Consider the following 72,089-nt stretch of genomic DNA (forward strand, 5'->3'; position numbering starts at 1 on the left):
GTCTATGTTTTAGATTGTTAATGATGTTAATTTTTTGTGCCATACTGTGTTTTGAGTTGAAATTGAGTATTCTTCTGGAATATGTTGGTTTTTGATACCAATCTGTTAATATTTTGTTATTTCGTAAATATAGTATCTAGAAATTGTATGGAATTATTTTGTGATTCCAGTTCTATGATGAACTTTAGGCGGTGATGAATGCTATTAAAAACTTCCAGGATTTCATCCTTTTTATCAGAAGGAATACATGTGACAATCAACATAACGTTCAAAAAATGGTATCATAAAACTCAATTTTTGAATGGCTACATTTTGGACTTCTACCATAACTATGTCTGATGTTACTGGCGCCAAATTATTCCCCGTACCTAGTCCAAAGATTTGCCTAAAAAATTTATTCATGAACACAAAATAACTATTTTCCACGAAGAAAGTGAATAACTGCAAAAACTCATCAATTGATAGAGTTGTATGAGGCTCAATTTTTTCCCAATTTTTCTTTATTACTGCTACTGCCAGATCAAGTGGAATATTTGTATATAGTGAGACTACATCTAATGAAATTAGTATGTAATTTTCCGGAATTGAGACAGTTTTTAAATATTCTACCAACTCGAAAGAATTTTTCGTGTATCTATCATCTTTTTCGAAAGCATGGTTTGAAAGTTGGGCTAAATATTTACTGAGGTTATATAATGGACTTCCGACGTATGATACTATTGGTCTTAAAGGGTTATTCACTTTATGAATTTTCGGTAAGAAATAAATATTAGGACATAGACCGTTCGTTCATTTCAAGCATTTGTAAGTGGTTTCTCCAATTTTTCCATCCTTGTACAATTTTGCTATAATTTCATTTAATTTAGATTGAACACTTTTGGTTGGATCCTCATTAATTAGGCGGTAAGTCACGTTATCACCCAAAATCTCCGAAGCTTTTTGGACGTATTCTTCCTTGAATATGGCAACAGTTGTTTTACTTTTATCTGCTTTAGTAACAATAATTTCATCGTTAAATTTAAGAAAATGTTCTGTTTCTTTGATCCATCTTTTCAATACATTGTTTACTTTGTCAGTTGTTTGGTTTTTGGATCTTATATATATATGGTGATGCAAGGATATACTTATTCTACATCAATAATTATTTCCTTCAAAGGTTGTATTGCACTAGAATAAGGTAAATTAAATTTATCACCTAAGCTAAGTAAATATCGGACGTTTTTTGGAAACACTATATTTGTTAAATTCACGAACCATTTTTCCTCACTCTTCACATCATCATTAAAATTAAAAGAGGCAGACATCAATTTTGAAAATTTTCTAATTTGATTTTCTTTTGTCCTAGAATATTCTCGTTTTGAAATTGTTTCGTTTTTTGTAATGAGCATTTGCATTAATTCTCCAGGCAATTGATTAGCTAATTTAGATTTCAATTCTTTGGCTTATCTTCTAAGAAAATTAAATTTCCAAAAGATAACTGATATCTCTAATTTCAATATTTTATTCTTAAAAGTATTAACTATTATGTTGTGTCTATCAGAAATATTTTTATTATCATGCAAAAGTAGAGAATAATTAATCGAGTGCTGTACATGAATAGGGTAAATACATCGATTCTTACAGTTTAACGAAAATTTCTTGTGGTTCTCAAAATGAGCCAACTTCACTTTTGTTGATCGGCATTTTCTGATAGTTTTATTTGTGTCTTGGCCGTAATGTCTCCGTATGTGTGCATAAACTGCACAGTGTTGTCCATCTCAAGTCTTCAAGGTTACCTCGATATTTCACAATGAATGATGATGAGACCTATGGTATGAATTAAATTTATTTTCACAAGTGTATAGGTCTATGATTTGTTTACAAAACAAACGTTATGTTGATGATATTGTCACATGTATTCCTTCTAATAAAAAGGATGGAATCCTGGAAGTTTTTAATAGCATTCATCCCCTCTTAAAGTTCACCATAGAATCACAAAATAATTCCCTACCATTCTAAATACTATATTAATACGACGAAGTAATAAAATATTGAGAGATTGGTATCAAAAACCAACATATTCCGGAAGAATACTAAATTTCAACTCGAAACACTATATGACACAAAAATTAACATCATTAACAATCTAAAACATAGACCTCTCAAACTTTCGGACGGTGAGTTTCACGAAGAAAACATCAATAAAATAAAAACAATTATGGGAAACAATATCTACCCCACTAAATTTATTGAAAAAATGTTGAACCAAAGAGAACCTGAACAAAACAGTTTGTAAGAAGAGAAAGAAAACCAAAAATATTTCAAGATGACTTACGTCGAAAATTTAGGAGAGCAAATTAAAAACGTTCTCACAAAATTAAACATAAATGTTTAGTCCTCTTGTGTCGCAATCATAACACTAACGTGTTACATTTGCAACACACGGAGCGTTGGTACACACAACCGAAATCCACCAAATTTTGTTACTCGACTAAGATCTGGGTCATTTAATCATTCCTAATCTCCCGATTGTGATCCCTCAATAACTGAACATTCTGAGGATCGGCACATAGAAGAGTTTCCGAACTCCCCTTATAAGAAAATGCGCCGATGGAAGTAGGAATCGGAATTATTGCGACATTCTGAAAATGTCTAGTGGCTGGATGATGATGATGATTAACATCTTTTGATCTCGTATATCTCTGCAGGGAAATGGGTGAGATGCCACTCCATCTTCGAAGACAGATGCTCCAATTAACTTACGCATCTAGGATCTCGGCTGATGAACAAAATCCTATTCAAAACCAAATTTATAGAGACAAAAACCAGCAGCTCTACTCAGATCGAAGAAACCTTAAGTCTCCTCTATACCACCAGGTGAATCATGTCCTGGCGGATTTTAGAATACCTGTAACTCTAAAACATAAATAACCATCACAACCACCATGGTCTCACAAAAGGGCTGATACAAACACTTCACTTACACTATATAGAAAAACGAACATACACCCTCTCATTATTCAAGGAAAATTCAATGAATTAATGGCCAAACATGAAGATGAAGTAATAGTATACACCGATGCCTCCAAGTCAGCTGAAGGAGTTGGATGCGCCTTCCTCACACAGTCACATACAAAAAAATTCAGACTTCCAACAGAATGTTCCCTATTCACAGCAGAACTAGTAGCCATCTCGAAAGCACTGGAACATATTGAGGAACAAAACATTGCCCACTCTGTCGTGTGTACAGATTCATTAAGTGCTATTCAAGCAATTCAAGAGCTCTACTCGAGTAACACTATGGTGACTAAGATAACAGATCTATTGACATCCTTGTACTCCAGACAGAATAGCTGCCAAATAGTTTGGGTTCCTTCACATAGTGGCATAGATGGAAATGAGAAAGCTGATCAGGCAGCAAAAGAAGCAATCTCTTCAGTAGAGGAAATTGATATGTTGACCAATTACGATATGAGTAACACCTACAAAACCTTTATAAAGAAAAAATGGAAAAATATTTGGCAACATCAAAGGTCCAAACTTGCACTCATCGACCCAACTATATCCAACCTAAATCCTATCACCCAACATAGAAGAGACTTAGTGACCATAAGACGACTCCGAATCGGACATAGCCTTGTATCTCATCAACACCTCCTAGCAAAGGATAACGCCCCAATATGTACTACATGTAACACCAATATCACCATCCGGCACATTATAACAGAATGCAGCATGTACCAGACTCAAAGGAATCATTTCAATGTGAACATCAAGATGGAAGAAGCTCTTAAGATCAACACAACGGATATCCTCAATACTTTAGCTTTTATAAAGTCTATCAATGTGAAAATTTAATTGTAAATAGTCCCCTAAGTCATACATGTAACAGTACCAACACTGCTAATGACCTAGCTGTCGAAGCGGCAAACCTATAATAAAATCCGATAATACTTTACGAAAAATTTTCACATAGACTAAAAGTGCAACACCCAAAGAATTATTTAGTAAAGTCATATATAAATTTTTCCGGTAATGATTGTCCAGCCACATATATTGGATAAACTGGTCGCTACCTCAAAGATAGAATTTCTGAACACAAAAGAGACTCACTTTACATTCTTAATCCCTTAAAGAATAAAAGAGAAAATATTACAGCATTGGCAGAGCATGTGAAAAATTTTCTTCATTCCTTTAATTTCGATAATAATTCAGTGGAAATATTAGGAAGGCAAACGAATTTAAAGAAAAGGTTAGTGGATGAGATGATATCGATAAAACAAGACTCAAATTCCATAAATAAACGGAGCGACATAGAAAATTTAAATACTGCGTACCATTATTCAATTAGAAAAATCAAAAGTAAGTATTTAGTTGTTCCCTATCTCAGGTGCGCTAACGTTCATCATAATTCATGATCCACGCCAATGGCGGATTTACCATAAAGGCTGCAAATTTGGGGATAATTTTTTTTGAACCCATTATAGAAACTGAAATACTTGTATTTCAAAGCTATTTTAATATCTATCAACATATGATTTTCCCGAAATATAAAAAAAAACTGAACAAGTAGTGCATCATTATTTTGCCCTGCACTGAGAAAAATGAATTGAATAAACAGGATAATTGACATTCGAATCTTTGCAACACATAAACAGTTTGCGTACAATAAATAAAAATGGAATAAAATCTGAACAAACTACATCAATTATGGTAAATGATGGACCTTAAGTAGCTCAATAATTCAAATTTAGTCAAGCCAGATAAAATGTTTAGTTAGAACGAAGTCAAATGACCGTTTCATTCGCAATACATGAAAAGTTTGCGTACCCCAAGTAATTTGATTATTAAAAAATAAAGTTATTAAAATAGATAAATTGATTATTTGTGGTACACAAAAAATAAGTTTCATCCATATATAACATTTTCAGTCAATTAATAAATTCATTCAAAACAAGAAAATCTGTTTATTCGCGAAAGCGATCGAAAATGATCGATTGTGGCCGAATACCGTGCATGACTTAGGGTTAGTGCCAGTCTGTGCCTGTCTTCGTGAAATTTGAATTTGCAACTTCTATCAACTGCTGCCCTGCTATCTCACTGCAACCGACATTCGCTAGGTGCTAGGTGGTCTGCTGCTCTGTTGGTCATTATCATTAGTTTTATTGGTCAATGCAGTTACAGTTTTCAGTGAGTTTAAGTACGTGATTTCTGATAAATGGAAATGGAGTATGAAAAATTACTCGCTGGCTGGGGGTTAGACTTCCTTTCAGAAAGTTTCAGAGGTAAGTGCGTATGTTTTCTGGTATTATTTAGGATAGGAGGATAATAAGTCGGACATCTAACATCTTTCAAGGGATTTGCCGCCAATATTACTGAATGCCGTTAGAATTATTCAGTTTACAGCCCCCCTCATATTCTTGAATTTCAATGTTTTTTTGTAAATTGAGGATTGGGTACAAGACACGACCATTAGATTACCGAACCTTGCATTATAAGGGGTTGTACAACCTCATAATTAAAATTTATTTTCCATACAGGGCTGAAATTGAAACTGTAGTTCATATGGAAATCATTATGGAAAAAATAATTTCAAAATATTTGAGGCGGTACGCACAACCTATATTCATACTAACCATTGCATTTTTTTCATTTCTTTTTCCTCAATTGGCCTCTAGAGTCTAGAGAGTCTAGAGAGGTAATCCCATTTTCATTTTTACAGAAGAGGGTATAACAGACGAAAGTTTCGACTCATTGGACGATGATACTATAAAGGTGATGATTCCAAAGGCAGGCCCGAGGCTCATTTTTAAAAAAAAGTTTGAAAGTCATGTAAATGAAAAATTGCAAAAAAGTCCTGAAACAACTGTTAGGAATTATAAGGTATAATATATTTGTTTCTTCAAACAATGAATATTTTTTATAATCATCTTGGATTTTAGTATTTCGAAGAGACTGAGAGCACGTGTTCCACTGAAACCGCAAATTCTATGTTGATAATGAATCCAGATGAAGAATGGAAAGTGCTCCTAGAGTCGTTTGATGAGTTAGAAGATAATTTAAATCATAGTAAGAACTCATCGAAGAGAAAAGTTTCACTCACTGAAGATGAACCATTTAATAAAATGGCAAAAATTCCTAGCATTTTTTATCCATTGGTGAGTGTGGGTTCATGTTAGTGAGGGTTATTTATAAAACTTCTAATTTTTAAGGATATGGAATCAATTCTCAAGAAAACACCAGAAGGAAATGTCCTATTGTATAACAGGGCCAAATTAAACAATGATTATAGAAATAAACTTTCCAAAATATTAGTAAATGAATTGATATTTGCTACCGGGAATAGGTAATTTATTAGTTTACTGTTTACATCCATTTCCCAATTTACTTCTTTTGTGTATTATTATGGTTCCTAAGAAAGCATTATATATGTTTCAGTATAAAAAGAGAGGCATTTGTAAAAGTGTGCGAAGAAATAGTACAGCTCTTTCCCAATGAAGTGACTGAAACATATTACATACCGTATGTTTCATCCAAACATGGATTAAGAAAACAAGCAGCAAGGGGGAAGTTATGGTCTCGTTACCTAAATGTAAGGGCTCTTTTAAGAATGACGTCTGATCCAAAAAAAATTGAATCTGAAGTTGAGGGAGAAAGAGAAGATTCAGATGAATTGAAAAATGATTTGATATTCTTGGAGAGTGCAGTGGAACCTTTTGTTAGAATTTTGGAATCATGGGAAAGAACTTTTGATTACAGACAATATCTTCTCAAAGAACCAAGCTTTGAAATCGATAAAATTTTTAATAAGTTCCCATGTTTAAAAATGCATTATGCCTTAGAATTGGTGAGTTAGCCTTAAAACTTTTTGTGTTTTTAACTAAGTAAATTTATAAACACTGCTTATTATCCTTCTCATCTTTCTCTTATTCATCGTTAGTTAATATAACAATTAAAATATTTTATTAATTTCAGTTTGAAGCAGACTTCAATCGGATATACCCTGAGAAAATTGATATTGTTTATTCAGAGGGCCCAAAAATATGTAGGGCAATCATTAAAAAAAGTGAAGAACGTAAGGTTTCACCATTCAAAGAAGATATAGAAGATACAAATAAAAAAGCTCTTTTTCTATTGCCATACATGTTTTCACCAGTAACCATCAAAAAAGGAAAGTCTAACTCTGGAATATATAGACCTACAAGAAAGGAAGTACAGGAAAGCTTTTTTGTACAAGCTGAGGTAAGAACAAAATGTAGTTTGGTCATACAATATGCAATTCATTCATTTGTTTCAGAATTTTGAAGAAATAGAAGATCTCATCTCCAAGAGATCAAAGTTGTTGGATCCTTTAGAAATACCATTTCAACCGTTTATGGCAGAGGTAGGGAATCATTTTTTCATTTACTTCTACGGAATGCAATATAAACTTGATTCGAGTTTGAGAAGTTTGGAGCTTTTATATAAAATCTACCACTCTCTTAACTTGCAGTACCCAGCCGAGTCAAAACATGTATGGCAAGTTATTCAAGATGCAATATTCAAAATGCCTATCAGTGGAAAGAGCAGCAACGTCGTTACCTTCCTTAATGATCTCAAAGTTCATACAGTATAATTTCAAATCTAAGTACTGATCTTAGTTTCAACGCAAAATAGTCATTTCCAGAGTTATATTATCTTCATTGCATTAATTAATTTGCACTAACAACTTGTCTTTATTTCATATTTATAAGGTACTTGGTTTTAAAAAATGCCTATATGTTTCAAATGTCAGTTAGACTATAAAAATTTAAAAGGTTTGGTCAACCATCTCATAATAATCCACAAATGTAAAGATGCATTTCAATGTGGTGAACAGAACTGTAATAGAACCTATCAGACTATACATTCTTTTAGACAGCATTTTTTCAAAAAACATAGCTGTAAGCCCATTTCATATTCGCCTAGATGTGAACAAATTTCTTCATTGAATTTATCACCTTTGATAGATGCCAATGATCAATATTCACAAAGAATTATCCACAGTCCAGAAATGGAAGAAAAAAATATTTCTAATCCAGATTTTTTCAAAAATTTTTGTGTGCGTTTGGATGGAAATATGTCGTTGTTTTTAGCAAATTTTTATGCAGATAAAACCTTATGTAGAAAAGATGTTCAGAATATTATGATCAGCATATCGGAACTCTTAAATGAACCATTGAATATTTTGCAATCTTATCTAATCGAGGAAGGCCGTTCACTTTCAGATCCAAAAGAAATAAATAAGTTCTTCAAAAAAATGAAGGAGATTTTCAGTAATTTTTCTCAGTATAAAAGTTTCAAGCAGTTCAAAGATATGGGGAATTTCATTGAACCTATTGAATATGTTGTGGGAAAGAAACCTGATTTGTTTGCTAATAATACTATAATGTCTAAGACTTATAGGGCAGCATTTGTTCCTTTTGAGTCAGTTATAAAGTGTTTTCTTGAATTGCCTGACGTTCTTCCTACCATAATGTCATATATGGAAAGTTGCAGAAAGCAAAAAAATCTATATAATCTTATTCAAACTGACTATTGGCAAAGTAAGATAAGAACATTTGGCGAAAATTCCATTGTCATTCCTTATAATCTGTACTTCCATGAATACGAAATTGGAAACCCTCTGGGATCTCATAGCGGAATTCACAAATTAGGGGCACTATAGGTATCTGTCTATACCATTTATACCACCCCAGTTCCAATCTAAGCTAGACAACATCTTTTTGATCAATTGATTTCATTCTTCAGATTCGAAAGATTTTGGAAGCAAAAAAATATTTGGTAAAGTAATTGATTCATGTAATAATTTATCTAGAAATGGATTAAATATATGCAATAGTCAGGGATCTGTTAAAGTTTATTTTTGTCTTGCACTTTTGCAAGGTGACAACTTGGGCTTACAGACTTTGTTAGGGATGACCGAATCATTTAGAGCGAAATATTTCTGTAGGTTCTGTAAGACATCAAGAGATGGAACATCATCTCAGCTCCACCAATTAGACAAATCACTTCGGAACCCATCTAATTATAATACTGATCTGGCTCTCGAAAATCTGTCAGAAACTGGTATAAAAGAGAAATGTATATGGAACGAAGTGATGTATTTTCATTGCACGACAAATTTTGTTGTAGATATTGCACATGATTTTTTTGAAGGTGTGGCCATGTTCGATTTAGCTGAAATTTTTTATAGATTTGTCTTCGTGGACAAACTGTTAACGCTTGATGATTTGAATTCCCGTTTGAAGTATTTCGATTATGGACATCACAATATTAACAAACCTACTATGATATCATATGAACATTTGAAAAAAAAAAAAAATTAGAATGTCTTGCTCAGAAATGAAAACTTTGGTTCTTACTGCAGGAGTTATGTTTAGGGATACTATTCCTGAGAAAAATGAATTGTGGGAGATATATTTACTGCTTAGAGAGATTTTGAATATTGGTCTATCCGAATATGTTACAGTCGAAAAGTGTTCTTTACTGAAGAAAAAGATAGCTGAGCATCATTCTTTATATATGAAGCTTTTTAAACTACATCTTAAGCCTAAACATCATATTTTGATTCATTATCCATTTATAATGGAAAAAATTGGTCCTGTAGTTAACTTATCATCCCTTAAATATGAAAGTAAGCATCGAGAATTCAAACATTTTGCTAATGTGATCTCATCTAGGGTCAACATTACAAAATCTCTTGCTATCAAGCATCAGCTGAATTTGAATTCAAGATTTGTGTCTGGAATAGGATTCGAAAATCTAATTTCTTTCAATGGTGCCTCTCAATGTGATCATATTGATGCAGCCTCTCTCATTGATGAATTCGAGAAAATTTGTATCTCTTCAGGCGTGAATCATGTAAATTTTCAAAATTGTGCCAAATTGGAGAAGATTACAGTAGGAAATTATACATATCATAACGGACATATTATTTTGTTAGAAAATACTGATATTCCTCTTTTTGGCAGAATTGTATTCATTCTCACAAACAGAACTAACAAAATTTGTTTCATTTATCATGACGTGAAAACTATCTCATTTAATAGGCATTTTTTTTCTCACGAAGTTCTGTTCACCACAAAAAAAAAGTGCATCCTTTTAGAGAAAGTTATATTTACTTCTCATATCATATTGAAAAAAGTGAATGGAAAAAACATGCTGACCAAGCTATGAATATTCAAATTCTGCGGACATAAATTTAATTTCTGAATCCAGTTGCTCAAAATGTTTATGATGAAACTGATTATTTATTGATATGGTAGTACATATAGGAATTTAATGTGATGTCTTGAGGCTGTTATGAAAAGCGTTTTTTATTATAAGATACTTTTTTAATGAACTGTGATTTTTAGAATATTTTAGGATACCTTTATTTCAGTGTTGCCTAATGGATTGTGTTAAAAGGAGAGATGTCGTGTTTTTTTCTCTTCATAAACCATTAACGCATTGGTACTCTAATTAAACATGGTATATAAAAAAAATAGATGACTCTCATTCAATTGATACTATTTTGAAGTTATTATCGCTTATATACATATGTAATATATATAAAGAATATCCTAGCATTCATTCACTATTATGGTGCGCACCCATTCTGGTATTACAGAAAACCTTTTTATTTGATTCAAATTTGCTGCAGTTTCTAAACAGGAACTCTGGAAAAAAATTGTTATCTCTATTCTGGCTGCAGCAAATCTGATTCCAATGAGGAAGTATGCACTAAATATATCAGAATTGATGTGCACCATAGATAAAAAGTTTATTTGTTATTTTGAAAAGTTTTTCTGGTGTAAGTGAACAGATCATTTATGGTAGATAAACCATTCATGTGCTGCAAGTAAACAGTTCATCTTCTATTAGCTAGAAGTCTATATGCCCCACTTAACATTTTTTCTGGCTGAAGTGGACCCATCATCTGTTGTAGAAAAACAATTTATTTTTCACAGGTAAAAAATTTATCTGCCTTAAGAATAAAGTTCATCTTTTCAAATGAATAATTTATCTATCGTTAGTGTACACTTCACTTATGGTAGGTGAAAAGTTTATCCTCCTTGAGTAAAAAGTTATTTGCCATAATTATTCTGCTGTATATGGCGTGAGAAACTTTTCATTTAGGGGAAATTATCAAGTGGTCTATTGTAGTTGATTAAATTTAAGCATAAAAACCATTTGTCCCAAATGAAAAGCTTCAGGTACACTCGTTTATACACCTCTATTACTCTGTGTTCTTGTGATATATACAAGTACATTTTTTATATGGGGTGATCAAAATTTTATCTGACAGAAGCAAACATTTTTCTCAGTGTGGTTAATATTTTCCTGTTCCCCTCTTATTTCGGCCGCATTGCACTCTTTACTGAAACTTCATGAGGGTGAAAAATTTTTGGTGATTCTGAATCGTTGGCATGTGTTTCTTCAAAAATTCAAGAAATGTTTGTCCAAACTTCGATATAGCAGTTCGTACCTATGGCTCTCTGTATACACTAGCGACAAATGGTTCGGGTGAGAGGAGCTTTTTTTGCTTGAAAAAGGTGAAAAGTTAGGTATCTATAAGAACCACATTTAGCCAAGAAAAGCTGAAGGCTTTGGTTTTTTTGTGTATAGAGTCAGAACTAAATGAACAAAATTTCATATGACGACATAGCAGAAAGATATTTTAACAGCGGGTTTCATAAAACTTTGATTTTGCGATCAACGATTTGACAGTCACTTGATTTTTAAAACGAAATCACTGAAACCTCTTCATTTTTGAATATATTGAACAAGTAGCAATTGAGAATAATTTAATGGACCTATAAACATCATGATTTGATGCGAGAATGATATTCTAAATGAGCATGACTAAATTATAACCTGAAAACAGAAACAAATTGACGTCATTGGTTGATTCAATGATCAAGCTTTATGAAACCCGAGGTGAGACTTTTATGACTTAACCTCCTATTCTATTGTCAGCATCAGTTAGTTTGTGGCCAAATAATACCTACATATAACAATAGGAATAGTTGCAGAAAATTTAGGGGGCTTTAAAAAATAGGGAAGGTCTTTCCTTTTTTATACCCCTGCTTAGTTACAGCCCCCTAAAGATGGCGCCCGAAAAACCGTTTTTTTTTTAATGAAAATCAATAAACTGACACGTAAATCAAGCAGATATTTCATACGGGCTGGAAGGCATTAAAAAAAATAATAAGTTCTCTTTGTCTATCATATAAAGGGGTAGAAAAAGCCATCCCTGATCCTTGTTTAGCAAGACACTTTTCGATATTCATATTTTACAATGAAAAATCGATTTTGGACAACTAAATCCATTCTCAAAAATATATATCTAGGGTCTCTTGTGATATCTTGCTTGAATTCACGGTATAAAAAAATAATCATGATGATAGCGTGAGTCGTAGAGGCTGAAATTATTTCCTAACTAGAAATTATCTAGTAAGCGGATGTGATTTTGATATGACAACTGACTAGTTTTGATTAACTTTGAATCAGTTACAATTATTTGTGAATTTGGCTATCATCTTGAGATTTTTGTCACATACTCATTAAGATGATTGTGTGCGCACAAGCGCAGAAATGTTCGATATGCATATGTTTACGGTGAATTTTCGCAAGAAACTACAAGAGGCCTTATTTGTTAAGAATGGATCAAGCTATCCAAAATCAATTTATTTATTGTGAACTAAGGATATGGAAAGAAGTTAACAATGTTAAGGGGTGGCTTTCAATAGCTACCACTTTCAATCATAGAGGAACAGCACCGAAAACTCCCTCACATAAAATATCTGCTTAATTTCATTCTTGTCAGTTTTTCGATTCTCAAGGAAATAATCAAAAACTGCTTTTCGGGTGCCACCTTAAGGGAGCTGTAACTAAGCAGGGGGCTCAGAAAAAAAATTTCACATCGAGGATCCATCCTATTTTTTGACAAAGAATTTAATTTTTCGCAAATATGTATATATAATATTTGCTGTTTGTTTTCGTATTTGCTACTTGTTTTTATTTTTGCTGTTTGTTTTTATATTTGTTGATATTGTTGTTATCGACACTGCATCACCAATCCTATGTTTTGTGTATCTATGGTGTGCCATACTGAATGATTTATAATGAAAATAAATTTCGTTTTTTCGTTCGATACATAATATATGTTCTATTTTAAACTGCGTGCTCAATAAAAATGATTTAATTATGTTTCCTGCTTGTGTATTACTATGTACGTGGCTTATATCAATTAATATATCCATTACTTCGCCTCTTTAGAAGTTTATGAATGCTGACACAAAAATTGTCATGTTTTGAACTGAATGATTATGGTAAGGGCGGCAAAATTTGGATAGCCTACTGGCGGCAAATATGTAAATCCGCCATTCCACGCATATTCCAAAAATTCAATATGTTGACTTCAGTCTTTTAAACATCCTCCATGCAAGCAGTTGTTATCATTTCCAAAATTTCAATAACTGACAACAGAACCACACAAATTGAAAATGTAAGTTGAAAGTTTCGAGCCTGTTCCTCACTTGTTTAATTTATTTTTTGTGTAGAATTTTTTTTAGAATATTTCTATAATATTTATTATTGTAATCATTATCTTCCGAATTCATTGTATATCGTGTTGTTTTATTTCAGAGCCCTGATGAAGACTATGAAATAAAGTCGAAACTGATTGGCCTTTTTTCTGAAAAGTTGGTTTTGTGAACAAATCATAGACCTATATACACCTGTGGAAAGAAATTTAATTCATACCATAGGTCTCATCATCATTCATTATCGTCTGAAGAATTGTGAAACCAGAAAGGAGGCATTCAGTTGGATCAGTTGACATAAACGAGAGAAATCACCTGGAATTGATAGCCGACGCAACGAAAGAGAAAAAAAAGAGGACAACATGGGTATGGTTCATTTCAGCTCTCGTCCACTATAATATGAATCGGTTGAAAACCTCATCAACAGATTTCGAGGAAATCCTTGGGACGGAAAGAGGCCACCTAATTGAAAGACGAAAAATTGAGTTTTTCTCACGAGAAATCTTCTGCTTTTTGACTATCCGAGAGGCGTGCATTTTTGATTACTGTAATAATATATTTTATTTAATTTAGAAATGTATATATTCCCTGAATGAAGGTTTTATAGAAAAAAATAACATCGAAAATGATAATATTGTTCACTGCAGTGAATATAAAGAGCACGTCACGACTCCATGTGGTCATGTCGAAAATAATGTATTTCTGTTTCGTACCATTTTGGGAACTGTTCCAAGAACCTCAACTACTTATTGTGTCTCATGTTGGAAATGTAAATAAATATCCTTTCACAACAGAAAAATGAATACGAGTTCAATGGAAAATTAGAAGGTGAAAAAAAATTCACATACATTTCGCGAAAAAATCATACTGAAAATTTCTTTTAATTCTTTAATAAAATTAATTTTCCTTGAAAATAGAATATAAAATCAATTTTCCACTTGGGTCAACATTTTCAATTTACAATTTTTACATCTGAATTATTTTTAATCCAGTCAAGGTAAGAACCTACACTTGTATATATGGAAGGGTAACATTCTTCACATCTTGTAGAGCCAATAGATGAAATTCCAATCAAAACACCATCGTACACAAGGGGACCACCCGAATCACCTTTACACGTCCCCTTGTTTCTGTAGCCAGACGTACATAAATTGGATTTCGTGATGAATATAGTATCTTCGTCATTGTAGTACTCCCCACAAACATCTACATTCATTATCGGGGCGGACAGAACTTGTAATACATCCGACATGTCATCGATGGTTGGTGAAGCTTTATCTCTTGTCAACCCCCAACCGGTTGCAATTGAGAACATATTCTCATATGTTCTTTCAGCCTGGGATAAGTTCGGGACTTTTATTATCTGGACTGCATAAGTTAAAGAAACAGATTCGTTGAGTTTGATCAAGGCAATATCATTCCGATGAAGGTTGGCATCATATTGCTCATGAATTTTAATTTCTTCTCCATTCAATCTCAGTTGTGTTGTTTCTTGTTTGGTAATGTTGTGAGCCCCTAGTATCACTTCTACCGTAGATATTCTGAAAAAATATTTGCTGGTGGTTATTTTATCTATACAACAGGGGACAGCAGATTTGGTTTCTGGCATCAAGGAATGAGTAGTGGAAAATATCTCATCCAGTAGATGAATAGGCTGAAATACGGAGGAATCAAGGGAGCCGAGCCCCCACAGAAAAAGGAGGAAGAAGAAAATAGCAAAAGAAAAAAGAACGGTGAAAGAAAGGAAGAGAAAAATGCGAGAAGCAGTACATGATTGTGTCTTTTACTCACTGATGAGCGATTAAACAAAGAGCTTCAAACAACTGCTAGGTATCAGTGACAATCAGAAGACTCGGAGATTGAAGGGAGATTTCTTGACTGCTTCACCTCTCGAGATTTGAAAGTATTATTCTATATTTTCACTTGTGTCCCAAGTCTCTTCTGTCAGTTGGTATCGAAATGAATCATTTCATAAAAACGTGTAAGTTACTAAAAAATAGTGACAACAATTCGGCAATGCTAAGTTTCCATTTTAATTACCACATAAATATCGAACGAGCCAATATCCTAAACGAAACCTCATGGTCGAATCAGGAGATAGCAAAGATATTACACAATGGTGTGTAATATCTTTGGGAGATAAGCTTTTTGCCACTGCTTTGCGATAATTCAGCTAACAAACTGTCTAGGGTATTCTCATATTGAAAGTTTTGTATAGGTGATTTTTAGTGAAACGCTTCATTTTGACCAGTTCTACCTTCTGTTGGAAAAAAATTCCTCACCTTCAAATACACCCTGTATTCTTCCAATATGTTGCTTAGGCGCGGTTGCTCAGTTCAGCCGGGATTCAAGTTGATCCTAGATTGACCTTACAGAATTGAACGGAAATGTCAAAATTAATCTAGGATCAACTTTAATCTCGAACTGAGTAACCGGGCCTTAAGCAAATAAGGTAGGTATAACATAATGTCTAAAATTCACAAAATACATATTTTGAGGTTTTCAGATTTTCTCTCAAATACAATTACCGTGAAAGATAATTAACCGTCATAATCTGCTCTCAATGAAGAAAAATCGATACAATAAATTTCAGAACGTCACAAAATTGTTCTAATATCATTTAAATTTTCCGAATCTAACTTAACTTTTTAGTGGGTGGTCATCTCGAACCTTCCTAAAGGAAGCCACCCCCCTACCTCAAAAAATTCATCAATGCCAATGGAGACGGTAATAATTTTATTCTATCTAGGCTATAGTATGGCTGTTGTTGTTATTGTTTTCATAACCTCAAAAGCTAATCGTTTTTTGAGTGTTGAGTTTGGATGCGAGTGTTTTGTTGTTTGAATAGACTAAAAGTGAATGTTAGGACTTTTCGCTTAGTAAATACAATTAAATGTGTATATATCATTCAAATTTAGATGCTCCGTAGTGCCCGATTTCTATGGTTACATCCAAGGAGATATATGTATATCTCCTTGGGTTACAGCCACATTCGGGTTTCTGTGGCTGCCACCAGAGGGCGTATCGCTTATTTTGCAATGCGAATATCATCTGAATTCTAAAAATTTTCCGAACCTACATCCACCTAGGGGGTGGTCATCTCAGACCTCTATAAGGGGATCCACGCCCCACCGGAAGAATGTGTAGAGGACATTTTTGAATGCATGAAAATTATTGTATGAAGAAAGACCATGTATTGACCAGCAAGGCGAGTATTTCATTTAGGAGGTTTCATTAGTGGATCAGTAACACTGTCCTAGGTTTTCTCCCGTCTGGAGTGTTGAGCATAACCTTGAATTTGTAGTTTTTCGGTTAGGTCTCTTTGAAAAATCAGAATATTGACTGAGCAACTAGTTTAAAAATTGTAAAGCACTAAAGTCTGCACTAAAACTCTTCGACAATTTTGGCCACCAAAAATAAAACTCACCTCCTGCGGGGAGGGAAACTTAAAAGAGTTTTAGCAGTTGCCTGGTTTCAAACAGGACCTTTATGAACGCAGTGGTGATCGCAAGAATGACGCTCTACATTTTCTGGTCTTTTGTCTATGCGGTAAATAAAGTAAACTATTAATCGAATATTAATCACGTTTAGTTGCATAATTAATAGAACTTCTGAATGAGATTGTCCGCACCTTTATTCAACAACTCTTAGCGCTACATGATGTCAAAATCAAATCGATAAAATTTCTGTGCCGCACTCTGTATATCTTCATATCTTAAAAACAAAATCGGAATACTGTCAATACTCATTCGCGTAGGCATGTATCATATGAAATAATAGGTAAATGGCGCAAAAGTGATCATCCTATCAATTTGCTATAATTTTTTTTCAAATCGTGGTAAATTTCATCTCTGCTTTGAAATTTCTGAATTGAACAGAAAATAGTCAATAGGGCATGAAACGCTAAAACTTTCTCCTCGAAAACGCGGAATAATTGTTTCGAAATTTTTGTGTTATAATTCGTGGGTGGTGTTGACGCAGCGTAAATTTTTCCCTAAACATCAACTAACACTAACTGAGTATTAATTGGGTAACGGAGCTAAGCTGGCCATTCACGGTGGAGTCGAACGCATCTCGACGAACCCAACGGGACAAGTTTGCGCATGCACGTCCAAAATTGAGCTATGTGAAGCTGGCACCCCAAATACAAATTTTGAAACAAAAATTTCAGGATCGTTTGTCCATCGTAGGTCCATGTTTGTTCAACTTTTTTTCATTTGTCCACGCAATTTTTGAGAGATATGGAAAAACAACTCTTTTCGGTGCATTTTCTGAGCACTCCCAAATTGCAAAAAAGTATTTTTGATGGTACAGATCGTTTGTCCAACGTGAGTTCACTTTTGTCCATCCACAGAACCATAGAAATCTCTCTCTGAAAATTTTTGGGAGTGTGAAGTTAGCACATATAAAGATATGGAAAAACAAGCTTTTTCTTTGCATTTCTGAAGAGCTTACCCAAATTACGAAAACGTCCCAATAACACAAGAACATCCGATGGATGTCCAATGGATATTCAAATCATGCAATACGGATATCCATTGGACGTCCTTCGACGGTCCATGTTTGGTCCAATATGAATGCATTTTGGACCTGAATTGTACCAAAAGGGACAAACAATGGACATTCAACGGACGTTGTCTGGATAGCTGATGGATATTAACTGGACCTTTTCATCTTAAATTTGGGCTAGTTATGCCCATATCGACGCTGAAATCAGTTGAATAAACTCATATATTGTTTCATTTGAAGTCGATATACGCCCATAAGTAGCTCATCCATTCAAAAAGGTTCAGTTAATCTCCATCAGCTGTCCAGGCAACGTCCATCAAATATCTAAGGTTCTTAACAGAATGTCCAATTCCTTCCTATACAGGGTGATATAATTGGGACATAGGCTAAGGGCAGTGTAACGAAATTGCACTTCGTACATAAAAGGGGGTTTTCACTAGAAAACACTGTCAGGCAGATTTTTTGGACCAAAATATGGCGATAGGACCAAATATACCTCAATAAAATATTGCTGTGGAAAAAGATAGAGGGCGTTAAAGTTGAATTTTTTATAAGGGGACAGTATAATATTTTTTGCGAAGTTCGAAAGTCCTTTATTAAAAGAATTAAAAAAGGCATAGAAGTCGGAGGAGGCCACGTAGAACATTCGATTTAAGTTTATTCTTTTTAAGTTACATTATTTTTAATTATGCTTAATCGTCGAAATGAACAAATAAAATGAATAAATCGTTACTTCAAATCCCCTTCCGATAACAATGACAATTGACATACTGTCAAATTCCTGCATCCGCCGACAGTCAGTAATGCCAACCACAGATCCACCGAAGCTATTAAGGGTAGATATATCCTTTTATTATCCATCATTGAGTATGAAGGTTTGATACACAATAAAAAATAGAATGACTATGTATATGGAAATATCAATTCCACGTGATGAATGAGGACATACTGCAGAACATAGGCAAGAATACGAAGTATTCTAGAAATTGAGTATTTTCTGTTCGTTCAACACATATGATTTTTATAAAATCAGCAGATATACATATATTATATAATAATACACCGGAGCCATTGAACTTCTTGAGTTCAATGAAGGAAAAAGGTGAGCTTCGATTTTGGTGATAATTGATATTAGGCAAGATATGGATATCTATTTCAGCTAACAAAATACTTCAATAATTAAGAACAGATCATTATATTCCTAATACGTCCATGAATAGGTGTACAATGAATATCCATTATTGTTTATCCAAAGTACGTCCATGAATTGATGTATAAAAGAAGTTATGGGTGTTCCAATTATGGACCTCTTATGAATGTACAATGGATGCCCTGTGTTTACTGGGGTGTTTTTAATGGTAAAGATCGTTGGCCCAACGTGAGACCACTTTTGTTCACCCAATTACTTTATTTAACCACCCACAAAACCATAGAAATCGATCTTTGAAACTTTTGGAAAGTATAAAGCTGTAAAATCAAATGCAAATTTTCAAACCAAAATTTTAATATAAGGTTTGTTTGTAGAGTAGTTTGCAACGGTTGTGAACTGTACAGAGCAAGCGTATTTCCATTTTAGGGTAGCGAAAATCCATTTGCGCTTGCTCTGTACAGTTCACACCGTTGTGAACCACTCTACGAACCAGTCTTTAGTTTGTCGTTCGTAGATCCATGTTTGTTTCCTTTTTTTTTTCAAGCACCGTAGAGAGATATCGGGAAAGAAATTTTTCCTGTGAATTTTCTGAGCAAAGTAATTAGGGATTGCGAAAAAGTGTTTTATGATCTATTTCTATGGTTCTGTGAACAAAGGAAGTATCTAATTGGATGAACAAAAGTGGTCTAACGTTGGACAAACGATCTTTAACATAAAAAAAACCAGTTTTCGCAATTTGGGTCAGCTGCTCAGAAAATGCACCGAAAAAACTTGTTTTTCCATATCTCTCAAACGGTGCCTGGACAAATGAACATAAAAGGTGGACAAACATGGATTCATGATGACGATGAGGGTTTTGAAATTTTGATTCGAAAATTTTCATTTGGTTTTGGTTTTGCCACACTTTATAAAATTTTCGAAGATTGATTTCTATGGATTTTGGGTGGACAAATTAAAAAATTGGTAGGATAAAAGTGGACTAACGTTGGACAAACGATCTGTATCATTAGAAATAAGGTACTGCAATTTGGGGGTGCTGCTCAGAAAATGCAGCGAAAAAGTTAGTTTTCCAAATCTCTCAAACGGTGCATGGACAAATGAAAAAATAGGTGGACAAATATGGACCTATAGTATATCCAAATCCAAGAGGCCAGCGGTTAACATTGCACCATGCAATGATCACGCGTCAAGAATGTGATAACGCAGAGGTGTACTAATAAATTTTATTCCGAGAGCGTTATATTTTAAAACTTTTTATGTGTTCCAGTTCCGGTGAAAAATATGTACCTATGCTTATCTACGAGTCTCAGTAATGAACAATTAATCTAAAGTTCCCACTTTAATACATACTATGTATATAAATGTGTTACAATATTTTTTGTAAAAGTGACTAGTCCGTAGTGTCGTCAGAAGATGCAGAACTTTCTTCTAAGTTGACGATGACTGGTGTTATATCATCCATAATATTATCCAATTTCCACATGTTCACCTCAACTTTTTGTTTGACATGTTCCACACACTTTCTCCATCTTTCGGAAGTAACCCGTGAGAGAGCCTCTTGAAAAAGATTTTGGACGTCAGTCATTTTAAATGTGGTGTTTTTATCTGCCACAAAATTCTTGACATCGGCCCAAATCAATTCAATAGGGTTCAGTTCGCAGTGGTAGGGCGGTAATCTAAGAACGGTAATATTTTGGGCCTTTGCAGTTTCATCCACGATGTATTTTTAAAACTTTTCTTTGTTCTGCCTGACTATCTTCAACAATTGCGCTTTTATGAGGTCAGGGGTGAAATCAATATTTTTTTCCCTCAACCATTGTTGGATATCACTCTTTCTGAATAGTGAGTTAGGAATTTTTTCCATTTTCCTTGAATGGTAAGGAGCATTATCTAAAACTACTACAGAATTTTCCTCCAATTTAGGAAGTATACCCTCAAACCACTTTTCGAAGGACTGACCATCCATTTCTTCATGGTAGTCACCAGTTTTTTTGGATTGGAAAGTCCAGAGTCCTCCAGTTAAAAAACCAGTGTCACTGCCAATATGACATACTATAATTCTCTGCCCTTTGCCTGGAAAAATATATTCACTACATTTGAAAAAGAATGTTGAAATTGTTCTTCACCAAAAAGGTACTTACATCAAGTTTCACAAAACTTTGATTGCTCGATCAACAATTTGGCATTCGATTTCCCGAAGGAAATCATTGAAACTTTCATATTTCCGAATATATTGGAGGAGTAGCAGTTGAGAATCATTAAATGGGCGTGAATAGATAATTATTTGGTGCAAGAATGATATTCCGAATGCTTATGACCAACTTATCGACTGAAAACTAATTGACGTTCATCCGTCAATCCATCGTTGATTCTCTGATCAAGCTTTATGAAACCGAGGTTCAAACGAGGGTTAAACTCAAAATTCAAGACCTTACCAGACGGATTTTTCAATCCAGTAGATAGTCCAGCAAGTAACGCTTGCCGAGAAGATGTAACCGTTTCATCGGTCCACACTTTGGATTTAGTATGACCGGCATTTACCCAAGTTTCATCCAAGTAGTAAATCTTCCTGTTTTCATCACGGAAGGCCCTAATTTTCGTGAGATACTTTCTTCTCCAACATTTAATGTCGTCACGATCCATTAAAAAACTGTTGCGTTGGCGACGTCCATATTTGAAATTAAGTTTTTTCAATATAATAGAGAAGGTACTCTTCTTAAAATTTGGCAAATTCGAGTCTTCATTAACTATTTTTAATACTTTCTCTATAGTCGGGTGTTCATTTCTGAAGAAAAACTCGTGAACTTTTCGCCGTATTACATTTTTATCGAAATCTGATAAGGACTCCCATTTGGTGGTCCGATTTTGATTTGTTGCCGGCTGTGATAGAACACCGGAATTTATGTATTCAGAAATAATTCTCCTTACACTTCGAGCTCCAATGCCAAGTCTCTCAGCAACTCGGAGTTCTACGTCCTTTAAACACATTCCTGCATTTTGAATCATCTCAATTTTATAAGTATTCAAAATAATTTCTTTTATCTCGGCACTGAAGTGTCGTTTCAGACGTCTCTTTTTTGGAGGACTTAAGTCAACACGCGATTCCTCAGCAGTATCAGTACTTGACATTATCTTAAATGCTTGTAACTTGAATAACTTGCTACAACTGTAAACCAATTTACGAAAGACAAAACAATGAATGACCTCTGCAGTTCTGCACAACAATTCGCATACAAAATGAATCAAACGTAATGCGGTTCTGCGGAGAGTGGTTCTTACTTTCGCCTGCACACATGGCGTTCCTAAAGCTTTGACCAATAAGAGGAGTACCTCAAATACGATCACGCGTTCGTCAGTTTGTTTACGCTGGCCTCTCGGATTTGGATAGACTATAGGATGGACAAACGACCTTGAAATTTTTGTTTCAAAATTCGCATCTGGGGGTGCCAGCTTCACACAGCTCCGACATTGAGGGACATACTTGGACATCGTTCACCCGTATAACTACCGTGTAAATACGCATCTTCACCGTGATTATTGTTGAAGAAAGCTGAAAGTAATCATTGTTTATAAACGAATATAACGAAATAGATACTATAGTTTTAATGAGACACCTCAATAATCATGGGACGCCTTGGAATACCAGAAAAATTCTTAGCCTCCATACCAACAACACCGCTAGAATATAGCATAATGGCTCTACAACCGACCATTTCTTAACAAGATTGAAATAAAACAAGGATGCGTGTTAGCGCCTCTACTGTTCAATATTTTCGCCATAGCTGTCTCGATAATTGCTGACATGAGTATGCCTGTAAGTTGTGTTGGAATAAGATTCAGATTTGATGGAGGCCTATTTAACCTGAAGTGCATCAGAGTAAAAACCCGTACAAAGTTTATCACGGAACTTCAATATGCAGACGACTGCGAACTTATCGCTAGCAGCTCAGAGGATCTGCAGATAATGTTGGACACCTTTAAACATATATACGAAGCTTTAGGCCTTATACTCAATATCGACAAAACAAAATTCCTGGTACTTCCGTCAGAAAGCTTTCAAACAGATATCAGCCTGGAAAATGAAACTCTAGAACAGGTCGAGCAGTTCAAATACTTGGGAAGCTTCATAAATACTAGGGCTAACCTACACACACAAATACACAACCGTATCAATTCAGCATCACGGGCATCCTGGAAGCTAAAGGACATAGTGTTTCGAAATGACGACCTCAATCTGAAGACTGAGACAGCTCTTTACAAAGCAGTGGTCCTCCCAACGCTTCTTCACGGAAGCGAAAGCTGGACGCCCTACAGGCGACATATTAAACAGCTTGAACAAACGCAACAACGTCATCTAAGACAAATAATGCACATCAGATGGTTCTTAACGGGTTTTCCTCGGTGTACTAGAGCGCCAGCTATTCTTGAAGGGAGAATAGCAAACCTACCTTGGTAGCTACTAGCCGAACACAAGGTTCCTTGGTGTCTGGGGTGTTAGCGACAACCAGTGAAAGTCAAAATCAACGCACACAAATTATATTGGTCGACTCTTACAAGGAAACACAAATGGCACTATTATGAAATTCGTACAGTGAAAGACTCTAACTCAGTGAGTTTACAGGGCAAAACGGACGGAATGAAACGGGGGGTTACTTGTTCGCCAGCCAGAACCTAAGACGCACACTTAACGGACAGATATCGGACTTCAGCCAGGTAAGGGGTTGAAAAATTACGACACAGAGTTACGACGGCTCACCCTTAGGCGCGTTCGGCACTCCACACCAGCAGAATGCCTCCCTAACCGTAAGGGTGAACACGGGAATAAGATAAAAAGACGGAAAATGAGGAAAGGATGCGCCACCCCAAAGTGCTTTCGGTACCCCCTGGGTATCCACTGCAGCAGGGTACTTTAATGACAGTAGGGGTGGAACTGAAAGAGAAGGGAAATTTGAGGAAAGGGTGAGCCACCCCAAAGTGCCTTCGCTACCCCCTGGGTATTCACACCAGCAGGGTACGTTAATGACAGTAGGGGTGGAACTCAGACTTGGGTATAGACGGAAACTGAAGTTCCAATAATATATAAAAAAAACGGAGTGTCGTCTTACCACTGGTTTCTAATTCACTCACAGTAGAAAAATGACTAGAAAAATAATAAACTAATGTTTCTTTTAAAGAAAAATCCCCACAGTAAAAGAAATAAAAGAAACGGCAAATTCTCAGTAAAAACCCCGGAAACGAAATTAGGCAGTTAACTCGGCAGACTCTCAAATTTGGCAATCGATCGGACGTCAAGAGAGTGAATTAATCGTAAGTGAAGTGACCTGCAGGGGAACATCTGATTTTATAACCACAGGAGGGGTGTGGAAATCAGATGTGCCCGACAGTCGAAATTCGGTTAAATATGCGTCGATGAAGACGTCTTAATTTCGACTTATGTATCTGTGCTAGCGAACAAAAAACACGGTTATCTTCCAATTCAGGATGTATTATACGGTGCGACATCGTTTTTTCAAGAAATGAAAACGGAATAAAAACGGTGTGGAATGTTTACAATTCTGAACGAAGTCGGAATCCTGAATTGGAAATTTGAAAAGATTTCTCGTAAAATTTATTCAAAAATAAAATTACTTAAGAATGAACTAAAAAAATTAGTCTAAAATGAGGGGGTAGCTTTGAAAACTACCCTCTCGTTACAGGTTCCACAAAGTTCCGAATGCAGAAGTCTTGCGCGAGTTGTACAACAATTGAGACTCAAGTCACGACGGCCCGACTCAGATGGAGCGGCCACATTTGGTGGATGCAAGACACAAGACTCCCCAAAATAGTTAGTTTTGGCGAATTCACAGAGGGAGCCCGGAAACCAGGAGGCCAGTGTAAGCGGTTTAAGGATATACTACATCAATCCCTAAAATCAGTTAATGACAGGTTCGACAGGTCACAGTGGAGGTCTTTGGAACACAGTTATAATGGAGACTCGAGAAGGATACAGCGGCAGCCAGATCTGGTTGGTGACTATCCATGCCCGGAGTGTGGAAGGATCTCAAGGTCACAGTTAGGTTTCTTCAGTCACAGAAGTGGACACAGTCGCAATTATCCCTAAGAAAGTACAAGTCTGTTCTCACCGTTTTTTTGTCTTTTTGTAGATTTATTCCCGGTAACGGGATGCTGCAATGAATGAATAGAGTTCTGCTGAGAAAATCACGGTTGTGGCGCAATTGATCATTAATCGTTAGACGAGATCACTGAGGATATTCCCTCACAAAGTGCAGAAAGTGCATATTCTAGTAGCCGTCGACAGCGCTGTGCCGGTAATCTACCTTCTTATGAAAACTAATTATGTGCGAATTCATTGTAAGGACGGAAGTTTTCGAAGATTGATGCCATAAATGAGGCCCATATATTGCCATCAATTCTGGTGGCGGTTAACTGATTTTTTTTTCACACAATAAATTCTTAGATATCAAATAAATATAATCAAAAATCAAAACTGGAGTTCTTCAATCATTTAAAAAAGCTACCCTTGAAGAACATCGGGTGACAACTTTTGTGCCACCATGTACATTTAAAAATCAATAAATAACTTACACAACAGCACAGTGGGCAGCGGTGAGCACATAATTCCTCGACACGAGACTTCCACCGCAGAAAGACATACCCCCATTGATTGAAAGGCCAACCTGATATGGATAAGCATGCGGTGCTGCTTCGTCGCCACCAATGATTCGTCCACCTACTTTTTTATTTGGAGGATGAACTCTAGGCATGAGCGAAAGACTACTTCCAAAACTCTAGATAGAAAAAAAATTGTCAAAATGAAACAATGTTGTCAGTAGACGGAAGCTATGCTCCAGTTATCCACGTCAATATTTATAACTATACTTCATTCAATTTTGTTTTAGCAGTCGGTTGGCCATGGAAATTTGACACATTTCACTCTGTATAGTACGAAAATGTGAGGTTATGAAGCTTGTCAAAACATTTTTGGGTTTTAAATCAACGCTATGTTGCCCGTTCTATGTACGTAAAAGTTTCTGTTATTACGTATTTTATCACAATGTCGAATCTCTTCGGAAAATGTGACGAACATAATTGAAGTTTATAGAAAATGTTTGAAGGCATACCAAATCCAGTTATTCGCATGGAAAATACAAGAGACCAGTATGATATCATAATATGCACTAGCTTGAGGAGAGTTAATGTTCGTTATCTTCTTTGGCTTACATCATTTGTAGATTTCAAAAATATTAACCCGAAGATGAAATTCATATGATGCAGTGGTTGGGAATGGGTATCTCCCGAAGGAACTAACAGATAATTACAAGAATGTTAAATTCTTCAACAAAAATCATCTTGCATCAATATAAGTAAAAGGAATTGAAGTTTCAAGTTAAGATGCAACTTCACCGTTGAACAAAAATATCACATGAATAAACAAGTAACAGGGCAACTTGCGCGTATTTGTGGCTATTCATCTTAATACATTGATGTAATAATAATAATTAGGTATTTATTAGTACCTTAAGACATTTACATTGTATAGGATAAGTCAAATGAAAAATAGAAAAATCCATTTTAGGGAATTTATTGTCCGATGACATTTATCTTGTATGTGAAGAGTGAACTGATGAGAAGTGCTAAACTGTTGGATGTGAAACACCTCAATGTAGAGATGAACTTTGAATGCTGTGCAGTGGAACTCTTATATCCTCATGGTAAAATTTGTGTGTGCAGTGTTTATCGTCCCCCCAGGGGAGACTATCAGGTATTTCTTGATCTTTTGTTTGACCTTTTGAAGTTTGCCTGTGGGCACGGAACTGAGATCTTCTTATGCGGTGATTTGAATGTAAATTATTTGGACAAGGATTGCAATCTCAAACGTGTGTTGGATGATGTATTGTTGAATTTCAGTCTTGCTGTCACTTCACTATATCCAACAAGGGTGTTCACTAACTTGTCGGGAACCACAACATCAACTAAGGTTGATTATATTTTAGCTAACAGTTTCAACCTTGATTATTGCACAGCTTGCATTTTTGAACCACATCTCAGTGATCATAGAGCGCTTTCGTTGAAATACAAACTTCCCGCTAAATCTGCTTTGGATAAAAATAAGGGTGAATTTGTTATCTACCGTGATATGTCCGGCAAAAATCTCAGTAAATATGCTTCTAGACTAAAGCCGGGTCCAGACTATGTAACAAAACATTTTAGTAACAAAGTTATACAACAAATGTGTTATACAACTTTGTTATATAACTTGTTATAAAATAGCAGAGACATCCAGACTATGTAACAAAATAAAACTAAACAAAAGTGCTCATTACAGTGACTTCATATACCATGGTGTATGAAGTCACTGTAGTGCTCATCTGGAAGCAGTGGCATCTGTAGAATTGAAAATGTCCTCAAACGTAGAGGATGTCATTTTGGCAGTAGCAGCTTGCGTGATTTTATGTAGACGAGTGAAATCTCATCGTTGAGAGCTAGATAAACATTATATTGGAACAACTCTTTTGAAGGATCTTGCAATGGATGACATAGACAGATTGACAGGGGACATCAAATGTGATGGTAGTTTTAAGAATTTCCTAAGGATGACAAGTTCTGATTTCGAATACCTGATAAATCAATCGGCCATAAAATAGGCAGAAAAGACACGACATTTCGAGATGCAATATCAGTAAAAGAAAGATTGGCGCTGCAGTAAATGTTTTATAACACAAGTGTGGACAAGTTGCGGCGTGTTTTATAACAAAGTTATATTACTTTCTTTGATCTTTACCGACACCTAACGGATAACATAAAATTTGCTATATAGCAAGAAAAATGTTGTATAACATTGTGTTATATAACTTTTTTACTTTAATTTCTCTAACAAGTTATATGACTTTGCTATATAACCTGTTTTGTTACATAGTGTGGACCCGGCTTAAGGATGATAAATTTCCGTGAACTTGATGAAGACTCTAATATAGATGTTGTATTTGATGACTTTGTTTGTGTATTGTTAAGCGAACTTGATGATTGTTGCCCTATTGTTCGTCGCCATCATAGTGGCAGGCCCAAACGCTGGATAACTCCTCAGATAAAGGTTGCTAGCCAAAAACTTAAAGATTTATTTTGGCTGGTTAAGGTAACTGATGATGATGGAATCCGTCAAGTTTACAAAAATGCGAAGAAACAGTATAAAAAGTTGTTAAATTCCAGCAAGCTAATGTATCATCGGGATTTAATTGGTAAATCTACAAATAAGGCCAAGTCAGTTTGGAATTTGGTGAACGCCCATACGGGTCGAAAAAAGGCTACTTTTGAGAATGTATCCCTGAAAGTTAACAACGTTATGTATACAGAAGCGGACTGTGTGGCGGAAGTTTTCTGTGATTATTTTGCCGGTGTTGCTGATGAGATTGTACGTGAGAACTTTGGCACCTCTGAATCCTTGAATTGTACTGCGTCTAATATAATGCCATCTACATTTTTCTTCAAGCCTGTGACGAAACAGGATGTTCTGCTTGTAATAGATCAACTCAAGAATGGGAAAAGCGCTGCGATTGATGGCATCTCTACTAAGGTTATTAAATATATTGCTGAGGATCAGTGACGGCTCGTGCCCATAAGGTGTGGGTCGGCCAGACCCAGGATATACAGGGGAATATCCTGAAATAAAATTAATATCTATTTTTTCAACCAATAACTGAAAATGAAAACGCGGAATCCCACCATAATCTCTGTTTTTCTAAAATTAAATATTGATATATTTTTTGTCGATTAAGTTTCTAAAGATAAGTTGGATAGGGTTGCGGCTAAGGGATGGAAAAAAATATTCAATTTTATTTCCCAAAAATAAATGCAATCAGAAATGACATGTTTTTCAGCATCTTGATGTTAAGTTATTGGTTGAGAAACTACTCATTGATAGAAGAAGAAGGTAATTGAAAAGCAATTGGTGGGTTTCAGTGTCTTCATTTTGAGTGGTTGATTAATATTGAAGAAATATTAATTTTATTCCAGACTTATGCCCCATCCTGTAGATATAGTCTGATTTATTTTTATACAACAGTGTATAAAAGTTTCGTTTTCAATGCGATATAAAGGCTTGTTTTTGGAGAAAGAATGTTCTACACTCCTTTGTTTTTGCCCAGCTTTCGAATAATAGTTTTATTCTTCTTCGGTGTCTCTCTGTAAATACCGATAACAAATTTATTACAACACAAAACATCAACGCAATACGAATCAAAATTTTAAGTTCACTGAAACACATCTATAATTTTGATTTTAAGTGAAAATGTACTAATTTTTCCTTTCTTTATTTCACCATTCTTCCTTCTACTGTCACATGATCTTGTGACAGGATGCAAAGTTTGTTTCGATTTGTTACCGCTCCAATTATTCAACAATTAAAGAAATTTAGAATCCACTCAGATTGTCAAAATTTACGAAATGAATCGAAGAAAACTGATAAACACGTGCACCCCTTTCTCTTATTCTACGACACTGACCTAATTCAATTCATAATATGGGAACAGCGATGCGGATGCGATTCTTATATCCCCACTCCGAGGCTCGGCCGGCCAACCTACGCGTATTCAAGAAGCTTCGAAATCACCGTGCCCTTATAAATTCACTAGGAATTACGAATTTTTATGGTCAAAAAATCACTTAACTACTCTTATACGGTCGGAATACCCTTTTTCAAAAATTAACTATTCATTTAATAATAAAAAAATCTAACTATAATTAGGGATATATTATATTTTCATTGACTAAAACTACTCTTAAAAGGTGCGAATACGCTCTTTTCTAAAATAGACATAATATTTAATGAATAACTATTCATTTGATATTATAATATCTTAGAATAGACAATGAGGAAATCTAGAAATATGACAACTAAACGACCAAACCATAGCAAGGTAGGCCCAACTCGTGCTGGCCGACCGTCTATGTATCTAGCAGCGACGTAATACGATGTTCAACTTGGTGATAACTGCGTGCGACGTAGGTGCTGTACAGTACAATAACTTGAAGCGTTTCGCTAGGCTACTGCCGGCTGGCCGACCTAGCGTGTAGCGTGTTTATCGTAAGGAAAGAGAACTTCGAAATAAACTAACTCAGGGCGACAGGGGCGTCACGTTGATCGAAATAAGTTGTCGTACGTATTACTAGGGAATTAATCGGGAATTTAATATCGAAATTAATCATTTGGAATAAGTTTTGAAGAATAAAATAATTATAATTATTTTCCATTTCTCGATCATTTTTGGGTCGGCCCGGCCGACCCTGCATACCCGGACGAGCCGTCATTGCTGAGGATATATCTGAATATCTGGCTGATTTATTCAATCTGTCGGTTCTACAGGGTAAATTCCCTAGTATTTTGAAGACAGGAATTATCATACCTGTCTATAAGAAAGGCGATCCTCTCAGTATTGTAAATTATAGGCCGATTGCTCTGCTGAGCATCTTCTCCAAAATTTTTGAAAAATTGGCACATGGCAGGATGGATGAATTTTTGGGGACATTCAATTTAATCTCCGACTCTCAATACGGCTTTCGTAAAGGCCGTTCAACTCAGTCTGCTGCATGTAATCTTCTTGGTGATGTTTATAGACTTCTGGACGAAGGGTTGTTAGTGGTGGTCATATTTTTTGATTTATCACATGCATTTGACATTCTTGATCTAAAATACATGAAGACCAAATTGTATAATATTGGATTCAGGGGTGTGTTCTTGGAGTGGCTGATGGATTTCCTGCTTGATAGGAGTAAATGCGTGAGGATCCGTGATGTATTGTCGCGATGCCTGGGCGTGAACATGGGTGTTCCTCAGGTTTCCTTGCTGGGCCCATTGCTGTTTTTGTTGTTTGTAAACGATTTGGCGGATTGTTTTGATTCCGGTATTTTGACTTTGTTTGCAGATGATGCATCACTACTGGTTTTTGCGCGATCACTTGAGGAACTTAGATTGAAAGTGCAATATTTTATGGAAAAATTTAAATCATGGTGTCAATCCAATGGCCTAGTAGTTAATCTTGACAAAACTGATTTCGTGCACTTCAACTTACGAAATGAACATGTCCTGCGTATTAATTCTGATAATAATGAATGCAAGAGCTCTGCAAGCACTGTCAAGTTTTTGGGCGTGTTTTTGGAACACAACCTGAAGTGGGATGCTCATATCGATCACGTGAGCAAAAAAATCAATTGTGCTAACTATGCTATCTCTCGAGTAAAACATACCTTGCCTCTTGATGTAGTTCTGAGTGTTTACTACAGTATGGTCTATACCCATCTCTCTTACAACGTGATACTCTGGGGTAATGCGGTGCAAAGCAGGAGAATTCTGATTGCACAGAAGCGTGTATTACGCAACATATTTGGGTTACATCGTTTGGACTCCTGTAAACCCATCTTTATAAAACACAAAATTTTAACTTTTCCGTGTATTTATATTTTGAATGTTCTTTTGTTTATCAAGAATAATTTTGCAAGTATGAATAAAAACTCATCCTATCATAATTATGCAACCAGGTCTTCCAACCTGTTGAGTATTCCAAAGCATAGAACGAATAAATTTGAAATGTATGTAAAATACCAGGGTATCCAATTTTTTAATCATCTTCCTAGAGTTGTGCAAGACTTAAACTTTAAATCATTTAAGAAGTATCTAAAGGAGCTATTGGTTTTAAAGGCTTATTATTCCATAGATGAATTTATGACTGACACCAATTTGAGCTACTCTCATTGAATCTATGTAATGTCATTTGTATTTAACCTGTCTTTTTTATATGTACTAATGTATGTATTCGTTTATTTATTTATTTTTCTTTCAAGTTTTATGTTCATTCGTATATTCATTATTGTTCTATTTATGTATATGCATATATGACTTGTCCTATACACATCAATGTTTGTGTCTTTTGGATCAATAAATGCTATTTCTATTTCTATTTCTATCGAAAATCCTGTAGTAAACTTTTCGCATTAATTCACTCAAACATAAAATTCTCAAATGCCACCACTTTTTTGGGTGTCCCAATAGAAGGAAATTCTTTGTCATCCTCTTCATTCACAATCTTTCTGATTGTGGAAATATTCAGCTGAAATATAAGTCTTTTAGATCCAGATGAAACATTATATAAAATCTCTTACATTGAATATGTTCGCTACCATCTGACGTATTGTAGATTTTAGAATATCAGGGTATAAATATTCGAATGAGCGGACCTGAATACTAAATAGCACTTCCTGAAACCCTGTCTCTTTTTTCAATCACTTTCGGCATTTTCGTAATAAAAATTGATATTAGTTGTGGCAACGACGTTATGACATTAACGACATTTCATGAGTGCCAACTTAATCGTTCTAGTTACAAAAACTTGAGAAAATTATTTCGTGGCCAACCGACTGCTAAAATAAATTTGAATGAAGTATAGTAATCCTACTAGGAAGGGAAAATAAGCTTTTTCAGAGGGTTTAGAAATCGATATCTGAGAGCGTACCGCAGTATACTGAAGCCCGTGAAAAATGCTAATCGGAAGATAAAAAAAGGGTAAAAAATACGAGATTTTTGTCGTTTACGGAATGAGAATATAAACAATTCTAAATCAGGCTTCCGTTTGACAAAACTGACAAAAGTGAGGTTAGCACCGATTGCAGAGAGCGGTGGTTAGAAGGTACCTATTCAACTCCTCGATAGCAAGCATAGATTAGAGTCATTGTATAAAGACCACATCTTTATATAATGTGGTCTTTATACAATGTTAGAGTTATGTAGATTGGAAACTTCCATACTACGAGACGAAACCGTTTTTTTTCTCCTTCTCTTAACCTGGGGTGAATTCATAGGTGTTTCTTTCAATATACAGTAAATAGATGACGCTGGAAAAAAGTAGATTTCCTTCAACTTCAGTCACAAGACAAGGAGAGAAGTGTGTTCTGTGATTTGAAATTTTGAAGATTAATCTTTTTGAATACGAATGTTTGAAAATATTTTATATATCCTAGTTTAGGCAGTCAGTTATTATTCCTACATATTTGACAAGTTTTTTTCATCCCCTTGAGGTAATGAAGAACATTTTCAGATAACTGTTTTATGTTTACCTATTGAATTATGCATTTTCAAATGGACTTGTTAACATTCGATACATTGAAGTTGTAAAGAACGATACTACCAATTTTACTCACTTATGAAATGACTCAATTTTAATATTTTTCAACTATTGATCAAAAGGTATCGGAACAAGTAAATATCAAAAGGGTACAATATAGAACCATTGAACCATTTTAGTAGGTAGTATATGAAAGTTTTTCATGATAAGCTATTTCACAGTCGTCACAATCGTAACTTTCACGTTGAAATACGCCTTCTCCAGCACAGAAATAATTTTTTTTAATCGGATATCCGGAAATATAGTTTGAAATTTTCCTTTTTCAACAGGTACACTGATAAGATAAAAGTAAGTAAATTGTAGTTAGTCAGTTTTAGGTGGAATCATTGAAATAGTATTCGAGGAGTGGTCGTTTATTTTTGATGGAGTACCATCTAGTTGTTTGTAGAAATTGCTATCGAAAACAAAGTAGCTGCTTTCAAAAAACAAGTTAATTAACAGAACCATTAAGAATTACATGTCATCCCACACGCCTTCCAGACCCCCCGATAGAGAAGATGATCACCAAACTCAGCCTAGATATTTTAGATTTCCATTCGTACCATCCCTATCTAATAGAATTAACACAATATTCAGAAAATTCGGCTCAACTTGCGCTTTCTATAACAAACACACCACGAAAATGTTTTTCACAAAGATCAAAGACAAAACCCCCACCCTGCTCAAATCCAATCTAATATACAAGATCCCTTGTTCCGGATGCGATGGATCCTATATATTGGACAGACTAGTCAACACCTATGCACCGCTTAAAACAACATAAATACGACTGTAAATCCGTTCTAAACCACGACAAGACAGCATTGTCTTCGCATTATTTCAACACCGGACATAAATTTCTTTTTGACGATGCTGAGATGCTAGATAGCGAACCGAATTATTACAAGCGAAGAATAAGCGAAATGATTTTTATCAAAGTCAACAATTCCGTGAATTTCAGAGGTGACGTCGGCAATCTTAGCATAGTTTACAACCCCCTCTTAGATCTTAGTGCATGTTGATTAATTAGTATATAAGTTGTAACTTTATCTTGCCACTATGTCTCCACTTACATGTATCTTTTTACCTGGAGACCACCCTGTTATTACTGTTTGTGTTGTTGCCGTTTGTTCGATTTTATACAATAAGTTTCCTCCCACAGCGGCCAGATGACGTTGTTTATTCATAGTCCTCTCAGTTGACAATTAAAATCCCCTCTACATTCTCCCGAACGCACTCGTTCGACACTGAAGGCATATTACAGTTCTTTGCCTGTGATGATCATTTTCTAACCTTTTCAGCTTCGCTACATCGATGTAAATAATAAGAGTTTTCTAGACCTGATCGATAATATCAACATCGGCGAATTCTGCGTTGTGGGAGGAAAATCTCTGTTTTTCGTTTTCCTTTTATTGTTTTCACCCTGACTCACTACTCACATGCATCGCATGACCGTAGTTTCTAGAAATTTCCATCTCAGGTACTGTGCCTAATTGCTCTTTTATATTTTTCATACTTGTAACCGTTTTTTAGCCCTTGAAGAAGAAGGGAAACCCCTTCGAAACGTCGGCTATGTAGTTGGATTCTAGAGAATAAATTGCGTCCAAGTTCCCGTTATTTTCTCTCATCATACTTAGGCGTTACCGACGCTTAAAAATGATGGACAAAGGGAGAGCAATGGCAGAAGCACATTTTCTTAGTGTGAAAGGAGAAAGTCCATCCGGACCAGGAGAGGAAGACTTCTTGAGACTCATCAGATGTTTGAGCACCAATTCCTCATCAACAGCAACAACCCCAAGCTCATCACCAGGACCAGGAATACGAACCGAGGGCAATGGTCCATCCGGTTCTGCTGGAGGCAAGTTGGGACTCGTAGGAGGTTTTTGCCTTGTTAATCTCAGTTGAAACAAAGTTGGAGTAGGACCTATGGTTACGGTAATCGGCAACAGATCTACTGCGGAGATATCTCTGCCACAAAGATTTTTTAGATCTGATCATCTTCAGAATATTCTGGCTAATCCATGGTTTGATTGGGTTCTGTTTGATGGTCCTCAATCGAGTGAACTTTGAGAGTGTTGCCTTCATAATATCGAAAAATTTGTTCCACATGATATCGACGTCATCACACCGCTCGAACAAATTGACCCAGCACATTTTATGAAGTTCGGAATTCACAGCGTCGTAATTAATTATTGAGACTGAGCGGGTGTGTCGGTTCAAACTATTTGAAAAATTGATCTGAAGTGTCTCAGCCAAAACTGCATGGTCGGACTTTCCCAACGGAGGCTGATATTCTATTCCAGAAATCAGGTTGGGATCGGAAGATATAATCCAGTCCAGCAAAGATGGACTTTGACCATATCTAAATCTTGTAGGCTGCAGAACAAACTGCTGCAATCCAGAATCAACAAACAATTTAGCCAACGGGTACGATGGTAAAGTGGATGCAGGAACGTTGTTGTACGCTGAGTTGAGAAATAGATTTTGATGATGAGAATCACAGTTTATTGTCTTGTGCTCTTTGCATATCTTTGAGAAGATTTAAGTTGGTCGTCATCGAGCGAGAACGTGTTTATAAAGAGGTCTTAATTTTTTTCAATAGATTCATTCGTTAATTTCATTACATGAATTTTATTTACACTTTTTCCAAAGAAAAATATCGACATATTATAATATCAACTTCAAGACTTGTCCTTCGCGTGATAGGCCGAATCCACATTTTCTTTTCCCTTCAGAGGGCCTTCAATTTTGTGTATCAATATCTTGAAAATAATCACCCCTTGTCCAGTGGAAAGCGCTCCTTCCATTGATCAAAATAGCGGTGGATTATTATAATGGAAATTTTTTAAGAGTATTTTCATTCATTTTCATTTTTATCGTGTTCCAATTCAATTATACAATGATTTACTATGCTGGAGGATTTCATATTGATGACCTGGTTTGTACGTTGTTGTGGACTATCACCAGAGCGTGTTCAAATTTCCAGAGGCATGGCTGCAGTGTTCACCAAGAAATTCGATCAACTCTAAACTGAGTGAACAGAATCAAGAGGTTGAAAAGGTGCTATATTTGAGAATGGCAGAATCGTGTTCTACCTGGTCACCAAGAAGCGTTCACGAGATAAATCGTCCTATGAAGGTGTATGGAAGATTATCAACCAGACCAAAATCTGGTGGATCCAGATGGTATATCAATACCATAGGACAATTTGTATTGGAGAAGATATTCAAATGCAGCGGCGACAAGATTTCAGTGCTACCAACTACCATCGGTGCGAAATTTCTTTGAGAAGGGGATAATGTAACGAACCTAAGCTTCGCGTTCGTGATATGTCGATCGCATTCCAGGAACGCGATATGGAATACTCATAGGAATGAAATAATAATAATGGAAATTGTCGAAATTAGTCGTGTAATTTTGTGAATAATGTAGTTCTCGTTACTTTTGATAGTGTAAATAAATCAGTTAAAACGAACTTGGACAATTTTAATTACAATATCTTTACGATTCACTTTTTTCTAGGAAAATAGGGTTTGTCATGCACCCTCTAGTTGAGGTGGGGTGTAGGGAGTAGTTCAGTTTTTTTAAATGGCAACCCTAACTTTTTGTGCCAGAAATGGATAAAGCTTTTGTTGTTGAGGATAATTTCATCAATGGTTTTTAATCAACGTTTTTGCTAACAACCAAAAAAATTTTTTGGAAGATTATAATTTTTCTTTTACACAACATTTTTTGATGAATCATTATCTTGTCATTCAGTTCCATTGAGTAGAGATATTGGTTATAGGTACTTTCCTACTGACTATTGTTTTTTGTTGTGATTTTTGTTTGTTTTTCGTGAAGAAAAATTGGAACATATATTTCTATATCTACAAAAGAAAATTACTTCTTTGTAATGATGTATTATGTTTGATGATTTTTTTTTCTACACTGTTCTCTTCTAGTGCCCTGAAGAAGTTCATATATCAAACGAAACGTCGGCTTAGCACACAAGTGGTTTTCTTGTTCGAGACCTTCAAACCTATCAAACTTCCCATGAATGATATTAAAGGTGAATATCGGCACAAGAAAGGACTCGACCTGAATGCTTGGTCACAATTACTTTTGTTGTAGCATGATGAAGGAAATAAAATTTATGAAACGTCGCTGAGAGTATAGGTATTTTATAATTTCATGTTACTTGTGCCGATATTCACCTTTAATGAAATGAATAGTTATTTTAATGATGAAAAACAAATCATATGCATTGCATTTGAAAAAATTAAGATAAATCGATTTGCATTTCATGTAGATATTTTTTTTTTGTGAACACTTCATATGCTGGACATGCTTTATTATTGCTGGCTATGATTCTTTGAAGTCTTGTCTTTCAATCCTTGTAAAGCTGTTATTGGTATGTGCAAGGGTTCAGGAATTATAATCAAATAACGTAGCCGCTACACGTATAATTTTTTTGTACAAATGATAGATATTTCGAAAACAATTGAACAAAAATATGTGAAAAGTATACAAAAGCATGTAGGGAGTTCCATAGAATTGAAAAACACTACTGAATATAGTGTTTGAAAAATCAAAGTCAACCCCCATTCCCCGTTTGGGGGACAACCGATATATTCGAAAATATTCTCAGGTTGTGCTTTTCTTGGAGTAATTCAAGTTTGAATCAAAAAATTTTGCCATATTTACAGGGTGTTTTCGAATGATTGTACAAGCTTCCGGGGCAGATGCAGGACATTTTGGTGAGTCTGAATCAGTGTTCAAAAAATGTCCTAACTATATTCGTTCAAGAGATACAGGATGTAATTTTTCGAAAATTTTCGAAATGAGAAATTTTTCTCAGAATCTACAATAAATACTCTTTCGAACAAGCCTATTCGGATCACTGGCACACTTTGCATCATCATATTATGAACCATTGAATATTTGGAATTTTCAATTCATAGTAAACACGGACCTGTGAATCTCCGAATAATGCGTCAACTCATATTGAATCACATTTGACGTGACTGATTGATGGCTGATCAATTCAGAGCTGTCTAATGATGTTACAGATAGTCTCTTCAACTTCACAAAGTTATGTTTGAAACGGAATTCTTTCTCTTTTGAGAACCACTTATTCGTCCAGATCGATGGACTCTGTATGCGCAAACCACTCTCTCTTTTTTTTTCTCTGTGAAATTGAAAAACATTAACCCCACTGTTCAATTATCTTATTGAACAGTTTGAAGAGCGCGCCGAAAATTTATATATTCGAATAGAAAACCCGTTCCTATCGCAACAGAGGGTAACTAAGGCTGTACTCGGGTTCGAATTTCAGACAGTCTGAGAATTGTTCTAAAACTGCGCAGAACTGTTACGCCCTAGTATCGAATCCTCTGCGCAGTTCTAGAACCATTCTCAGACTGTCCGAAATTCGAACCCGAATACAGCTCAAGTGTTATGAGTGAAGAAAAAAGGATCGAGGGACACATGTTGAAAATTATTAATTGTCATAAGTTCGAATGCCAGAAAAGCCTAATCTATTTTTGAACATTCTGTAATTGGTGTTTCAATCTAGTAAAATAAAAATTATGTATTCAATTCGATTACTGGATACACCCACTAATCCATTCATGAAGTCTAGACTATTCTGGCACAGAGACGTGGATGTAGAGTTGCTGAAACAACCTATACAGCAAAATTGATTTCACTGGAAAACGGAACATTTGGGCCAGCCTGATAATTTATAACCAACTTCTTCTCAAAATACGAATTGTAGGAAAAATATGATATATCCTACAATGAGATCCAATAAAATGGAAAGTATGAACTATATCTTTTCAAGTTCAAATTGGCGGTAATCAGAATCAAAATGACATTAGCCAAAATCAAATTGGCTACATCAATTTCAAACTGGCATTAGTCAATTGCAAATTGACAATAAACGAAATCAAATTGGAAATTATGAATTTGAATTCTCCATTAGAATAAAATGTATTTAATGAAAAATTTTCATTGAACGATTTACTCGTACACATCAGTGAATACCGTAATGATCAATTGAAACCTTTCGAGACTAACAAATATTCTCAAAAAATGGTATCTTTCATATCCACTGTAGAAGAAATGAATCTTTGGATATGAGCGATAAATTTTGCACAATTAACAACCGTTGCTCCACCAATATTATTATGAACGACATTCTCTAATCTCTGCAAATTCTGGATTCTACCATCTCGTTTCATTCACGAAACAGAGACGAAAGATAACCACAAGTGTTTTCAATGATTTATCTTAAAAAAAGACGATTTCGGATACACATTATGTTTCATAATCAACGTTTATTACCTCCCACTTTTGTTTGGATATTATTAATTTCATTTCGAAAACTTTCATTTAACAGACTCTGAATATACTAAGTAATACTTTCGAAGTGTTGCAACCAGAAAAACTTATCATTTTTGGAAAAAAAAAGAACAAAATAGATGGAAAGGTAATTATTGTCATTTTATAAACTGTTAAATGCCCGTTTGAGCTTGATTATTGCCAATTTGCTTCTGATTAATGCCAGTTTGAATTTGATGTTGACAATTTAATTTTGACTAAGGTCATTTTGATTCTTATTAGCGCCAATTTGAACTTGAAAAGGTATAGTTAAAAATATTGTATCGCTTGGCACTTGTGTTAAAATTGAAAAAAGCAATAGATTACTTACTTGCGTAATGAATAAAATAGAAATTAAAACTGCTCTCAACATTCTTACTGCGGCAATGAGAAAACTAATCGACGTTCTGTTTAATATATCCGCTATAAATAATGTCTTGTAAAATTGAGATAAGATGATAAGTAAGTACGCACCCAAATACATATATGACATTCAACATTTCAATTAGGTATATTATCGAAAAATTTATTGCGGGAAAAATATTGAAATCTCCTGCCGACATATTTGAGAAATTATCGTTCTTGATTATTTTACAGCTTCATACGAATTGTAATAACGAAATCAACTGATTATAAATCGAACGAATTTGGATTGGATTTAACTGATCTTTAGTGATTCGTTGGCTTGCGCAGTTTTCTTTTTCTTAGACTGAAAGTTTATATAGAAGTTCTCCACACTCTACAGTCGTCATTATCTATGTTAAAATAATTTTCTCGTCGACCTGAACAAAACATTACATTTAACGTACTAATTTCCGAACGAAAAGTCGACTATTTTTGAGGGCGAGTACTTCATCACTAAGCAATATATTTATAGTTGGGGAACCGAAGCGACGATGCTGAATCGGGATTTACTCGAGCGTCGTGAAAACCTAGTGAATTTTGAAGATTTGATGGTAGAAAGAAAAAAGGTTCTATGAAGTATGCACTTTCAGTGTTGAAGAAAGCGGATGCAGGTTCTCAAAGATGTAAAGAAAATCGTCAGATGTAAATACTCGAGCGTATCGGATTAAGATATTGTATATGCCCTACGTGTCTCTGATAATGAATTCACGTATTCACGCTTATCTGACAGTTTACGCGGTAGGGCTGGTCGTACGGAAGAGTTGAAAATGGTAAAAAAAAACTCTCTAACGTGTCAGATTTTTGGAGGATATGTTAATTGGACCCGAAGGAAGCCAGTTTTCAAGGGACTGACAATTTGGACATGACGCAAGGTCACAGCGGTCCTTTGAAAATGTAAAAAAAATCCAGGGCCGTCGCTAGGGGGTAGGCAGGGTAGGCGGCCGCCTAGGGCGCTAGGATTAAGGGGCGGCATTTTGAGCTTAGACAAGAAAAAAATCAACTTATGTACCGAATTAAAATAAATGCAGTTCAGTGAGCAACAAGAGGAATACCGAGAAATTTATCTAGGCGCGGACTCACTGATAAACGCAATATGCAAGGGCAATAAAAAACCATCAAAGGTGCCGCATTCGCATACTTCTCATAAATATCCCTGACAGCCTGTAAGTTCCGCACTCTAGTGACCACTTTTTTAAGAGTTATTTATGTTATAACTTTTGAAACTTTTCGGCTTCGCTTTGATAGTATTTTATTTCCATATTAACATTCAGTATTCCTACGAAAAGGAAGGAAAATTTCAGAGTTAATTTCCGGAATAAATCAATTACATATATCATTTATGCTCATTGCTTTTACAAACTAAGTTATCAATTTGAAGAGCTCTATAACTCGGTGTTTTTCATGCATTGTTTCGGCACCTGGTAACAGGATATGAATTTATAAAAAATCCTCAATAATGATGCTTATATATTCAATATTTCTTATTCGTAATACCTCCACAACTCAGGGAATACTTTTGGACCCTATGATTTAAAGAAAAATACCTATAGTTCGATGATTTTTCAGAATTTAATATAAATGTTTTCAATACATAACTGTTTCTAATCCAATATACTGATTGCTGGGTGTGTTGGACGGACTAACCCAAACCTGCCACCGCGACTAATCCAATATAACTCCGCTCTCGTTTTTTTTCCATCATTTGCTCATAAGTGATAGCTGAATGGGTTCAGGAATAAGGATCCAAATAAATGGAAGGAATTACAACCTGGAAGGAATGGCATTTTGTGGAAATGTTTTACCGAAAAAATGCTCTCTATGAATATTTTTTCAATTTTGTTGTGTGTTCTCTCAAAGGGGATTTTTTTTTTAATTTCTCATACAGCTTGAAACTTTTCGAAGAAAGAGCTTTATTAGTTTAAAATCCCCCCTCACTGTTCGCAGTGGAATCACCTCTTACAATATTTCGCAAATACACAACCTGTATATATTATTCATCTTTTATCAATACTAAAAATATTTTGGATTTTTCTGCTATAATTCGAAAGTATGCTGATTTTTGTTTTTGATTATGTATCCATTGCTGATTGAATTTTTTAGAAAAGATGCAATTTTTTCATACTCAGTTTACGCAATTCGTCAAAATTTATTTCTCCGTTAGGGCGCTAATTTAGAGCTTTGCCTAGGGCGCCAGTTTGGCTTGCAACGGCCCTGAAAAAATCGTTACTTGTACATACACAAGCGTGTCAGATTTTCATAAAGATGGTTAATCTTGGTGTTGTAGACGTGTTGACCCATTAATCTGACACTAATCAGGGGGCGTTTTCTTAATCTGACACTTTGAAGATGATGAAACTGCATTTTTTTCGAATATCTTCTTGCCTGTACTTCGAATCGTTTTTGTATTCATTATGAAAGTTGGTAATAATGAAATTCTATACAACTTCCGTCTGAAGCAATTTTGCCCACTCTTAACCGTTTTCGAGTAAGAGGGCGATGAGTGCGAGGAGCTTAGCCACACATACGAAAGGTCAAGGTCAATGTAAAAACCTAGTCTAATGTACTTTAACTGCCATATATCTCAAAAACATTTTAACGTTAGGAAAAATTTTTGAGACAAAATTTGTAGGAAATGTTATGCTCTACAACTTTTATGATGAATGCGGAAAAGATTTGAAGCTTAGGGGAGAAGATAATTAAAAAAAACTGATTTTTGTGACCTTTATAGTCAAGTTTTATTGTTTCGGATTGCTGAAACTGTCAGTTTATATTTTATTCTTGAATCATTACCTTCAAAATAGAAAAAAACGCAAACGCGCTCGAGAATGTACACGTGACGTTTTTTTTTGTGACTTTGGTGGCGCCCTCCCACACATTTTCGTCACACTCAAATTGTCAGATTGAGAGAATATATACATTTAAAAATGTAATTAACCTCATATATCATAATCTGACCCGCTCGAGTATGTACAATGATCTTTTTTTTACAATTCTGGCAGGCTGTCCCCCTATATAAAGGTCTAATTTTTGGTAGAGGTACTCTACAGGGTTCAAGGTATCTGTCCTTGTATTAATCTGACGCGCTCGAGTAAATCCCGAATTCTCAACTATTAGATCCCGGGGTGACTGAATCAATTTTGTGAATACAGAATTTGATGGAAACATATATGCCTGTGATGTTGTCAAATTAATTCTTTACGAAATTGGCTAGATTTTACCAGTGAATTAGGTACGTGGTCTGAATGTAAATGTTAGTGTTCAGTATAATCAAGAATGGACAGTGATAGCGATATGGATAACAGTAACACTTCACCAAGGCATTGGCAATTATGGAAACCTAGATGAAGCCAAAGAACGCGTAACTTCTTACGTTTGTGAGGTAGACGAAAAAATGTAACATACACATCGAGAAAAAATGTCAATATTCTCTCGCCTGCTTGCTAGCCTCGGCTGCGACAGTTTTTCGTCCTTGGTACATAAATAACTATTTTAACGGGTGTGAAGGCAGCAATGGTTTCCAGCTACGGTTTTCTCAATTTCGCTTTTACTATATGGAATGCAACAACACCTGTTGTTTGGAGTTTTTTTTATACAAATGGGTTATTCCGAACATTATAAACACAGTCTATAGGGTGAAATAATCGAAAACTACCCCCACCAACCCGCCGAAATTGAAATATCTTGATACACTGTTGAAGAAACCCGTTGCTCGTAGTTTTTTTCATGGAAATTGGTTGCTACAAATTTACTGAACACGACCTATAAACACTTTTTACTGTATCAAGTTAGTTCAACTTCAGAGGGTTGGAGGAGGGGTAGTTTTTGATGCACAAATTATTTCACCCTATAGATCGTGTGTAGTATGTTGATTACAACCCATTTCCATCAAAAAACCTCGAGCAACGGTTTTTTTACACTTGTTATTCCATCAGGATAGTTTAAATTCAGAGTGTTGGAGGAGGGATAGTTTTTGATTCACAAATTATTTCACCCTATAGGTCGTGTTCAGTATAATGGTAACAACCTATTTTCATCAAAAAACCCCGAGCAACGGGTATTTTTTACACTTTTTACTGAATCAAGTTAGTTCTTCTTCAGAGGGTTGGAGGAGGGGTAGTTTTTGATGCACAAATTATTTAACCCTATAAATCGTGTTCAGTATAATGGTAGTTACCCATTTCCATCAAAAAAACCCTGAGCAACGGGTATTTTTCACACTTTTTACTGTATCAAGTTAGTTCCACTTCAGAGGGCTGGAGAAGGGGTAGTTTTTGGTGCACAAATTCCACCCTATAGGTCGTGTTCAGTATATTGATTACAACCCATTTTCGTCAAAAAATTTCGAGCAACGGTTTTTTTTAAACTTTTTATTGTATCAAGTTAGTTCAACTTCAGACGGTTGGAAGAGGGGTAGATTTTGATGCACAAATTATTTCACCCTCTGGGTCGTGTTCAGTATAATGGCAACAACCCATTTCCATCAAAAAACCTCGAGCAACTCCTTATTGCATCAGGATAGTAATGGTAGTTACCCATTTCCATCAAAAAAACCCCGAGCAACGGGTAATTTTTACACTTTTTACTGTATCAAGTTAGTTCCACTTCAGAGGGTGGGAGGAGGGATAGTTTTTAATGCACAAATTATTTCATCCTATAGGTCGTGTTAAGTATATTTGTAGCAACCAATTTCCATGGAAAAACTACGAGCAACGGGTTTTTTTCACAGTGTATCAAGATATTTCAATTTCGGCGGTTTGGGGAGGGGGGTACTTTTCAAATATTTCACCCTACATATAGACTGTTTTTATTATGTTCGTAATAACCCATTTGTATCAAAAAACTCCGAACAACGGGTATTAATACATTCCATATAGTAAAAGCGAAATTGCAAAAACCGTTGCTGGAAACCGTTGCTGTACACCCGTACTATTTTATTCACCTAGGAAATATTTCGTTTATTGGCAGTACACATGAAAATTCATTTTCATGACAGCTACAACTACGACGATAACCAAAGTAATAAGTGCTCGAAAACAATTGTGGATTTGAAGTGAAATAATGTCGAAAAAAATCAGAATATACTTTGGAGATATCACCATTGAGGAATTCTTCTACGGTATATGATTAGATTCTCAAGAGGATTTGAAATAACAACAAGTATTTGGTACAACCCTTTGAACTTTGCACCTCTTTCTTTTTTGAGTGTAAGTCGATGGTGTAGCTATATATTTGAGCTGGTTGCATATTTGTTGTGTCCTAGATCCTCAAATTAATTTCTGGTCCATATCGAAAAAGAAAACAAAAGTGGGATGATCTTTTTTTTTTAAATTTTCCACATAGAAAATGGCCACATTTCTGGTATCGGCAAGGATAGATAGAATAGTTTATTGTGAGATAAATATGAATGGCAGAGGCTGAAGACTGTACGCGATATACAATTGACATATCAACAGTATTACAGTAGCCACATTGAAATAAAATCTTTTTCTGAATCAAAAACTGAATAAACAAAGCAATTAATCGAATTATGTCAAAAATGAGGACTTCAAGTCTCGAGAACCTAGTGATAACTCTGCGAAGTGTTGTAACTATGCACTTTGGTGACGTGTAGTTGATTAACTATTAAGCAGTTAATTTTGATCCCTCCCTCCTTGCACATCACTTTTCAAGAACGAAGATGCCAGAAAATCTGCTCTTAATAGTAGATTTAAGTTTGAATATATTAATGGAGCTGAAGTTTTTCTGGTATTAACACATATTTATAATGAATCTTTACGGACGGGCATCTTCCCTGCTTTATGGAATCAAGAAGCAGGCTCGTATCATTTCTATACCTAAAAAGCCAAATCCCACGCATCCGTATATCTCCATAAGTATTGGTATAAACGATCTGAAGTCATAAATGTCTTCAGACATGAACTGAGATTCGTTTAAGTTTAAAATGTTGGATTCGAGCGCATATACCAACCTCCGCAAGTTTTAGAACTGAGATGTAATGTAATTTTACGTCATTTTAACCCAGCTTTTCACAGGAAAGGTAAAAAAAGCGAATGTTATTTATCTTCGCTTTGCTTCATTATCTGCAGAGGCTTTTTTTACCTTTCTTGTGAAAAGCTGGGTTAAAATGACATCCAGTCAAAGCATGCAGTCCAGGAAGAGCATCGCAAAGAGAATATCCCAATCTTTGATGCATTCTACTGACAAATCATCCTTTGATGATTTCCAGTCCCTTTTCTATCTACGCACATTAAAGCTGACTGACCAGATGTGTCCCCATTGGACGTTGACTGACTATCATAATTTTGATTTATACAAGGACATATATATCTATATCTCCTTGGATTTATATACTAAAACACAAAAGTTTATAAAGTTTCAGCCTTAAGAAATTGATTTTATTATGTCGGTGATCACGACATGTTTGACCGAGCACCTGAGGCACATGTTCTAACATCAGGCACCTTTACACTAACGCTCTTTCCTGCGCGACTAGAACGCCCCGTGCCAATCGCTTGCGAAAGAATGCTAGTGTAAGGGCAAATCATTCGCCCGGTTTTTGGACGTGTAAAAACTCGCGAGCGACTAGCCCGAGTGACTGAGTTTGTTTGGATTCGGGGCGATTGTGTATTCGCGCGGGTTTCTAATTGAAGAAGTACATACGTTCAAAATTCGTAAGTACATGTAGGTATGTAGGTATTTTAATGATTATTCGTACAAGATTTTAATTTCTAAGGAACATGGAAGATTCAAGACTCTGGAGCAAAGACTTTATGGATTCGGCATCCATTCTCAAATAGTTCCTGAAGTCCATAGGAAAATTTTCACTTAACTCATTCAAGAAAGGCAGATGTCCATATGTAAGATTTTCCATCCATTCTTTCACCCAACATCTTCTGTTTCTCTTCTTTGGAATATTCAGATACATTGCCAAGCTCGAAGCCACTTTCAGTTTGCGTTTTTTATTCAATTTGTCCATTTCAAGCTATGGAGTGCCGCTAAAACCGTTGAAAATTTCAACATGCTACGAGTCACGCCAACCTCTCGCTTATAATGAGAGATTTCAAATTGGACGCTCCAAAGCACACGCAAGACTGCGCGAAAAGCCGTTGCGACCTCAAGACACAAAATAGTTAACACGCGCCTCTCCATACCGCGCGAAAACACGAGTGACTGGAACTCGCGATTCGATCGCGCGCGAAAGAGTGTTAGTGTAAAGGTACCTATCCACTTGACTGACCGCAGCATTTTGTTGTATATTATGATTGTAATCACCTGAGAAAAAACAAGGCTTAACAAATTCAGAAACTTTATTTGGCCCTGCCTCTCCGTCTATTCCGTCTCATGTCGGTAAACCGACGAATCATCAGGGATTTCCTTGCACATCTGGCGTCATGTCATCGAGAACACCAGAAAACCGTGATGAGTTATTGGGTCTTGGTATTTAATTTATTATTGCAGTTTGGTGAGGTCTCTTGAATTGTAATTTCGTTATTAATTTATTCATTACAAATGGAGTAGGACCACGAAAAATGTCTTGACTTGATAGGGCTCTACGAGGAGTAGGCAGAACTGTGGCTTTCCAATCATAAATATTATCATAACAAATTTTTAAAAAATGATGTTTGGGAAGAAATTGCCAGCAAATTGGGAGTGCCTCCTGATGCAGCAAAAGGAAAAATGCTCTCCTTGATTGCCTCCCACAGGAGGGAAATTAACAAGGAACGATCATCAAGAGGAACTGGAAAAGGTAAGTAGCAGATAACTTCAGTAAGTGTAATATAGGTACTGTAAAAGTATAGATATATTGCCAAAATAGTGAAAAATTATGAGAAAATATTTTATTACAAACAAAACCTAAATACAACAAAAAGTGATTCAAATCTACAGAAACATGAATTGACAGTGTAAATCAATTGTGAAAGTTGATAAATTGGTATTTATTTCCAGGGCAGGACGAGGTATACATAAGTAAATGGTTTGCATATGAAGCTTTGAGGTTCATAAAGGATAAAAACCAATGTAAACAAACTTTGAGCTCATCCCTTCCCCCAAAAATTAATGAGTAGACAATTCCACAGGTAAACCTGAATCCAATTTCAGCTATGAATGATAAAATTATGTATAATCATTTTGCCATAATACCACCCCTCTTGTCATGAAGTAATCAGAAAAAACATTCCTGATTTCTTTACCATTTTTTGCTGGTTTCCTTGCGACCTTTTTCAAATTAATTAGAGATGTTATTTCCGAACTATTTCTCCATGAACCAGGTATAACCTCCCTATTTCCTTCTGTATCTATAGCACCTGAAGAACAATATAAATCATGCGAAGTTGAACTTCGGTGTAAAAAACTGTGGAGGTACACACGGGCCATTACAACCCGCTTGGCTTTCCCTGGTTCTAATTGGAGGGGTTTCGTAGTACACGAAAAACCGAACATAAAATGCCAAAAGCATTTCCGACAACCCTTCTGGCTCGACTAAGCCTGTAATTAAAAATTTTCTCCGGAGAACCTTTGGAGTAGAATTCCGAATAGAGTTTCATCAAACTGTCGCTCAATACAAAAGCATCATCTCCTAAAATCACATAAGGTATTGGAATTTCCACATTTGGCAATTTAGTCGGTTGTGGTAGATTCAAGCGTTCATTTTTTATATCCTTGTACAACTGAGAATTTTTGAAAACCCTTCCATCGGAAATTCTGCCTTGGCATCCAACATCCACAAAAAAAAAGTTATAGTCAGCGTCAACTAAGGCAAATAGAACTACACTAAAAAATGACTTATAATTGAAGTATTCGCTGCCACTTTTAGGCGGACATTGAACAGAAGTGGAAATTTCCCCATGGTGTTGGAGCTATCGACGGGAAACATGTCATCATACAATGTCCGCCTAAAAGGGGCAGCGAATACTTCAATTATAAGTCATTTTTTAGTGTAGTCCTTATAGGCTTAGTTGACGCTGACTATAACTGAGAGACACCTGGGAGACGCACTGCCTCTCTTTTTAATTTTCTGGCATCTGTAAAATAATGAGAAAAGTACATTTTTGCACATTGTGAATTATTACCTACATACAATGACAACGAAATAAAGAACGAATGTCAAACACTTTTCATTTGAATAGTACATGGTGGCCGTTTGAAAACAAAACATAGCCATTTATTGGCGAATTGGCCACATTTATTGAAAACGCCGAGTCACGTCCATTTTTTTATAAATGTACTCGAATTGGCGTTTTTGTTACCACAATGGTTTACCTCACTACGTTAATACGTATCACTTTCCAGTGATTTGATATCTTTTTCCTTTGTGTGTTAGCAGGTTGAGGATCTGGAGTGCACAGCAACTGTTGATGTAGAGGACGAGAATAATGTTGTCATGGAAGCAGATGATCTCCAACAGTCTCAGTCTGCATCTACTTCATCAAGGGAGCAATTTGTACAACCTTCTGCACCCAAGCGCAAAAAGAAAACACCACCTACTGGTGGTACTCAGGTGGGCCGAGTTGTGGATATGTTGGAACGATCTCTGGATCGCAATGATTGTGACGTGTTTGTTGAGCATGAAATTAAAGAAGTATGACCAGAAAACTAGAGCTACAGTTGAGTACTACTTCAACAATATTCTGTTTGACGCTGACATGGCCTACTCCGCATCAGCCACCAACATTAAGGTTTTCTGACCCTCCTTCACCTCATAACAGTTCATACTTTACAACAAGCAATCCTTCAGCTTCAGGACGGTTCCCCTTCAACACCGAAATATGTGATATTTTAGACACACTACCAGCCACGGGTGGCAACATAATTTATCCCCATTAATTATTAAGATTATTAGTTTGAATTCTTTTTTCAAAACTTTTTTCAGGTTGGCATATTTAATTACTTAAATTTTCAGTTTTGTTCTAGTCCAATTTACAAATATATGTTGAGTTCCAAGAAAATTAATAAACACATGGAAACAGAAATGAAATAAAAACTTTATTCTTACCTTTACGTAGTCCTTCAGTGCATGTACGATGGCTTCACAGACTTCGGGAATAATTTTCGATATTGATGGTTTTGAAATTCGGAAAAGGTAATTGAGACTTCCATGTGAATCTCCTGTAGCCAAAAATCGAAGTGTTTGTGCCAGTCGAACCGACGCTGGAATGCTCTCTCGATAATTGATGTCCTTTCTTGACACTTTTTCGTCAATTTTGCCGAGTAATATATTAAAGTCCGATAACGACATGCGGCAGAAATTTCTGAAAAGTTCCGTTTCGTACGCTCCCAAGTCATCTAGCGGCTGGGTATAATTTCTTCCTTTCAGAAAAGAATTCACCCAGGTTGTTCGTCTCCTCCTTTTGCGTAGTTCTTTCATTTGAGAGAGTATTACAATAGATGCAGTAGAAATTGCAATTTTAGATAATGAGGACGCCATATCTGCATGTGCACTTTAGAGAGACCTCGTTGAATTATCAAGAACAAATGCTCGCTAGGACAAGCGCGGGCTGTGTGAACACCTCCCATTCTGAGTTATCGAACGTTTGAAAACATTTCAAAATGTTTTGAAACATTCGAGAACAATGCTCGTTTGGTATATATACACCTTTACACGCAACACAAGTTGAATTTCACACCCTTGAAACCAACCAAAATCTTCAGCTTCACTGTTGAACTGGGACAATAAAGTAGTAGATATTTACTTATTACAAGGATCATGGCGCCCCACCATCCTTCTTTAGCGATGCACTTGTCTCTTATAAAAACTGTGAATTCGTCAATATCCGTATTTCCGTATTTGTGAGGCTTATAACTTTTGATAGGAGACTTTTCTACTTTTTACAATGATCATGGCGCCCAACATCCTTCTTTAGCGATGCACTTGTCTCTCCTAAAAACTGCGAATTCGTCAATATCAAAAAGTTCATGATCAAATACAGAGGGCAGTTCATAATTGAGTTCAGTTTAAGAATTTGTGAGGCTTATAACTTTTCTTAGGAGGGTGATAAAATGTGCAAACCTTTTGCAACATATTCCATAGGCATATGGAAGGAATTGAGGATATAAATTCTCAAGTTTTTTCTCATCTTATAGGAAATCGAAAATTCGAATTTTCGACAAAATATTGCTATTTCATTTTCGAAAGTATCCCACAGTGGGTGCGAAAGTGATGTTTTCCAGGCTAGTGTCGAAAGTGACACTTTTGAAACTAAAATGAGTGCGGGAGAAATGCTTCGCATCATTTAGGTCAACATCATTCGCTTGCGGGAAATTGTCACTTCCGCACTTGCTAGGAAGATGACACTATTAGGAAATACTATCTCATTCTATATTTATTTATTTAAACTGTACAACCATTCTACATCATATAAGAAGAAAAAAACGAAAATACAATAAGAAAAGATGAGGACGAATGCGAATATGAAGATATCTCAACTGCAGGTCCAAGAGAAAACAGAAAGTGAAGTACCTATTTCAAATTTTTTTTTCTTTTTCATGAACTATTGAAAAACCTTTCAATCGAGAATAGGGACTGATTCAACAAATCTAATCCCGATTCATTAGCAGCTCCAATTGACCTATCCATGGGATTATTAAAGGAATAATTACTGGTATGGAACCCAGTCACTAGAAAATCCCTGCGTCGTAGATTAACTTTTACTGCATTGAAATTCAATCTCGCCAAAAGATAGGGACAATAAATGAGCACGTTAAGGAGCTTATAGATAAACATTATTTCGAAATTTTCACTTCTTTCTTGTAGAGTTTTCAAAGACAAGTCTAGCATCAATAAACGGTAATCTATTTCAGTCGACTGGATGCCACGCTTATAACCTATCCATCTCAAAATTTTTCTCTGTATCCTCTCTATATTATCGATGTGAACCCGATTGTTTGGGGACCAATCCGTGGAGCAATAGCGTGATGCTGCCAACTATCGGCTCATCAGTTTGATTCCGATTGTAGCAAAGATATGCGAAAAAATTATTCTCGACAAAGTTCTCCATTTTGCCCTTGCTAACTTTCTTATACCTGGCTGCCAGCATGGTTTCCTGCCAGGGCGTTCTGTGATCACCAATCTTCTTGAAGCACTCGATTCCTGGTCTAAGTCACTGGACAGGTCCCATCCAGTTGACGTGGTCTATCTAGACTTTTCACGCGCATTCGACCGTGTGCCCCATAGACTTCTCCTTCGCAAGCTTAGACATTTTGGAATTAGTGGCCGTCTACTTTGTTGGATTGAGGCATTTCTAAATGATAGATCATTTCGGGTCCGTGTTGGAGAGGCCTTCTCATCGTCAAGACCTGTTTTAAGTGGAGTTCCTGAGGGTTCCGTATTGGGACCTCTACTCTTCATCCTCTACACATCCGATTTGCCGAAAATCCTCAAGTCCAACTGTTCTCAATTTGCCGACGACACCAAACTGTTCGGAAATGCTAACGACGCAGCTCACGAACTTCAGCAGGACCTAGAAAAATTGAGCCTCTGGTGTAGAGACTGGCAATTGCCACTTAATCTGGAGAAATGTGTTGTGTTACACCTTGGCACCAACCACCCCCGTCGTCCGTACACTTTAAATAATATTCCGATCGCTACCTGAGGTAGCCACTGTGACCTCGGCGTGGTTGTAACTGAGAATTTGAGCTGGTCCGATCCGTAGATAGAGGAAGGGGAAGATAACGTAAACAACAAGAAAAAGTGTGTCCAACATCTCTATGTTTATGTTTACAAATACGCCATTTTCTGTGTTTACGTTTACCCCAATATTTGAATATTCGTTTGAGTGTATTTCATATTTGTGTTTGGTTTAATAGTGTTTCGTTGGTTTTAAGACTTGAGTATCAAGAATTTCGTTGTCGACATGCCTGGAAATTGTATAATTTGTAGCAAATATGCCGAAAAAGAAAATAATCGTTCCTTGCATAGGTAAGTAACATCATTCCCCTACCAGTGGCGTAGTTTATTTATTGATAAATTTCAAACCCACACGTGTTTCTTTGTCACGATAGCTTTTTCAGTGAGTATTTTTTACTAATATGAGATTTTGACCACTACACGTGTTCCACTATCAACTTTCACAACTGAAGAAGCTATTGTAATTTGTAATAGCGAAACACGTGTAGTCCTCAGAAACTCATGTTAGTGAAAATTGTATAGTGCACTTTCTATAGTTTGATTGATTATGATGGCTTTTCATCTAGTATTTATTTATTTATTTATTTATTGCACATTCATCCACTTGAAGACATTGAAAGTTCGAGTTCACCGAGCAAACCTATAAATAAGTATTTCAATGTTGAATAGTATCTGTTCTAGTATCTACATTGTATTTTCCTTATTGCTTATCAATTGAAGTTTTCATCTTATTAATAGGGTTCCACATGATGTAAACTTAAGAGACAAGTGGGCTGCAGCTCTTGGAGTTGCATCAGGCTATTTATCCGAAAGTCATCGCATTTGCTCAGATCACTTCAGTCAGTCGGATTTTTTGTTTCCTCCACTAGCAAGAGGCTGAAGAAAGCTGCAATTCCATCGTTTATATTGCCCCCTGCTTCAAGGTCAGTGAAATAGTTTTGTAAACTCCCATTTTTGATGGGTGTAGTCCTGTAAAAAAGTAGTCACATCCATTCAATTTTTCTATTTGTTTCAAACTATACCCTAACTCCCCTTGGTATCTTATATTTCGTGTATTTGAAGATATATATATATATATATATATATATATTAAAGAAATGCGAAAGCTTGGCGTAGAATAAAGAGTACCTCATTCACTCCCCAAACCAGAGTCGATAGACCCTTATCGTCGAATTTATATATATATATATATATATATATATATATATATATATATATATATATATATATATATATATATATATATATATATATTTATCCAGCATACTATGTTGCGTCCATACATTGTCTTTGGGCCATACACTATTGCGTCCTGAATAATACTGCGTCCGTATACCGGACGCAGCATTGTTTTTCAAAGTTTTCTCTGGTATTTCGAGGGATACAACGACAGGGGTGGTCGCAAATCGTGAAGGACGTCGAGAGCTATCTTTGGAACAACTATAGATTTCATTCATCTTTTGATAAAAGAGTTATTCCATGTTGAAAAACATATCTCCAGACGCAGTAAAGTGCGTCTCATGAAACCTAAAGTATATTTTTAGTTCACGCAAATTCCGCTTCGGGGGCGCTTCAAATGATGAAAACTGATATACAGTCAATATACATCTTTCACACGACGCATAATGTTGCGTCCTAAATCTGGCAACTGTGTATACAAGTAAACCAGGTTGTATTTGCACAACTGAAATGATTTAGCTTCCTAGGCTCCAAGGTCATCCCGAAAGTCTGTTAGGTGAAGAATTGGATTCTGTCTCCAGAGCAATAGCAGGTCCGATTGAAGTGCCCTTATGGTGTTCTTTTGACTGATATTGTCATTATTACTTTTTCGAATGAAAAAAAATTATAACTCACGAGAATTTTATTCCACTTCAATTAGAAATCAAACGACAACACTTTCCAGAGAATTATCAGATTTATAAATTGACATGAAAGGTATCGCTTTATCCGCTTATGCTTATGTCATCTCATTTCACTTGTGAATTAAATTTTTTTTATTCCACTGGATGAATAAACGTCAACTTCCCTTGTTGCTAGAGGCAAGTGTATTTGCCTCTTCATTTCCTTTAGTTCCCGAGGGAATAGGAACCTAGCTATAGAGTCATACGGTCATACAGAGCAGTTTTTGTTGATCGGTCGTCCTGTAGGCCATCTGGCATTTGTGAATTGGTGTATTCTCCAGATTCTATGTTCTTATGTTGTTATCTACTACTTTCTTCATCGTCTTCAATAGAAACGATGTTGAATTAATTGTTCTTGAAGATTGTGGGTCCCCATTTTGGTGTGAAGGGAACTTTTGTCCTTCTCCATTTTCTGTGTATATGACTCATTCTAAGCAGCTTCTGGTTATCTTCAGAAGATGAAGACGAATCTCTTCTAGGATTTTTATTTACACTTCTGGTGATCTATATAGATTGAAGGTGTTCATTGCCCACTCCAAACATCGTCTTTTGAATATCCCAATCTTCCTTACGAGGATTCTTGGTCTATATTGCTGTATCGATTCTAGTTATGGGTTTACTACCTGTGAAGGTTGTTTTGGGAAAACTGAAAGATCGTTCCTGTTCTCCTTCGGTGAATTATCCGTCTGGCTTATTGAGCGATTTTGTAGGGTTGATTACTCCTTTTGCCATGACCTTTTGTATTCTGAGTGCTGTGGGATTAGAAGTGGCATTACCATAAAAATTAAAAAGTTCTACAAATTATGTAAACTCTTGTATATATGTAGTGTCCTTGTAATATATTAATCAATAAGGACTGTCTGTCAAAGTGTATATCACAGAGATGCGAGATCTGATTGAATTTAGAACAAATCATATTGTACACAGATGACTGAAACAATATATTTGTTCTGGGCGTAGTAAAGTTGAACAAGCGTACGGGTCTAGAACTTGGGCGTCCTACATGAAATCCTACTCTAGCGAGTAGATGTGCCATTCAAGGGTCCATGAAGGAACCTCAAACAAACAACGCTTAACTGCACCGAATTTATTCAATAAAACAGCATGATCTTACTCGAAAAAACTTCTCTGAACAGCCTCCATTAGTCCGAGAGCTGGCAACGAAATTCGGCAAAAGTTTTGTACTGGCGCATAATTTAATATGATTTAGTATTGAGGGTGTACATAAGTCAGCACCCACTCTCAAGGTCAGGAAGTGAAACACCTAGCGGCGACGCGCTTTAATGTAGGTATATGAAATTACAACACACTCTACAAGTATTTTGTAATCATGGAAAATTGTCACTAGTTCATAGAACAGAAAACTTGAAAAAGTGGTCAGATCTCATTTTAGTGAAACGCGGTGTGTCAGTACACCACATAAATTGCTGCCTTGACGATGTTGTTTCAAAAGAATTGTATTGGCTGAAACTGCATTTACTGCTCAAATATCATATATTATTTGTGAATACAATATTCAGACCACATATCAATAGAAGAGAGGCAGTCAGCAGTCACCCCAAAGTACGGATATTGTAATTTTATATAAATCAAAAAGCGTCGCCGTCAGATGTTCCACTACCTGACCTTTTAGCGTGGGTGCTGATTTATATACACCATCAAAACTAACTCATATTTAATTATGATCCATTACAAATCTTTTGCCGATTTTCGTCGCCAGCTCTCGGAATATATGTCATTTGGATGTGTATGGCAATCGTATATTGGGTTCCAAGCAATGCATCCAAACTCCAGTTTGCTCGTCACAAATGTATTGAACAGCAAAATCATGGTTTCCGGATCTGAAAACATCTGCAGAAAATACGCACAATGAATCCATACAATCTTGGCCTCGTACCAAGTAAATGATTAACATGAGGAACAAATGTAAAACTTTGATCAAAACAACGCCAAGATCTTTTATCTCCGTTTTTTGCTCAGGACGCTGCCATCAAGACTATAACTATACAGTAAATAGTTCTTTTTCCTGGTGTACGTGGCGACATTGCACTCAAAAATGCTCAATGATAGTTGATTTCTGCCACACCAAATCAAGAATGAGTCCACAAAGCACGTACAGGAAACGCAGTCGTCAATAGAGCCTATATCACCAAAGATTTTAAAATCGTCGGCATGAGCCCATGCACGAATATAATTAATTAGATGCATCCTGGATAACTGGAGTGGAAGGCATCTAAAATTCCCTGATCGACTTTTTGTTCCAGATCGTAATGCGAGAGGTTTGGCCAATTAGTTTCGAACTGTTGTGAGTTTTGCTTCAGATGGATCTTAATGGTGGATCAGTTCCTCTTCTGTTATTTTATATTCGATTATCCTATGGTCAGAGATTGATGGTTTGGTCACCATTTCCCAAGCTTTTACACTTCTTCTGGAAGCTGCGTTGACCATTGTCAAGTCCAGAACCCCTTTTCTTGCCCTAGTGACAGAACCAGGTGTTGTCCCCACGTTCTTGAAATACTTCTTCATTCTGCCAGAGTTCTGCAGGCCAGAATAATTCAGAAACGTTATTTGTTCTCAGATCTAAAAATTCTTCAATCAGATTTACCATTCAAACTTTATGCCCTGAGTATGAAGCCCCCTGTTCGAACATTGATCCTTTGTATTTTTCACTTTTCTGTTTTTCGTTCACTACCACATTATTTTTGGCAGCGAAGGGAATACAACACAAGAAATTCTTTGAGCTCTTTTTCTGGCAGAACTTTATGGAGCTTTATTGCGTGTATATACACGCTTTTTCAACAACTTGGCATATGCCTAATTGCAATATATGCGAGCTTTATCATTCTCAAAAACTGCTTTGGTCTCTGGAGGTACAAATGAGAGCTTTGGTTATTTGTCTATGCCATAAACTTCTCTCAGATGGAAGTAAGGAATTCGCATTATGCCTCTCTATATACCCTGATAAAGTATGAATTCTGCAAGCGGACAAGATGTGCATAAGAGTTTTCATCGATCACGGCTAGTCCTGCAAGATGTTGAGGTGACCACTTGCATTATATTCTTCTTATACTACCTAGTATTCTAGTATCTAATATCACTCCATCTTGATAAACAAATCCTCCCGTTTCCGACATCAGCTCAGCCGACTCCAGAAAAGCAGAAGATCATTTTTACAGCAATTCATGGTCTTTCAATCTCTTGAAATATATAAAGTATATGTTTACTCATATGATATTCGAATGAAAACTTCAGTTTTGCTTGTCTAATATCTTTTGTTCTGCTGGCGTGGTAGATTTTCCTACTTGCTTAAGATCGATTCATATGTCGGATATTAGCTTTTCCAAAGCACTCCAGCTCTTTGACTTTGATTTTATTATGAGCTACTATTCCCTTGAGTGGGTCTTGACCTCTCAATAATCTTATTCCATTTCCCACTTTTGTGTATAATGTTGGTATTGCAAACTTTGAAACCCCTGTCTTCCTGCATTCGAGGAAAGCATATCCTTTGTATCGAAGAGTTACAGTTACAGTTTGTTCGGCGCTTCTGTCGAATCCCACAGACCTGCTACCGCGACCAAAGCGGTCTATTGTGGCACACAAACAAGTTCAAAGAGCTAAACTTCTAGCTCCAGTGCCATCTTCCAAAGGGAAGAGGTGATGACAGAGGAGGAGTAGTTCATGAGTTCCCCTAGAACCAGCCTGAGCGAACCTTGTCTGCCGCTGGGCAGTCACTGAGGATATGCTCAATGGTTTCGTCCTCCTATAAGCAAAGAGAGTCCTTGTATATCGAAGAGCTAGGATGCAGGCTACGATTCATATTCAAACTCTTCTATCGAACTCGAAAATTTCATTCGCCGTCCATTTAACTACCCTGAGAGAGTAGTTGACTCTCCAGACTGCCAAATTGTTCGTAGGATAAACGTAGGATAAACTAACAACTGTGCAGTTAATGCATTCCTAATTTAAGTTATCTTCAGAGCTCCACTCTCTCACATTCATTTGTTATAAAAAAAAAACGAAAATGAAATATATAACGTTTTTAAAATTATTACATTCACTACAATCACTAAAGCTCTTCTTGACAAAAAGACACTTAAAGAGTGTTTGAAACATTCCGAAGTACGATTCCCCAAGTGAGCAGTCCACGAACTAAGGATGATAGCCATCATAAATATAGAGGTGTTTTGAAAGATGAAAGTTGTAATAACTGGAGCCAATGTTATAATACGATCACGTCATCGACTTCTAATAATCCTGTACTGTACCAGATTCTAAAACATATGTGGCAACTACGCTGGACGCAACAACATGCTAATGGTGAAAGATTGAATAAAATTCGGACGCAGCATTGTGCTACATATGAAAACAAAATATACGCCGGACGCACTAATGGTAGGACCATGAAAGGACGCGATAATGTGCGTATATCAACTTCTTTATTAATAAAGATATTTGAGATCTGAAACGACCAAACTACGTAATTTTTTGCGTAGATTAATATACTTCGATCAGATTCCACCTAGGTAGCGTATTTCTGGGAGACGCAATAAGGTTGCTTTTTGAAAGGACGCAATAAAGTATGCCAGATGTAAATATATATATATATATATATATATATATAGTTATAAAGTGTTAATACCACCTCCAAAATAGTATCTCGTTTAACGCTCTCACCTCCTATATATCGCTGTCACCTCCGAAATCGGAGGTGACAACGTTTTGCCTTGTTTTTTAGCTTGTTAGATTCGTGAGGCTTCGGGGACCAACATATCAAAAAATCGTTTTGAGGTCACAACGCACCCCCTTTATGTACTGAACAATCTTTTAGTTCGAGTGTATATCACTGGCGCTAGTGTGCTGAGCTGTATATCGAAGAATTGCTGTGGGCGACTCTCTGCTCGTTAGCACCTCCGAAAATGGCAACGTTGTATTTTCAAAGCAGATGTAGACAGGCGGAATATAAGTATACGGAGGAATTAACTGCAGAGAGGCACAGCGCGCTATCTCCTCCATAATTGCAATCCTGGCGGCATATCTCAACGATTTTTTATCGCATTCTCCTGTAGGGGAAAGAATCACGTGAAAGAAAACCAATCTTGGCTCTCTCGAATGGGATTATGACTGTTTATATTTCATCGTGTGTATCTATGCATCCGTTGAACTTCTTTCATATCAAGCTAAATATTCAGATGTAAATGGTGTTGAATATTCAAGGACAATGAGCCATTCCGAAAATTTTTATTTAAGAATCAAGAGAAAAAATGCAACAAATGTTGGACATTGTTGTGTTATTTCAGATGGAACGCTCTATATATTTTTCTTAAATCGGATTGCTCAATGATTTTGAGGAATCCTTTGCTCAGAAACATCTGTAATATTATCGATTATGTTTTTATTGGATTTTCCCGAAAATTTGAATAGCTTGTACCATCTCTCTGGTTTAAATTTTTTAGTGATGTATCATAAAGAAAATTACCAATTATATCGAAACAAGTAAGATTTTGTGAAGAATTATCCAAAACAGATTTGCATTTTTCGATGGATCATACACGATGTAAGGGAAAAAATAAACAAAATTGTCTTTTGAAGGCCTCGAGTCAAAATATTTTGAAATTGCAACCATATTTTTGTCAAGACATGATGAATCTACAAAATGAAGTTATTAATATAGATACATACTCGGATACATATGATTGATTGGTAAATTCCCAAAAGCTATAATGAACAGCGGACACTATGATGGACGCATGATGAATGGAGAAAGACAAAAGTTAATTCAAGTGTTTTCGCATGAAGTTTTATTATTCAAAATAAATGATGATTCTTATAATTAACAAATCAGGTGCAATTGAAATTTTTGTTTTGGTCTTCGAAAATAACACATATTGATTAAACTTCCACTATCCAAAATAAATAGGTACATAGATAAAATAAATCTATATACAGCATATCTGTAAACAAATGCGAAGGACTAAGGGAGATGCTTCCTCAATGAAAATAAGCGGGGGTAGTTCCTTTAAATTTTTTTCCAAATCGACAGCCCTTTCAAGATACAGCTTTTGGAAGGCGATGACGAGTTTACAGTTTTTAATTTTTTGTTACAGGTTTTAAAAAACACTGAGTCATAAAACTATACATATAATGAAGCACTGAGTAGATTGGTACCAGTTTCAACTTCGGCAAGCTCGTAGTTTAGGCGGTAATTTGCTATCGATTTTTATAATGTGTCTCTCCCTCAAATTCAAAACGTTGTGTTAAAATGTTGAAATTTGAGTTATTATGCTATTGTCATAGAAGTTTACGAAACTAGCAGGTCGGGGGATCCAAGATTTCGAGCCGATTCACCTTAAAAAAAAATAATAAAATGAATTTCGTGAATACCGAGACTAAAAACCAATATTCTCCGCTATAAAAAAGTAGTATTATTCCAATAATATACCGACTTAATTAATGCTACGTTGCTATTACTATAAGGCTCGGTTGTTCAGTTTAGGATTAGGCCAAGATTTAAGATGATCCTAGATTAACCTGACAGAAATGAACTGAAATATCAAAATCAATCTAGGATAAACTTTAATCCCGAACTGAACAACTGGGCCTATTCATGTAGAGTTTCGGATTTTGCGAGAATCTACTACTTTTTCTTCAAAACAACAACTGCGCAGAAGGAAATGTGATTGACAGTCAGCGACACATAATATAAACCATCTAAATTTTGTAGTCTATACATTTTTTTTTGAACTTTCATTATACTATGTAGCAGTCTGATACTGAAATCCGTCATTTGATAAAATGAGTTGTCAGTTTATAGACTGACCAACATTTTCGAAAGCTATTGATCTATCAATTAAGTCGTTTTATAATTGGTCCTGAATTCACAGTCGTATTGTAAACAACGATATGCAGCGGATAATCTAAACACGAAATAAATTCTGGAATGTTTTGGATCATGAGGCTAATTGAATAAGTATCTTGTTCGTATCATTTGTTGAACTTTATTATTCTAAATATTCTTCAATGAATGAAAATATAATATCAACAAACATAATTCTTTGATTTATTCGTCATCAAATCATTAAATAAATCGTTTCTCGAAAAGTTTCGAGTCTTGAGGCAAATAGAATATTGAATTATTCGCATCATTATTTGCCGAACTTCAAAGTTCTGAATGAATTAAAATCTAAACTTGACAATATACGAGATAATTTTCCCAAGAGTTTCAATGAAATCTGAAAATTTTCATCATTCTGGAGCATTCTGAATCAATAATTCTCGAATCATCCATGGAATGAATTCAATTTTATCCAATATAACACGCAAAACGAAATGTTACTCGAATTCGGCATCTTGAGCAATTCGTTCCTAAAAAGCCCGAATCAGGTAGAAAAGTATGAACCCTTCATATCAGCATCAACACGTGTTTTGCAGTAAACAGATGCCGATTTCATTTCGGGCAATGTAACCAGCGTCGGCGTTGGGTAAACGGATGAACCAGAGTATCTGGATGAACGTTTCTCAAAACAAAAAAAATTTGAATTTTCATATGACGGTTTGTTTCAAAACTTTCAGAGTACAAGGAGTATACAGGGTGTTTCACGAGTAAACAGACAAATGAAAACCGTGAATAGAGGGCATTGCGCTGAGTTCAAAATCACCCCATATACAGGGTGTCCCAAAACTAGTGAATCAAACGTCACCCCACGATATAGTAAACCAAATATTATTATCGAATGACACCAACATTAGTTCGAAGAAAATGTACCGTTTCCAAAATAATCAGAATTTTATTAAAATACCTAAAGTTGCCGATTTTCGAACTATTTTTCTTAATAACATGGCCACTTTTTGAAAACGGATATCGATTTTAAATTATATTGAACTAATATTATTGTTTAATCTCCCCTAATTGAAATTATTTTAAGTAGTTAATCGATAACCAAAACCTAAGTAAATGTTAATTCAAACAATTGTTTTTTCTACATGATTTTTAATACTCAGAATAAACAGGGGTGATAATATGGGAGAAAAACGCTATCCTTATTCACAAATTGGCCATGTGATTGAAAAAATAGTTAGAAAATCGGCAACTTTAGGTTAGGTTTTCTCAGAAACGGTACATTTTCGCTCAACTAATGTTGGTGTCATTCGATAGTATTTTATCTACTCTATCGTGGTGTGACGTTTGATTCAATAGTTTTGGGGCACCCTTTATATATATATATGTTCCTTCGGGTTTTTTTTGAAATTTCACGAATTTCCGTTTCGCTATAACTCCTGAAATTCTCGATCAAGTCAACTGAAAATTTATATTTAGCCTTGAGTTGTTAACTTCATTGAAACAGAGCATTAAAATTCGAAAAAAATCAGGACCGGGCTCAGTGAGGCTTTACTTAGCTTCAAACTCATAAAAACACCGTGTATGTAGTTTTTTAATCATAATTTTAACTTTTTTGTTATCTGCATTATTATTGTCTCAAAATGAATTGATTTTTGGGTTGTTCCGCCAGTTGATCATGTTCTAGAAATAATTTTTTTGGTCAGATGCCTTTAAGGAATAGAGCACTTCATGAAAATGAATTTAGAAATTCTTAATTGATTTGTTTTCAAAGAATACTCTGTTGAATGTGTTCAACAATAATACCATATTCGGTCTTCAAAATAGTCATTCACAATGATAAAATGTTTCAAAATTGATAATACCCAAATATGGATGGAAAAACTACGCTATTTCGAAACTACAAATTAAAACTTGATCTTCAGAATTAATCTTTTTTTCTATGGACAACTAGTTGTGTGAATAAAAACAAAGGAAGAAATCGCGGGGTGTCAGATCTGGAGATCTAGCAGTCCAATATTGTCCTACCCTTCTAATGAAATGAACTGAAATACTGATGAATACTTTCGCTGGTGCATGAATATCATCAATGTTTCAATAATAAATTGTGATAAGACCAGACCAATCCATAGATTTCCATAGATCCAATAATGACTATATAACGGAATCGGTGAAGAATTCGAAATTGCATTCATCATACTTATTCGAAGTGCCAATCATTACCTTCACTAAAAGACCAAATGAGGTGAAAATCAATTCGGAAAATTACTTCAGGTCCACGTTGTCCATAAAAAGCGATTCATTCGGAAGATATCAAGTTATAATTATTATTTTCATGATAGCGTAGTTTTTTATTTCTATTTTTGTTCAACATCAATAATAAAGCTTATCATCACTGTAAATGACTTATCTAAATAACCAGATATGCTATAAATATCAAAAACAAATGCAAGATATATATTGAGAACGAAAAAATTCAGTTGAACATTTCCAATTCCATTTTTAGATTTCCACATTTGATTGGCGATCATATTCATCATTCATCCCATTAATTAATGTGAAGTAAAAGTCAATATGCAGTGCTGTTTATTCCAGAGGCATTTCACCACCAAACAATTATTCATCAAAAATAATCCACTGATAAGGCATACCAAAGTTTCATTGATTTTGAGAAAATCAATACAGATACCTGAAAAATTCAAAATTATGGCGAAAAAGGCTACAAACAAAGTGTTTTGCATTAGTTTCAATTCGAATATAGCCTCAATGAGTCCGGTCCTGTGTTCGTCAAATTTTAATGTTCTGTTTTATTGAAACTTACAAGTTTAAGCGTTAAGCGGATAATTAATTTTTAGCCGAATCCAACTGAAATATTTGGAGTTATAGCCGAACGAAAATTCGGGAAATTTGAATAAACTCCTTTGTATATCGGAAACGGAATGCCACACATATGAGGTGTTTTGAACTCAGCTCAATGCCCTCTATTCACGGTTTTCGTTTGTCCGTTTACTTGTGAAACACCCTGTGTACTGAAAAATCGCAAAAGACTGATGAGTCTTAATTGCTCGATGGAGCAATTAAGAAATGCCATTAAATCAGGGAGTTTCTTTTGATCCCCTATGATGAAAAATGTCAATATCCAGTTTTTATTATTATTTATTTATTTATTTTCAGTCCGCGTTCAACTCTCATGGTGAACACATGTGCTTATCATTCTGATTATTCATATTCGAAGATAAATTGCGATAATTTTCACACCAGTTGGAAATTTAAAAATCGAGAAAATAATTACCGCTGACGCCGCGGAATGTGAGAGATTTCTTCAATCAGAAATGTCTCATGTCGGCGGCACTTCCACTACTTGCGGAACTTCTGAAGAGGAAAAAGAGAAAAAACAGGCAAAAATTCACGAGACGAGTTCAACAAATTACAGAAATTGGACAACAATTCAACGAATAGGACATGTGATACAGAACACAAGGGGTGGTAGTATAGTACAGTGTAGCCCTAACATCAAATGTGGCAAAGCAAATCCACCAGTGATCAATAACCCTTTAAAAGAGGTGACGCATTTCACTATCCCTTTCAAAGAAGAAAAATTGCATATTTTCCTAACTTACATACATCCTACTGCCAAAATAGAGGAAACTATTTTCATAAAAGCGTCCCAGTACAAGTATGCCATTATTATTGGAGACTTCAATGTGAATAGAGCTAAGAACAAGCAGATCAATAGTTTTTTGGAAAGTGGGCAATTTTCCAAGGCTGTAACGGATGCAACATTTTTGATGGGGAACGTTAAGAGTACTCCTGATTTAGTACTATTTTCCACCAACATTAGGCAAAATGTCAAGAAAATACAATTGACACCTGATCTTGGTGCCAACCATCTAGCGATGATTTTGGAAATAGATATGAACATAGATCCAATGGAAACGAATATCAAATAAATATCAAATTATAAAAAATCCAACATTAACAAAGAATTAGAAAAATTTATAGATATAAATAAAAATAACCCAATAAACGAAAATCATGTTGAGTCTTTCAATATCTTGCTATCAGAAACCATCAAAAAGCATACCCCAATGATCTCGATCCACCCATACATTATAAAGCTAATAAAACAAAAAAGAAAAATATATAGGGAATATTGCAGAAATAAACTTCCAGAAGTCAAAATATCACTGAATGAGCTCAATAGGAATGTAAACAAAATGATTCAACAATATAAGGAGCACAAGTGGACAGAAGCCTGCGGCAGAATAAATGAATCTAAAGGGAAGACTTTCTATCATGAAATCAACAAGCTAACTAAATACAAAAAATACACACAAATTCCCACATTAATAGAAAATAACACTGAATACAAAACTGACCAGGAAAAGGTTGATTTGTTTGCTAGCCACTACAAGAACATATTCACATTTGACAAAGAAGGCAATTTCGATAGAAATACTTACGATGAAGTGAATGCTTGGTATGAGGAATTTTTCAAAAACAGTAATACAGTTGAGGCTGAAGAGATTGAAATAAATGAAGCAGACTACTACCTAATACTGCAGAAAACAAAAAATAGTGCACCTGGGCCAGACAACATACCATGGACCATAGTGAAAGCACTAAACGAAAAAATACACAAATATCTAATGAGTATTTATGAATACTGTCTGAATAACTCTATATTCCCAGAAATATGGAAAAAAGGTCATATAATTAAAATACACAAAACGAGTTCAGACTCGAGCAAGGTTACCAATTATAGGCCAATAACTTTGTTGCCCATGCTGAGAAAGCTTTATGAGAAAATAATTAAATCCGTACTGGAAAAACATTTAAACAAGTACATTCCCAATTAACAATTTGGCTTCAAGGAAAGGAATTCAACAAACCACCCACTAACAATATTGGTTTCAAATGTGCAAAATGCTACTCTCAGTAAACTGAAAACTTCAGCATTGTGTTTGGACATACAAAAAGCATTCGACAGCATGTGGCACAAGGGACTACTTTTCAAACTGAACAAGATAAAATGCCCTGCTATCTTAATAAAACTCTGCAAGCAGTTTCTGGAGAACAGAAAGCTGACGGTCAAAATAAACAACTCACATTCAACATCTTTCTCTCCAGAGCAAGGAACACCACAAGGATCTCCACTTTCCACAACACTATACAAATTCTATGGTTATGACATCTACCCTAAGACCACAAAGAAAAAATACCTATTACAATTTGCGGACGACACAACGTTGATTGTTCACGAAAAATCTCTAGAGACTTGCATGCAAGCACTACAGCTTCTGGTAAATGACATTATCAAATGGTTCTTTAAATGGAGACTAACACCTAACCCAGCCAAATCACATCTTATAATCACATAATTTCTCAAGGATCCCCACATATAATCATTAATGGTACGACTGTAACACCATCCCCATCAATAAAATACTTGGGAGTTCAAATCAATAACAGGTACAATTTCAACAGACACACAAAATTAATTAAAAAAAAGACCATATCTAGAGCGGAATATTTTGCAAAGCTAACCTATAAGAAACAGGGTATCAACATAAAGAGTGCCACAAAAATATATATAACTATATGTCGACCCTTACTGGAATACGCCCATCCACTGTTTGCCAATTGCAAAGCCCCAGCAATTAAAAATCTGGAGGTGGCAGAAACGACAGCACTGAGGACCATCACTAGAATGAGGCACCATAACAATGTTCTGCATAATCCCCCAAACCACCTGCTTTTCTCAGCAACAGGAATTGAGCCAATCAAGGAGAGGATCAATAGGCTAAATAAAAAATTTTATTCTAGATTGTTAGAGTTAGAAGAAGTGATCCCCCAATATCATAAAGATGTAAACATTTCAACTAGAAAACACCCAACAGAGACTCTAATAAACAAATTAAGTAATGTTTTATCTTCTTCTAATATATAAAATTCTCGTGTCACAGTTTTCGTTGCCATACTCCTCCGAAACGGCTTGACCGATTTTGATGGAATTTTTCGTGCTTATCCGGTATCTATGAGAATCGGCCAACATCTATTTTTCATCCCCCTAAATGTTAGGGGTACTCCACCCCTAAAAATTTTTTTTTATTTCTTAGACAAAATTTTTAATTTCTATTTTTTTATGATACAACATACAAAAATACACTTACAATAAGTAAGCTATTTTTTGTCTACACTAGAAATTAATAGGAAATTATTTATATGGCAAAACAACGTTTGCCGGGTCAGCTAGTGTTAATATATAATTGTAAAATTTTTATATATTAAAGTGTAAATTTATAGGCTGAAGGACCTCAGGTCGATGGCCAATTGCTTATATGCTTATATTTGCAATAAATGACTGTTACTTCTACTACTACTATTATTATTTGGGGTGATTAATCGAAAATCCCCAATATCTCGAAAATCAAGGCACTTTTACCAAACGTGAAATAAATTTATCTGAACCGCCAAAGAGTCCTCTACCCGCAGGCTCCATATTATCCATTCATTACCCCACACCCTGTATAATTATTATTATTATATCAATGTATTGAACATAAACAGACATGAATACAAGCCAGTTGTTTTGTTTGAAGGTGAAGCTCCTCTTGCTTCAAACTTCTTTTAATTATTTTGACTACCATTCACGCAAGATGATTTTTGTTGAAAAATTTAACATTCTTGTAATTATCCGTTCATTTCTTCAAGAGATACCCCTTCCCTACCACCTTTGAGTTTTCAACTCAATGCTAACACTGCATCAAATGCATCTCATCTTCGGGTTGATTTTTTTGAATTCTACAACTGATGTAACGTCTTCAACCTTCAGCAAAAGAAGATAAACAACAGTAACTCTCCTCAAGCTACTGATTACTTGTATTTTCCATGTAAATAAATAGATTTGGTATGTCTTCAATCGGTTTGTATCAACGTCAATTGTTCGTTACATATTTTCTACTTAATATTTTCCGATGTGATTTGACATTGTGATGAAATACGTAATTACTGAGAGTCTCACGTAAAACGGACTACGTAGCACTGATTTAAAACTCAAAAATGTTTTGACAAGCGTCTTAACCCAACATTTTCGTACCATACAGAGTATCCAATTTCCATGGCCAATCCAGTGCTAAAATAAAAGTGAATGAAGTAAAGAATGTGAAAGTAAAACGTCTATTTTTGTTGATTCATTCAGGAAAAACATTTCAATGGAGTTCCTAATGTCGTGAATATAATGCCCAAAAATTAGATTACTATTTCATACCAGAACAAATTCGGTAAAATTGTCTTTGGAATTAATCTTATATGTCACGAAAAATTTCATTGTCATGTATAATTCATTTTGGAACCTATATGCCATTAAACTCCCCTATCGGACGAAGCTTAGAACATAGAATATCAGGAAGGAGCTTTTTCGAATAAATGTGACGGGAATTGTGCGACGGAAACGGCCATATTGGTCTTCCAAGTTCTGATTTGAAAAGTGGCAGACTTGGAAGTCAAATGATTCTGTTATCTGTGGCCAAATGAAAAAAAGTGATGTTTAAACTTAATTTTGGTAATTTGGATTCTTGAAATTTGTTGGAAATAAGTATTTTGAATATTTCATCGTGAATATTTCATAGGTAGGTGATTTTTTAAGCTGAATATCAGGTAATTATTATGAGTTTCTGAATTTCATGACATAACAAGGTTATCCCATGACAATAACACTCCATGGGCGTAAGTGATGTTAAGTCAAAGACCTTAATACCATTAAGTATATAGCCAAGCAGTGTTGGGCGGGGTGAATTTCCGCTTTGATTATCAATTTGAACGAGCGTGAAAAAGCTTCTGACTTTACGTCAGTGCTTTCCAAATTTTTTTGATTAATCAGAATCAACTGACTATTGAAGTTAGTTTTTTGGAAACTTTATTGTCCTACGCCACTGTTGAAACGGAAATATATGTCGGCCATATTTCTCCTCTATTCCGGTCAAATTGAAATGAGCAATATGCTCCTTCCTGTTATTCTATATTCTAAGGGACGAAGTGTCGTAGACATCAGCATATTTATTCAAAACTGTTGATATTCATGAAGAAAATATAAAAATTTCTGTCCAAATTCATTTATACCGAGATCACGAACCATATCAATCAATTATATCAATATTAGTATCGTTCTCGAACTATTTACAGGTTTCAATATGTGTGAATGAATCGGAAGAGCAGCTGTACTCTATATATGAGTAGAATTCAAGCTGCTTCACCTTCTGTCCTCCTAAATTCTGGCAACGTTGCGGGAGGTGAGAGCGCACTACTAATAAGAAATATATGCGGAGGTAGTAAGGTCTGATTCGTTTGAAGAAAAATTTTTCGATAAAAATCTTTTCCCCTCTTTAGGTACCCCTGTTATTTACCTTCCCCTCTACATATATCAACAAAAATTATTCCAATTACTCAACTCCTTCACCCGGAGGTCAGGTCGCCCAATGAACTTAACGGAGGTCACACCGAACTACGGGTTCATATATATATATATATATATATATATATATATGAACCCGTAGTTCGTTGTTACCTCCGTTAAGTTCATTGGGCGACCTGACCTCCGGGTGAAGGAGTTTTTTAATTGGAATAATTTTTGCTTATATATGTAGAGGGGAAGGTAAATAACAGGGGTACCTAAAGAGGGGAAAAGATTTTCATTGAAAAATTTTTCTTTAAACGAATCAGACCTTACTACCTCCGCATATATTTCTTATTAGTAGTGCGCTCTCACCTCCCGCAACGTTGTCAGATTTCAGGAGGACAGAAAGTAGGGCAGCTTGAATTCTACTCATATACAGCTGCTCTTCCGAGTCATTCACACATACTGAAACCTGTAAATAGTTCGAGAACGATACTGATATTAATAAACTTCATACGCTAATAATTGATTGATAAGGATTCGGAGTAAATGAATTTGGACAGAAATTATTATCTTTTCTTCATGAATATCAACAGTTTTGAATAAGTATGCTATGTCTACGATACTTCGTCCGATAGGGGAGTTTAATACCGTATAGGTCCTAAAATGAATGATACATGACAATGAAATTTTTCGTTACATATGAGATTAATTCCAAAGACAATTTTACCGAATTTGTTCTGGTATGAAATAGTTATCTAAATTTTGGGCATTATATTCACGACATGAGGAACTCCATTGAAATGTTTTTCCCGAATGAATCAACAAAGATATACGTTTTACTTTCAGCTTCTATACTTCATTCACTTTCATTTTAGCACAGGATTGGCCATGGAAATTGAATACCTTTCACTCTGTATGGTACGAAAATGTTGGGTTAAGACGCTTGTCAAAACATTTTTGAGTTTTAAATAAATGCTACGTAGTCCGTTCTACGTGAGACTCTCAGTAATTACGTATTTCATCACAATGTCAAATCACTTCGGAAAATATTGCGTCGAAAATATGTAACGAACATAATTGACATTTATACAAACTGATTGAAGACATACCAAATCTATTTATTTACATGGAAAATAGAAGTAATCAGTAGCTTGAGGAGAGTTACTGTTGTTTATTTTCTTTGGCTGAAGGCTGAAGACGTTACATCAGTTGTAGAATTCAAAAAAATCAACCCGAGGATGAAATGCATTTGATGCAGTGTTAGCATTGAATTGAATACTCATAGGTGGTAGGGAATGGGTATCTCTTGAAGAAATGAACGGATAATTACGAGAATGTTGAATTCCTCAACAAAAATCATCTTGCGTGAATGGTAGTCAAAATAATTGAAAGAAGTTTGAAGCAACAGGAGCTTCACCTTCAAACAAAACAACTGCCTAGTATTCATGTCTGTTTATTTTCAGTACATTGATATAATAATAATAATTATACAGGGTGTGGCGTAATGAATGGATAATATGGAGCCTGCGGGTAGAGTACTCTATGGGGGTTCAAATAAATATATTTTACGTTTGGCAAAAGTGCCTTGGTTTTCGAGATATTGGGGATTTTCGATGAATCACCCCAAATAATAATAATAACTGGATATTGACATTTTTCATCATAGCGGTTCAAAAGAAACTCCTTGATTTAATGGCATTTCTTAATTGCTCGAGGAGTCTTTTGAAATTTTTCAGTACACAGGGTGTTTCACAAGTAAACGGACAAACGAAAACCGTGAATAGAGGGCATTGAGCTCAGTTCAAAAACACCTCATATGTGTGTCTTAGGCATTCCGTTTCCGATATAGAGAGGAGTTTATTCAAATTTCCCTAATTTTTGTTCGGCCATAACTCCAAATATTTTAGTTGGATTCGGCTAAAAATTCATTATCCGCTTAAACTTCTAAGTTTCAATAAAACAGAACATTAAAAGTTGACGAACACAGGACCGGACTCATTGAGGATATATTCAAATATAAACTCATGCAAAACACTCTGTTTGTAGGTTTTCTCGTCATAATTTTGAATTTTTCAGGTATCTTCATTGATTTTCTCAAAATCAATGAAACTTTGGTATGCCTTTTCAGATTATTTCTAATGAATAATTGTTTGATCGTGAAATGTCTGGAAAAAACAGCGCTGCATATTGACTTTTACTTCACATTGATTAATGGGATGAATATGAT

General features: G+C 35.4%; 2 protein-coding genes across 2 annotated transcripts; both read right to left on the reverse strand.

The window, feature by feature from the left end:
• Window positions 1-14,400: 14,400 nt before the first annotated feature.
• On the reverse strand, window positions 14,401-40,130 carry LOC123320390 (brachyurin-like). The gene is made up of 3 exons (XM_044907707.1): window positions 40,030-40,130; window positions 25,771-25,973; window positions 14,401-15,067 (listed from the first exon to the last, which is right to left on the reverse strand). Exons 1-3 carry the CDS (start codon window positions 40,069-40,071, stop codon window positions 14,479-14,481), a joined length of 834 nt encoding a protein of 277 aa, XP_044763642.1. The 5' UTR covers window positions 40,072-40,130; the 3' UTR covers window positions 14,401-14,478.
• Window positions 40,131-49,086: 8,956 nt separating this feature from the next.
• LOC123320400 lies at window positions 49,087-50,812 on the reverse strand. The gene is made up of 2 exons (XM_044907719.1): window positions 50,098-50,812; window positions 49,087-49,126 (listed from the first exon to the last, which is right to left on the reverse strand). The coding sequence occupies exons 1-2, from the start codon at window positions 50,527-50,529 to the stop codon at window positions 49,112-49,114; spliced, it is 447 nt and encodes a 148-aa protein (XP_044763654.1). The 5' UTR covers window positions 50,530-50,812; the 3' UTR covers window positions 49,087-49,111.
• Window positions 50,813-72,089: the final 21,277 nt, after the last annotated feature.

This window comes from Coccinella septempunctata, chromosome 1 (assembly GCF_907165205.1).
Source record: "Coccinella septempunctata chromosome 1, icCocSept1.1, whole genome shotgun sequence".
Classification (NCBI taxonomy): domain Eukaryota; kingdom Metazoa; phylum Arthropoda; class Insecta; order Coleoptera; family Coccinellidae; genus Coccinella; species Coccinella septempunctata.

Bases quoted from the DNA above. Each gene is read 5' to 3' on its own strand.
- LOC123320400 (XM_044907719.1), bottom strand. From the start codon at position 50,529: ATGGCGTCCTCATTATCTAAAATTGCAATTTCTACTGCATCTATTGTA.
- LOC123320390 (XM_044907707.1), bottom strand. From the start codon at position 40,071: ATGTTGAGAGCAGTTTTAATTTCTATTTTATTCATTACGCAA. The intron at 25,974-40,029 runs GTAAGTAATCTA...TTTTCTATCTAG, and splicing joins CTATTTTATTCATTACGCAA to AGTTTTGGAAGTAGTCTTTC. The intron at 15,068-25,770 runs GTAAGTTATTTA...ATATTTTTTCAG, and splicing joins GCTGCCCACTGTGCTGTTGT to AATATCTACGGTAGAAGTGA.